Below are 72,089 nucleotides of genomic sequence, written 5' to 3' on the forward strand. Positions count from 1 at the left end.
ATAGGATAGCTTGATCAGCTGTCTCACCAGGGATCATCCAATACTTTTATATCTGAGTAAGTTTTATAGGTCCTGTGATGGGACAAGTTTTATAGGTCCTGTGATGGGACAAGTTTTATAGATCCTGTGATGGGATAAGTTGTATGGTTTCCATAACGGAACAAATGATTTTGGGTCCCCGTAATGGGACAAATGGTTTTATGGGTCCTGTGATGGGACAGAAGATTTGAAAATGAAAGAAGCATGCTAAAATTGAAATTGATATTTATGCACAGCACACAACTAATGATTTGGTTTTACAGAGCATGCTAGTTTTGATATCCAATTCACACATGTTTTACTTGTTTTCTAGCAGGTTATGATTTCTGAACCTATAATTGTTTATCATAAAACTGTTTTTGATTATTATTCATATAGTGGTACTGCTGAGCAATTTATTGCTCACCCTTGCAAAATGTTTTATATATGTATTGCCGATGTCTAGGGGATTCTCCCGTGATAGTCAGGGCAGAGTTCCAGTTCCTTCCGTGTCAGGCTCCTCTGAGGTAGTTGTGTTGGACCCAAGCGGGTCTGTTGAGTTGCTGAACAAGGATAGTATTGTTTGGATTGTCTTTAGTAAGTTGGTTTTGTGATGGTTGTAACCTAAGTCATACTTAAACCTGGAAAAGATCTTGAAAAAAGGGGTTGTGTTTATATAATAATGTTGAGTTGGATTATGTTAGGTTGTTTATATTGTTATTGATGACGTCAACTCCTGACCCCGGGGTTGAGGTCGTCACAGTGTGTCAGTATGTGTATAATATATTTATATGCGTGTTACTAATTTGTACTCGAATTACATGCTCGTGTTATTTATGTGTGTGCATATTTCGGTGAAATTAGCGTGTAATTACTTAATTTCGATACTTCAATTGTGCTTTTTGTTCATACAATTGTATCGATTTATTGATTAGGAGTTTCTTCTTTAGCAGCGGTCTTTAGCTTCTACAACAGCTCCGTAAAATTATTTAGATCATTATTTTTCAAAATTTTGGGTATTGATTGTGTTCCTGTCCAAAGTGAAACTATAACTTTTAGCTCATCTGTATTAGCTGATCTACAACTTTTTGTAAAATTACTGATCTCAACTCGAGTACTTGGACAATTGTATACTTGTATCCCAAAACCTATGTTCTTGTTAATATACATGCTCATGTGGTTTTACTCTTCTGTCTAACTATGTATGTAGCAATTCATCTCTTCCATTTTCTTGCTGAATTTATTTTATTTTTCACTTGTAATTTTAAGCAGCCAGCTAACAGTCCAACACTCTGTTGTTTGAAACTTGAGGCAAAATATCTCAATCGCAACCCCAGACTTTCGAGACTGAGTTGAGAGATTCGAATGATCCGAATAGTCAGGCAACCTCTGCAAAAAGGGAAAGAAAGCCCATGAAAGACAGGTCGATGGCGTGGGATCATTTTGACAAGTTTACGGATACGGATGGAATTAAAAAAGCAAGGTGCAAGTATTGTGGTAAGGAGTATTATTCTAATAGTACTTTAAATGGCACTTTATCACTTAATGCACACCTTAAAGTTTATAAAAACTTCCACTTAGTGGTGAATCGAAGCAAACACAACTATCTTTGCAACCGATAGGAGAAAACGAGAGCATTCTTAAGAAATGGTTTTTTGATCAAAAAGCTTCCAAGCATAAATTAGCTTTTATGATTATTATTGATGAGCTTCTGTTTAGATTTGTTGAGGGTGAGGGATTTATTGATTTTATGCGTACTACCCAACCACTTTTTAAGGTCCCGTCTCGTTTTATCGTCGCACGAGATTGTTATCAAATTTTTTTGGAAGAAAAGAAAAGATTGACCACATATTTTAAGATGTTGGGTCAAAGAGTAAATATCACCACAGACACTTGGACTTCAATACAAAAGATTAATTATATGTGCATCACGACTTATTACATTGATCAAAATTGGAAGTTGCACAAGAAGATAATTAACTTTTGTCCTATAGAGGGTCATAAGGGTGAGCTCTTAGCTAGGGATATTGATTTGTGTTTGAAAGAATGGGGAATTTCAAAAGTATTTGCGATAACGGTTGATAATGCAAGTTCAAACTATACCTGTATTCAATTTTTAAAAGAAAGATTCTCTTCTAGGGGATGTGATTTCTTGAAAGGAAAATATATGCACATGAGATGTATTGCACACATAGCTAATTTGATTGTGAATGATGGACTTCAAGAACAAGATTCATCGGTTGTGAGAGTGAGAAAGACAGTTAGGTTTGTGAGACAATCTCCGGCTAGAATAGCCAAATTTATGGAATGCATGACTTAACAAATATTGCTTGCAAATCTATGTTATACTTGGATGTGAAAACAAGATGGAACTCCACTTATTTAATGCTAAATTTTGCTTAAAAATTTCAAAATGCATTTGAATTTTTTGAAGGAATGGATCCATACTATGTTAAGGAACTAGATAAGGCCGATGGGGTGCCTACTTCTTGGAATTAGGGTAATGTTAAAAGGTTAAGGAACTAAATGAGGCCGATGGGGTGCCTACTTCTTGGTATATTTTAATAATTCTTATGTACATTTTTTAATAGAAGCTTTTTGGATCTCAGCTTAATATATGATTATTGATTTGAAACTCATTTTGAAGTTCAATCAACATAGAGCTCTTGGTATTTTTGTTACTGATGCATATATATAACAGTGAAATTTTACCTCTCTTATCTTGAAACTGGAATTCCATGTCCTATAGAGCTAGTAATTTATCTTCATATACTGCTGGTTCCTGCGTGTTTCACAGTTTGTACTAGGACTACAAACTTAACAATTGAAAATGTACGGTTGATGTAATAAAAATATATCTGATTTCAGAAGGTTATCTTCTACCATATGTTCCATTTCTTAAACACTTCTACAGATTATACTAAACTTCCATTTTCGAATTTCAGACATCGCATTATCATTTATGAACTAATCTATGTTACATTATGAAGTGTGAACTAATCTATGTAACTATTTTCTTTTATATTATTGAACCTATTAATTTTCTTCTTGCATTTTGATATTTCATGTTTTGATTTTTAGTAGAATCTTTATTTTTCTAATAATAATATTTTTTTAGAAACCAATTTGATTCTAAAAGGTTTTTATAAAATCTGGGGACTGTCACAAGAACAATGCATATAGTCATTTTACTTTTTAATCCATTTATGTTTACCAGGGCCAGGCAGGGGGCTGAGGCTGATTGCTGAATCTGATATTCTGATCACCAGCCAGGATAGCTGCAGCAACTGGACACTGGAGACCGGAGAGTAGAATGTGATGTAACTTATATTATGTTGGACTTGTATTTGTGTAGCCGAAGTGAACTAATGAAAATATATGGCTATAAGCCTGTAACTTTTATTTTGTAAACTGAAATTTGATGGTTGTGTTGCTGCTGTGATCAAAATTATTTTATGTTTCTTTTTTTATTCGGTCGTGTATATGGTCTCTAATAGTCTAATTTATCTTTTTTTAAAAAAATGTACAACCTCATTTATATTTTTGCAGAAACATAGTTTTTTTAAATATTCTGGTTAACCAAACCGAACCGAATAAACCGAAATATTTCGGTTCAGTTTTCGGTTCGGTTTTATACAGAATTTTAGTTCTGTTTGGTTATGAAAAAAACAACAATTCGGTTTTCGGTTAATTCGGTTCGGTTCGGTTTCTGACCAAACCGACCGAATGCTCAGCCCTAATCAAAGCTCAAGCACTGGCAGATTTTATGGTCGAATGCACATTCTTAGGACCGAAAGACCTCGCACCTGAGGAGCAATTCATTGGTATCTCGGAAAAATGGAAGCTTTTCGTGTATGGTTCGGTCATCGAAAAAAAGTGCAGGGTTGGGTTAATCTTGTCTAGCCCTGACGGGTTTGAAATATGCCAAACCATTTGGTTCAACTTCCCCCTAACCAATAATGAAGTAGAGTATGAAGCTCTTTTAGCTGTAATGGAGTTATCCCGAAGCCTTGAAGTGAAGCACTTATGGGCATTTAGTGACTCCATGATGGTAGTCAAGCACTTCTTAGGGGAATATCAACAAAGGGACCCCCATACGAAAGTCTATACTACAAAGGTAAAAGATTCTTCTCTTTTATTTGAAACTTTTGAACTAAATCAGATAGGCAGGGAGAATAATAGTCAGGCTAGTTCTATCTACCTCCCCGAAGCCATGACGCCTTCGATCGAAAGAAAAGACTGCCTCGACATACACCAAGGTCGACATACACCAAGGTGTTGATTGGATGACCCCAATTCGGAATTTCCTAGAAAAAGAAAATCTCCCCTAGACCGAAGGGAATCCCAAAAAGTAAAATATAAGGCATCAAGCTACAAAATTGTCGGCGGAAAGATGTATCGTCTCTCGGCTATCCAGCCTCTCTTAAGGTGCTTGAATCCTGAAGAGCCGCAAAAGGCCTTGGAGGCGGTGCATGAGGGAATTTGCGGAGAACATTTGGCCGGTCGGTCAATTACCTTTAAGATCCTTTGACAAGGATTGTTTTCGCCGACTTTGCGAGCCGATGCGAACGAATATGCAAAGAAGTGCAAACAGTGTCAATTGTTCGCCATAGTACCGAAGCAGCCTCCTAGGAAAATAGTCTCGGTAATGAGTCCCATACCCTTCGCCATGTGGGCCGTAGATATCAGCATTCTTCCCACCAACACAAGACAGGTGAAATACTGCATCATCGCCATCCACTACATAGTGAAACCACTATCCGCCATAATTGAAGAAGCAGCTAAGAAATTCTTCCTTGAGCAAATCATCCTAAGGTTCGGAATCCCGAAGGTATGTATCCTGGACAATGGAACTTAGTTCATCGAGAATAAATTCCGAAAATTCCTGTATCACTTCGGAGTTCAGCAGAAGTTCAGTTTAGTCGTACATCCACAAGGAAACAGGGCGATTGAAGCCGCCAACAAGATAATCTTTCAAAGGATTAAGAAGAGATTGAGAGAAGCCAAAGGAAGATGAATCGATGAGCTACCCTGAGTTTTATGGGCTTACTGAATGACTCCCAGATCATCCACCAGGAAAACTCCTTTAGGCTGGCATATGGAACAGATGCTCTAGTTCCGGTCGAAGTGGGATTAGAGTCTTATCGAATAGAATTCTAAAATATGGAAGTCAATAGCTTCGGACTAAGGGCGAACTCAGACTTGCTAGAAGAAGAAAGAGAAGTTGCACACCTGCTGAAAGCCGCTCAACATTATGATTCGAGAATGAAGAAAAGGTCATTCGGTGTTAGTGACTTAGTCTTGCAGGAATTAGAATGAAGAGAGGTCTTCGTCTTTACCGGAGGAGACCACCAAAAGCTCGGCATCGCTGGGACGACCGATGAGATCTTCAAGCGACTCATCTAGAAGCTGCTTATGGTCTCAGCCAGGTTCATACGCCTTCTTTATCACATGATCTACCCCAAACTGGAAGCATCTCTCCTCCCTGAGATCCAACATCTTCTACTTCTTCTGAAGCTCCCTCATCGCCCTCTTCAGCTGGGCGTTCCTTCCTTCTACCCGCCTATTTGCCCTCGCCAAGTCTCCCTCCATCCTTTGCTTGTAGCCGATCAACATCTTGGCCTGATTGTCCAGGATTTCGTTCTACAACTGCATCATCTGGGGTTCTTCCTCGGCAGATGTCTTCCTCCTATCCAGCTCCAAAACTCTCTCCATACGGCCCTGCATCTCTTGCACCTTGTCCTCCACTGGCGCAGCCCAAGGGGTGGCCTGAAAAACAAGAAAAAGATAAGGCAAAAGTAAAATCAAGCCGAAGGATAAAGAGATATAAAAATAAACTAGAACAGGGCGAATAAAATATATGAAAGTTAAACGCTTACCAGAGAGAAAAAGGCCAAAATCTCCGAACATGCCTCCACCGGGGTGGTTAGAGCATAAAGTGTCCGGTCAGCCGGAAGCTGAAGCACTCGACAGAGGTCCGAAACGACTTCCTTCATCTTCTCCATCATCGGGTAGACCGCGTGATCGCTTATCAGCACCCCCTAGTCGGGGACATACGTCTAAAGGATGCCATCACGGCCCCTCTTCCGCTTTAAGCTCTGCTCGGCTCCTTCTTGGCCGCCCTGGCCCTCCTCTTCCTCGACTTTGACCGTAGACGAAGGCTCCTGCCTACCCGCCTCCGACTCTTTCTCAATCTCCTTTTGGGAGGGCTCGCCTCTCTGTTACTTCGCCACCTCCTCAGTTGCCTTCTTGGTCACGGTCTTCATCCTCTTTTTCTCCAAAAGTGCCTCCATAGAAGACACTGAAAATAAAACAAGGAGAAGGATTAGACGAAGCAAATAAGGGAAGTAAAAGCAGTTTAAATGAAGATTATTTATCTAAGGAAAGTAAAAGAACAAATGATAGAGATTCGTTACCCGCGCCCCACAAACCGTAGATCAAGTCTTGCTCCGGTAATTGTCGGGAGTCAGCTTCGCCATGTTGGCATCAACCAAGTGGGTATATAGCTCCTTCTCATTGTCGCTCAAATTTGGAATGATGTGCTTCGTGGGGTTGACCTCCCGCCAATTCGAGAACTGGTTCGGCTTCGGCCCGACGATGTAACATCAGTGGGTGTGGGTCATCTTGTTGTTTGAGTTGGTCATTGTCCAGTCCGGACGAACAGCCCTACGGGCGATGGTGTAGAAACCCGGGCTCTTTGGGTTTCTCCGGAAGTCATAATGAAACCAAAAGAGCCTGGTTAACTGCTTCACCCCCTCCTGCAAGCACTGGTTCTGGAAGCAGTTTATATGGATGAACCCGTTCGGGTATGTAATATCTGGGATATATCGTGTAATTATTTTTTAAATAAATATTATGCATGTTCCGTATTTATTCTGTGAAGTATTTGTTAAGTGGTATATGTGTTTGGATGTTTAAAAATAATATAAATTGAGTATTTTAATTTTTTTATGTCCAAAATAAAATATAGATAATTGTCATATCTTCCTATTTATTTTTATGTTGATTTATGATTTTATAGGAAATTTATGGATTTTATAAATTCTTTTTCCGAGTAACTATAAACTATTTTATATAATCGGGAACCAGCCGACTTCACCCGTTTTTACGTTTTTATAACCCGAAACTCTTCCGAGAACTCCTTCCTAACCTAATTATAATATTCCGAGCATTTTCTATGTTTCTACTTTTTCGATCCGACGTACGGTTGTCCTGTGCGGGTCCCGGCGCAATATTTTCGATGCAAAATTCATTTCAGTAAATCAATAAAACTCGTATTTTCGATAAACGGGATCTTTTTATTAAACTATTATAATTATCACCTCGTAATACGTGTAACCAGGCGCTGAGACCAAGACCGCAGTACAAATTGTACTGATTTGATAATTATCCCAAAAACCGGTACCGTTTGGATCTGTTTTTATAAATAAACGTATTATTTTATATCCGTAATGATCCAACGGGATACTAATTTTCCGTAATTATAAATACCCTTTACCGTATTTTATTTCGTACCGAAAATCATTTGCAAACAGTAATTATAGAATTTTACAGAGAAAATTCTTATATTCATAAAATCTTCTGAAAATCAAACCAGCTTTTGAAGGTGTTATTGATCTTTGTTTGGAAATCTCGAGTAACCAAATAGAAGGGTTTGAGGAGTACTATCAGATTCCAGAACTCGTTTTACTGCAGAATCAAAGGTTCATTTTCTATATTTTTATTTATTTTCGATTTTGATTAAAAATATGAATTTTTATACGGATGATTGTTTGAATGATTTGATGCTTGCATGTTGTAGAGCTTGTTTTTCTGATGATTTTGATATGTTATATGACTGATTTGGAGTTCAATAACATGTTCAAAATTGAGTTTGATTTTCGAATTTAGAAATTAGGGTTTATAACCCGTATGAATGTTCTTATTTGAGATTTAGGGCTTTTTGTTCCAGGGGTTATTAGATGTTCTAGATGGGTGGGTTTTGTTCCTCTTGAAATTTGCAATCGATTGGTGTATAGCTCATTAACAGACGATCCCTGGTTTGAAGGGAGTTGTCTTTTGAAGTTTTGTCGAGTTCACCGGAAACCGGTGAACTTCCCGGCCATTTTCCGGCCAATTCAGGGATTATTAGAATAAATTGATGACATGGTTGTGTTCCTGGTATTGTGTAGATGTGATCTGGAGGTGGTGGTGGTCTGAGCATCCCTGGATCGTCTTCTCCGATGAGACAGGGGTGTTTTCCGGCGAACCCCTATAAAACTTGCAATTTAGTACCTGTAGTTTTGGAGAAGAAACAATTAGGTCCTTGAACTTTCCAGAATTGCAAAAATAGGATTCCTGTTTATAAATTATTTAAAAATCATATTTTCTATTTATTTTAATTATAAAAATTTGTTTTTAATTACTGAAAAATCTAAAAATTATTATTTTAATTCCAAAAATTATTTTAAATTCAAAAATAAATATGAATTAATTAGTTAATTAATTTTAGTTAATAATTAATTAGTTAATTGGTCAATTAATTCGAAAATTAATTTATTAATGGATTTAATTAATTATTAATTAATTATTTAATTAGATTTAATTATTTATTAATGATTTAAAAATTTCGAAAAATAGTTTCAAGTTTTAAAATATTATTTTAAATTGTTTTTAAGGCTCGATAATTATTAGAAAATTATTTTGAAGCCAGATGTGGCCAACCGAACCCTGTTTATTGCTTTAAAATCTACCCAACGACCTGTTTTGACTCCGAAAAATATTTTAAAAATCATATTAAATATCCGAAATACTGTTTATGACCCGAGACTTCCTTATAAATGAAATTTCATTGATTTTCTAATGTGCTATGTGCTATATGTGACTTGTTTGTTTGACTGTCGGTCTATATGTTCAGCGTTTACTTGTTTTTAGCATAACTTTCAATTCGTTAGTCGAATTTGGGTAAAACGAAGGGTAGATAGAAGTGTATACCAAATGGAATCGTTTGAGTTGAGTATTGATAGATACTTATGTTATGTGAGTAGAAGAGGCAAGGCGTAGGAAAGGGAAACAGATAGTCGAGGAGTTGGAGATTGTGATTGGAAATTGGTGAAGTATAGCAAGCTAGTACCAGGCAAGTGTTCTGAACTTTCTCGAGATATATTGTAGATTATTGATAGTCCTATATTGCAAGTGCTTTGAAGCACTGAACCCTAAACCTTGATTCCAGCTATTGATCTTTGAGCCGTAAACCTTATTCTTTCTGAACCATTGATTGTTAAATCCCCGAATACGAACCACAGATATACGATACTACTTCATAAATATATGCAAACTAAATACCAAGACACTGAATCAGATTGCTTACATATTCAAACCATTGTACCTTACGCTCTGAAAGACCAAATCCTTATAACCTTGAAACTTTGATTCTTTTGTTACCCATTTCTTTCACCATTTGATAGCCATATTTCATTTGTGAAAATTAGAACCATCTCATTATTGGACATCCAATGTTGCTTATGATTTTGTTTATTGCTTTACATTATTTATTCTGTTATTATGTTAGAATTGGATTGTTTTATAAAATTGTGGACCAGATTCGTGGTCAGGCCAGATTGGTGGTCAAGTTAGGCCAATGTGTGCCTTGGATCCAGTAATTAGAGCAGAGTTGTGTGCCTTGCTCGGGGTTAGTGCGTGACTGATCAACAGCCTAACCTTGGTTTTTAAAATAAAAATATAATATCCAATTCTAAATCATTATTCATTGTTCACTTGATACCATAACTTTTTTCACTTGATGATCATTATTCTCAGTCTTGTCAATGTGACTTGCTGAGCTAGTTAGCTCATTTGTGCGATGTTGTTTATGTTCTTTTTCAGTTAAGAAGGAACCTGTTGGTAGCGAGGATCCCCAACCCAGTGCGAGAGCTCGGGGTCCAGGTTGATCGAGTTAAGCTAGCTGACAGCTTTTGAAATAGTTTAAGTTTATGAAGTTTGTAATAATATTTAATATTCAGTTGTAAGTTGAATAGTTGGGATTTGGGCATTTGTAAAATAAGTGTGTATGTGTGGATTGTGTACATACTTTAACCTGTTGCGATCCGTGGTAGTTGGTAAGTAGGGTTTGCATATTATTATTATCTTTATTATTGTTATAAGCAAGTTATAATTAATGTGTGTGTGTGTGGACCCCAAACTTCTGACTCGGATTTGGAGGGCGTCACAGGGTACATCTGCCCAAGGGCAATCCCCATCTGAAAAAAACAGATGTCAAAGGATCTTCAGTAACGGGACTCGGAACCCACACTTGAAAGCCGCCTCAGAAATTCCGATCGCATGGTCATCGTAACCCCTCGGCACCCCCGGGGAATAATAGATCCTCTCGCCTTCGTCGGCGTTGTATAGCCAATAGGCCCTAAGAGGGACTTTTACTCATCGTACATGGCTTCCACCCTCGCCTTCGGCAACCCGGATCTGTTGTTTGCCGCAGGGAAAGAAGCGACGGAACTAAACAAATCTCGCCCTATCCGCTCAGGATGGGATGTAGAGGTTCCTGCCAAAATGTTCATTCGGTCCATGTCCCTGTATTCAAAAATAAGAAGACAAGTTAGTCCATGTACTCGGGAGAAGAAAACAAATAAAAGGTACAAAGAAAAGGACTGAGTACATGTCCAAAACCGAACGAACAAAACTTTAAAAAATGTCCAGGGTCGGCCCCCGTAGGATGTTCTAAGGCAAGATCTCCCCGAAGGAAGTTCTTGCCCCCAAACACCCTACATGCCATCTTTAAACCCACCAGATGAAGAATGAAAACACTTAGGGTCGTCTCCCGAAGGATAGTCTTCCGCAAGGATTCCCCGAAGGGATTTCTTGCCCAAAAACACCTTGCATGCCCTCTTTAAACCCAATTAGTGCCTCCAAAAAAGAAGAAAAAAAGAAAAAAGACAATCCAGAAATCGGGCACCAGAAAAACACAGAAAAATACCAAAAAAAGACCCAAAAGGAAGGACAAAAAGCTTTAAAACAAGACATGCAAAACTCGAAGAAGCAACATCTTACGCCAAAACACAACACTTACTGATATCAAGGTGTTGTTGGAGAGGTATGGGATGGTCTGAGAATGTTGAGTTTACGCTGCCCGTCTCGACGAAATTCTGCCTTGAAGAAATGTAACTTGAGAGTGTTTTTTAGATTGTTTCTACAACTTGGATGAAGAAATAAAAGAATGGAACTGATCAAGTATATACAGGCCCCCAAAAAAATGTTAGGGTGCCAAAAACTGTTGGGTACCAAAAAGTCGGGTATAAGAGATTTTTGAAAATCAAGGGCCACGATTAAAACGGTTGAAATTCAAAGGCCACGATGAAGCCGAATATCGATAATGTGACAGTTGTCCTCCCTAAATGGGACCAGTTCCCCACGATGTTGCCACGTGGACGGATAAACCAACAGAACGATAGAAGGAAAGCACCCTAGGGTTTTTCGCCCCAAAATGGGCCAAGATTGATGTCTCTCGACTAGGGGTGAGCAGAAAATCGCACAAACCGCAAAAACTGCCGTACCGCACAAATCCGCACCGCAAAACACGGTTTTTAATTTTTGTGGTGCGGTTGCGGTTTAAATTTTTAATAAACTGCGCGGTACGGTGCGGGTTGTGGTTTTAAATTTTTAAAATGCGGTTCAAACCGCACCACACCGCAATATTTAATATGTTATATATATAATATACTTATATTTCATGATTCCATTTATTTAGTCTGATTCCATTTAACATACTGGTAGTGCTTGCTTATACTCTGTTTGGGATTGCTGTTAAAAAATACTGTGATGTTAGAAAAAGTGTTGCCGAAAAAAGTGTTGTTGTAAAAAGCAGATGACTGTTTGGTAATTTTTTTGATAAGTATATGCTTTGATGCAAAAAATTTAAAAATAATAATGCTTTTGATAAGGTTTGATTGCGAAATCAGCATCTGCTTCCCGCAACATCTCAAAAACAACTTTTTCTAAAAGTATGGGGGAGCTTGCTTTCTTAAACAGCAGCTTTCAGGCCTAAAACACTTTTCCAAAAAGCAGCTTTTAAATTTTATCAAACAGTTTTTTAACTGTTTTTAGCAAAAAGTTGTTGTTGCTACCAAACACACCCTTAATAATCATCTTGTTTCTGCAAGATCAGTTGTTGCGTTGTGATCATCCTGTTTGTGTTTCTTCACAAACAATGAGAGATAGGGTATAAAGTTAACTATTTAATAGTGAACTCATTTAATTGCCGAGCCAATCTTCTATGTTAAATTTACAATGTGTAATTTCTAATTTGCATTATTTAAGAATATTGGCGACTTTGTTATATTATTCAGAAATTTAATTAAATTTAAGTTTTGTATTTATTTAAAATTTTCGAACTTGTAAAGTATAAACCGCAGTGAACCGCACCATACCACACTGCACCGCATTTTCGTGGTATGGTTTATGCGGTTTTGAGGGTACATGGTGCGGGTGTAGTTTGGAAATTTGATCAAACCGCATGTGCGATTTGGTTTGCGGTTTGAGGAAAAAACCGCACCGCCCGCACCGTACTCACCCTTACTGTCGACGGACCAATGGGCTAGACGAAAGACAGGGACATGTTAGGTATGGGCCCGATAAGGCCCAATGAACAAAGGTCCATTAAGCTTCTCAGTAGCTGGGCCGAAGACCCATCAAACTTCTTAGTCATTGGGTTGAAGGCCGAAGACCACTAACCTACCCTACCGTTGAAAATTAACGGATAATCAAAACGTCTCCCCCCTTCTCGCCTCAAAGGTCGTCCGCACTACAGGTATAATGGACGAATCATTCATTACGGTTTTGGGTATAAATACCCCATGAAAAGTAAGAAACATATAACTTTCACACACATATTCTCTCCGGTCTAATTACTTTCTTATATTTCCAGACCTACCTTACTTCCAGATTACCGATTCTCGTATTAGAGGTGAATCGGGGGACAATCCCTTACATTCTTTTCTTTTTTAGGTCATAACCGAATACTGTTTTTATTATACCAAAGGTTATTTTTTCTTATCAAAGGAATTTAGACGTAACAGGATGATATATGTAAACCCAGTCCACATTGTTTATGTACAATTTGGCAAATATGAATATGTTGCAGAAATAATTTTAGTATCTGTAAAAAGTCTTTCTTTGTCATCTTTGAAATTTTTTTATCGAATCAAGAGGTAAATCGGGGAGATCGATGCCATTTTTTCGAATTTTGCGCTTACTGAAAATTGAACTTCTATAATTTTTTTAGTATCTAACTTAATATTGAGCTCCAATATGAATGCAAAATTTACAATGCATCATATTCTTTAAATAAACCAATTTAAAAATTACAATATTTTTTGTTGCAGGTATACAAGGAAGTATTAAATTTTGGGCTTTTAAAAAATTTAGGGACCTTGGACCATACGCAGCAGAGGACAGCCTGAACACTCCAAATTTGTAAACTAAAATCCGTATCTCTTCTATATATAATAGGAGAGGGTTCACAAACACATCACCTTACCACTACGTTTTTATCATATATATAATATGTGAGTGTCGTAAATAACGATAATTTATTTAACTTTAAAAATGATTAGTAATATATTTGTAGATTTAGTTTTGAATAATTGAATTTTAGATATAAAGTTAAGTACAATATATAAACGGATCATTATCTTATTTATTAAATAATTTAGTTTGAAAAGTATGTTTCGTATATTTTTTAATAAAAAATAAATTATACATATAATTAATTTTTTTATATGTTAAAAATAGATACACTTATATAAATAATATATATATATGTACTATATATTTAGATAAGTTATAATTAGCGTATTTCGATTTATTTCGAATTCAAAATTAGAATTTGACCCATTTTTAAAAAAATACTCGAAATCTGACTGACTCGCCTACCTGTAAATACCATGTCACTACATAGGTTTAATTTGAAGTACGAGTTTGACGAGAAAATCTTACCAACAAAATTAATATCTTTGGGATCTTTATAAAATCAAGTCAATTGATTTATGTATCAAAATTAATAGCTTCAAAATCAGAATTTTACCCATTTTGAAAAATACTTGCAATTTGAATACATGACCCGACCGAAATCTAGATTTAATAAATTTAAATTACGAGCTCGACGAGAATATCTTACCAATGATGATAAATTTTATAATATCTTATATTAATAAAAATTAATATTTTTGAGCTATTTATACGATCAAGTCAATTGATATTATGTATCAAAATTACTATTTTTTATACAATTTATTTGCAGAACATATATGGACTCCCATACTAAACTAAAACTAAGGACTCTTATATATATATATATATATATATATATATATATATATAAGAAACTTGTAAAATTATATAATTCAATATTTTGAAAAATAAAAATTTAAATTAGCAATAATAAATTTACAAAAAAAATATTTAATGTTGGAAAATATTGTACAACTATTTTAAATTATTTGAAAAAAGGTTAAAACTATAATGTATTGTACTATTTGATTTAATCCATGGTATGTTATCTAAATAAAAATAATTAATATTAGTCGATAAAGGATTAACAAGTTCAACTAATATTTAAAAAAAATCATCAAATTGAAAATATTTAATTTTAGAAAAATAGTATACAATGTTATAAAGTTACTATAAAAAGAAATATTAGTATCATAAATGAAAGAAACTTTAAAATGATTTGAATGATGATATTAATACAAATTTATCTTCACATTCTTGAAAAAAATAACTTCTAAATATCAATGGTTAGTCTTGACGATATATGAATTATTTTTATGTCAGATCCATGACTCATGCTCTGTTGAGTAAAAACAGATATTGTTTGATTTTCAGTGATACCACGACTACGATATATAAATAATTATAATTTATTTATTAGATAATTATAAATTTGGAATAATCATAAATACATGTTATTTTAGTAATTTACTGAATAACAATTAGATATATACATGACCAAAATATCTAGAATATAAATAAACGAGACGAACATAATTTATTCAAAAATATAATAAATAATAATTTACATACATAAACACACATGTGACTTTATCTTAACCAATATTAAAAGATTCCATTTTGATGTTGTATTTCAGAGTTATTGATATATATACTATGAGAAAATAACAAAAGTCTTTTATGTTTTGAAAATAAGAATGATCAATTAAATTTAAGTTTTGTTCAATGTGTTAAAAACTAAATAGATTATGTCAATTTTAATTTATGAATTGACAATAATCTGACATCTTATAAAATTAACTTTGTATAATGGAGATGATTAAAAGCTAAATATATGGCCGAGATCAACTTTAGTTAATGAATTAATACATTAGCAATTAACAATGATATTAAATTAACATAAACGTTGAATTAAAGAGATAATATTTTTCTTAAAAAATAAACTTATATTAATTAAATTGTAAATTCTACTTTGTTGAATTTTAAGATTGCAGCTCCTGACCACTTTAATTATGCATTACTGATCCTTTTAAATTAAGCAAAATAATTGTAAATTAGTAATAACTTTAGTAATAAAATACCTCATTACTCCGGGTTTATTTGTCCAAAACTCAAAAAAATTATTCGACTCTATAATATACATATATGTTAATTTTTAGTTTCTTTTTATAAACATATTGACAATATTTGATGGATTAACTACAATTTTTTTTACACGTACAGTAAAGTGACTACCCTACTTGTATTTATTTAATAAATATAAATTACACGACACAAATAAGAAAATATGTATTATAGTTAATGAGATATATTTAAAAACGTTATGAACGTTATTAATGTTTTACATGAAATCATACACATTGATAGATACTTAACTTGTATTTGATATGTTTTAGACGTTATACAATATTTATCAATAACAAAATGATTAAAAATTTTACTAATATAATTATATAATGTACAAAAAATCTAGAAATCACACGGGTTATTATGCTAGTTAGATAAAAATAATTTTGTAATTTATAATAAAAAAACCTAGTAAAAAGTGTCTAGAATTAAGTAGAAAATAGTTATAAATTGAAATTTTGGTATGTGGATAAGGTTTAAAATCCAGTCCAGATTAAAAGATTCATCTCATTTTCCCGGTATTTACGTGTTTTTCGTTATTAACTCAGTGAAACATGTTCATGATTAGCATGAAAACATGTTCGAGAACAATTTTTTCCTTAATAAATACATGTACAAACAAAAAATTGATTAGATAAAATTATGAGTTTTGAGTTCAAATTCAATAACCAAATAAAATAGGAACAATCTAGACTTCAGCTTAATCGCCTCGGGTAGAGTCTAAGCCCCTGTTTGGTTGGAAAAAAATAGAGCAGAGGGGAGGGGAGGGTTCCTACAATAAAAAATATATTTGGTTCATATTTTTAGAGGGAAGGGGAGGGAAATGAAGGGCCTAAAATCCCTTATGGGTCTTATTTTATTTCCTCCCAATTTGGGATTTTTTGGAGGGGAAAAATTTATTGACAAAAATGACCTTACACCTTCTTAACACTTACATATCTCCTAAAGAATTTATATGTAATTTTAATTATAAACCCCTCCCTTCCCCTCCTGTACCAAACATAAAAATGAGTTAATTCCCCTCACCTCCTTCAACCAAATAAAATTAATATTATATCTTTTCCCTCCCCTCCCCTCCCCTCCCCTCCATTGAACCAAACACAGCGTAAGCTTACGCATTAAGAAATAAGCAGCCCACCATTAAACATGATTTTATTGTAACGAAAACATCAATTTCAAAGAGTAAAAAAAATGAAGAAGCCTGTTAGAGACCTTATTCTAAACTAGGTCAAAAGCCTTCTTCAAAGCCCAATAAATTATTCTATTGCCCAAATCCGAATGGTACATGTTTCCTTTGCCTTGCATGCTGGTTCCTAATTTACAAGTAAATTTTTGTTTTAAAGGGATCCGTAGGTCTTACTAGATCTTCCTTTGTGTCTAATGTGATGAAATAGAAGAACTAAAGAAAAATCGCGTAGAATACTATTTTCAATGACGACTGCGAGAGTAAGGATGTAAATGAGCCAAATTATTTGTGACCTACTCTAACTCGACTCATAAAAAGTTTTTCTGATCGGAAATAATGGAGCCGAGCTCGAACTCGAATTTTTCGAATTTGTAATCGAGTTGAGCTCGATCTTCAAATTACTAGGCTCGTAAAGTTCTCGAGTCTTATCGAGTCTCTATTATTTTTGATTTTTTTATTATAAATATTTTTTTATATAAATATTTAATATTTTTATATATTATATATTTTTTATCAAATCGAACTCGGGCCGAACTCGAGGCGAATCCATCATATTTTGAGTTTTTGTGAATATTTAGTGAAATTAATTCGAACTTTGGAGCCGAACTCGAGCCTACCAAATTTTTTACGAGCTGAATTTCGAACTTAAAATTAAAAGGTCGGTCGAACTCGAACTTGAATCCGAACTATTTTAATTAAGTTCGAGCAGAGACTGACAGTGTTTGTCTCGTCTCGGCTAGCGATCACGAAGACTACTTCTCAATTTAGGAATGCATGTACTCGGAGCTTTGTCAAAATGCGACTTCTCATGCTTTTTTGTTAACTAACTATACATCAAAAAGTCCTAAATGCATTAATTATAACTCCAGTTTTCTGATAGAGTTGTTCAAATCTTTTCGGTGGAAGAACTGTAGAATGTGCTAGGAAAGATGTCGACATTATCATTTGTCAACAAAGGTTCATCAAAGAAAATGTAAAGATAAGAAAGGTTCAATTCAACCTACACAATAGTCCATCTTCCCCGTATATATAAAGGAAAATATGTTCACCCGAAACACCAATAAACGAATTTTCAGTTTTGAACACTTGGTACAAAAGCGTTATATAGTCAATCAAGTTTCTAATTATTAATCGATAAATTAATATCCCAAATCTAAATAATTGATGAAGCCTGAATTAATAACAATCCTAAATCTAAATTTTTTTAATGGCTCAAAATTTCTTGCCCGTTTGGGGTCGAAATTAAAATGTTTTACTTTTGGACGAGAGATAACCGAAAAAAGAAATTCTTATACCGAATATAATTGATCGGAATACAGTTAAAAATAAAAAAATAATAAAAATAGGACAATAAAAGGAAAAGTGATGATATACAGTAATTTCCTAGAAATGTAGGGGAGTTTCTTTGAAATTTTGGAGGCATATAGGAAAGTGAGTTAGTTGAACCTTTCTCCTATTAACAAAGCATCCAAACCCCCCGAGTTGTTTCGTAGGAAGGCCTCTCTTTTCAGATTTTGTCATGTGATTCCATTTTACATTGTTGGCTAGTTGGGGATTTCTTTACGGTTTAGCTCACAAGTTAAGGGACATTCATTGTCTTTTTAATTATTTTCACAGACCAGATATAAAAAAGTCAGATATGAAAAACCTATTTTATGTAGAAAAATCTGGGTAAAATACCAATATTACCCCTACGCTGGTTTCTTCTGAGAAGGAGATGTGTAATTGCATTGTGCAGCAATTAATTCTGTATCTTGCCTGTACGTGGGTTGTCATTCATGTATGACCCTACCCTCCTTCCTCGAACTCATACCTTATTTTTGATCTTATTTATACCTTCATTATCCTATATTTCTCTTCATTCTCTTCTCTCTGTTCTATATTTGTATACATACTTTTTAATATTCAAGATAAAGATGGGTGGTGGTGTAACAGTTGGCGATGATTTTCAAGACATGTTGCCAACAATGGCTGATAAATTAGGAGGTGATGGTTTGATAAAAGAGCTTTGTAACGGATTCAGATTGTTAATGGACAAGGATAAACAAGTGATCACATTTGAGAGCTTGAAGAAAAACTCAGCATTGCTTGGGCTGCAAGATTTGAGAGATGATGAGTTGATGAGCATGTTGAGAGAAGGTGATGTGAATGGAGATGGAGTGCTTGATGAGATGGAGTTTTGCGTTTTGATGTTCAGATTAAGTCCGGAGTTGATGCAGGAATCTGAGGTTTGGCTTGAACAAGCTCTGCACCAAGAGCTTGGTTCTTCTTGTTTTGATAACACTAAAAATTAGTTGAATGTTTAGGAATAATATTGTTGATAAGGGTTTGCGATTTGAATCTACTGACTGCTAATAATATATCTAATGTTCTTTCTGTTTATTATGAATGCATATTATAGCATTGCTAATTTGCCTATTGTTCTGTTACGATGGTGAGATCATTTGGCTGTTGAAATCATAAACAAATAAAATTTTAATTGTCCGTAAATTGAGGCATAACATTTATTTCACAATATGAACGGAGGACTCGCTCTGATTTTCTCCCTCTATGTGTGGAGGCATGCTAACTAAATTAGATGTAAACCGGTAGAAATTCTTTAGCATACCGAAGTTCAGAGGAGACGAACTTCACTTTGTCGTCCAACTGTTATCATCCTTTTAGTTTAAGGGTTTATGGATCAAATGTTTACTCAATCGTAATATTTAAATAAGGGGAATAATGAAGAATATAAAATTCTATCCGGATCTTTCTTTAAAATCCTTAATTTTATCGTTCTCTTTATATTCTAACAAGTCTCTCTTTATTGTACCCGGCTCGTGGGTTTTTTCTACCAATATATTGGGTTTTATTCACTATTCTTGTGAGTGTTGATTTTTTTTTAGTATTATATTGTTTCATTGATTTGGATGGTATGGAGTCGCACTTATAGTCAATTCTTCGGATTTATAATGACAAATTAGCTATAAAAGAATTTCTTATAACTACGCAAGATTGTTAGATTGTCTCTTCATAAATGCTGAATATTTCAGTGATGTCAGGAAGGGTTATACTACTATTATAGATTTGTTCAACGATCATAGATTGGATGAGGAAATTACTTATTTTATTTTAAAACATTTTTGTTCAATTCAGATTTGTAGATGACGCGGTCTCTTATTAAATGAATAATTACCCTTAAAAATGATGATTAAATTGAAAGTATATTAAATAAACTTATAAGGGAAAGCAAGCGAGAAAAATACCCATATAATAGTGATATATTTAAGGAAATGTTATTTTCAGAATACTTTTTTAATTTTTAGAGTTATTTGTAGCATTATATAGAGAAAGATGCTAAAAAGTATGTATGCAGGGGTTAATGCAACATATGTTGCCCTAAATGTTAAAAAGTACTCTAAAAATAATATTTTCCTGTAACTATCAATAGCGAATATTGATCAGTTGTTATTCTAGGAGTTGCTAAACCCAGGGTGCTGAATATAGGACCTAAAGGCCTCAACATCTAGGTCTAACTATGTAAATATTTCACGAATAATCGAAATTAATATTTAGGTTTTATTTCTGCTTCATCGATATTCACGTTATGGAATAATGTGCTTGCGGAGATAGTGCAATTGTATGATGTTAAGAAAACCAAAGTTTTGCCCATGCTCTTTCTTCTCTCGCAAAACATGTTTTTTCTTCCTATTTAAGCATTCAAAGCTCTTTGGAATGAATCCAACTTTCAAGGACTCGCTTAGCCGGTTCCAACAATGTAAAAATATTTTTTACTTATTTCAATTTTTGAAAGTTAAAATATACCTCATATCTTATTTTTCTACCTCAGCGCCAGGTTAGTTATGGTGACAAGACAAAGTCGATGAGGAACAAGGACATATATTGAAGGGATGAAAAATGATGTCCTATAGTTTTAAGATCAAGACAAAGTCTATGAGAAAGGCATGAATGTCTTGGATATCAAAATGGATGTGTCAATCAATGAGATCAAGGTTAAACTCTCAACAATGAAGGCCAAATTCGTAATAGGGTCGTGGTGACTAGGGAGGCACCAAGGATTGAGATTCTGAAGCCCAATTCGTTCGAAAGAAAGAGGGATTCTAAGGAAGTAGAGAACTTTTTGTGGGATCTAGAACAATACTTCGAGGGAATGGAAGTCTCGGATGAGCAAATAAAGGTACGTAGGGCTACTCGTTATCTTACAGATATTGCTACTTTGTGGTGACGTAGGAAATGGGCCGACATAGAGAAAGGCTTGTGTTGTGCACCATTAACACGTTTGAGGAGTTCAATGTAATAACCCGAATTTTAGGACTCTATAAAACAATCGATGAATAGTAATCCTGAAGATCGGGTAAAACCTTTTAGCCCATACTATATTATGAATGGCTAATTAAGTTTCCGAGTCGATATTGTGATTATACGTATCAAATGAGTGTATATAAAAGTCAGTTTTCAAAGAAAACCAGTTTTATAAAATGACATTATCTTACGAACTATCGAGGAATACGAGAATTACATCATAATCAATGATTTGAAATCCTACGAATAAAACCCAAGTACAAGATTACAAAGTATAAAGGTTTATAAGAAAAGGATTGTTAGAAGAAATTGATGATATCAGTTTATAAACTATCAAAGTTTATATATCAGTATTTGATATCAGTATTTAGGAGAGGTGACTTTATCAGCAATTGTCATAAGCATTTGCTGATCAGTATTTAATATCAACATTTGGTCACTTCAGTTGAAAGTTGGAAGATATCGAAGAAGGAAAGGATTTGCAAAATACATGTCGGTGTAGGACTTTACTTCCTGTATCAATCAATGCATGGATATGTTTTAGGATTCCTTATTTAATTATATAGGATTCCTTATTGATTGTATAGTTGTGCAGTATATAAGCACATATTAGATTTACACTTTATATGTCATGGATTGATATATATTTTATGTAACCTAGCAGCTCTCAAGGATTATTGTTCATCCTTTGAGAGAGTAGTTTTATGAACAATTTTTATCAATTAATAACAAACTGTTTCATTTCGTTGAGTACTCAATTCGATGTGTCTACATAAACTGTATTCACCCCCCTCTACAGTTGTATTAAGGATCTAAAAATTGATATTAGAGCTTGTTGTTGACATACAAACAATTTAAGATCTAAGAATCAATTTATAATGGCAGAAAAATGACCTTAACAAAATCCTCCACCGCCACCACCAACCAATCAACCTATCAATCACAATTTGAGCAGATACGAGGCTATTAAGGTTCCAATTTCGAAGATTCATGAATATCCAATTTGGAAGGTAAAGATGGCTATGTGTCTGGAAGCAACATATCCTGAATATCTAAATAGGATTTATGATGGTACTTACAGGCCAATGAAACTAGCAGTTATTGTTGGTGGTAAGAAGAAAAAATAATTGATAAAGATAAGAAGGACTATGCCTCTGAGGATCTTTCATTGCTTATGAAAGATGCAAAAGTAAGACGTAGTTTGCATAACAGTCTTGACAGTGTCATGTCCAATATAGTTATTGGATGCAAAAGTGCCAATGAAATTTAGGACACTTTGGAGGTAAAGTGTCAATGCACTAATGCTATTAAGAAGAACCATACTTACTCAGGAGTACGAACACTTTGACTCAAAAGCTGATGAGTCCTTGACTGAAATCTATGATAGGTTTCAAAAGCTGATGAATGACTTGTCTTTGGTAGGCAAAGAATAAGATCTAGAAGATTCTAACTTGAAGTTTCTTCTTGCACTCCCTGAAAAGTGGAACTTGAATGTCACATCTATAAGGGACAACTATGATCTTGATGAAACATCTCTAGATGAGATCTATGGCATGTCGAAGACTCATGAATTGGAGATGCAGCAAAGAAGCAAGGAGAAATGACCAAAAACAATATAGGTTACCATGAAGGTTGAAGAGAAACCAAGGGAGAAAGCTATGAGGAAAAGTCACTCCAAAGGCAAAGTCATGATTGCAAAGTCTGATACTGAGTCATCAAACTCTGATAACGACTCAAACTCTGAAAGTGAATCAGACTTTGAGGATGATCATGATAAAAATGAAGATATTTAGCAAATGGCTGCTATTTTGGTTAAAAGCTTCAAGAAGATGGCCTATAAAAAGTTTTCCAGAAAAGGGTCCAGTTCCTCAAATTCTGATAGGAAGAACTACAGGTGTAATTCTGATGATAAGGAGTCAAAATATGGAAAATATGACAAATCAAAGGAAATGTGTTACAACTGTGATGGAGTAGGACACTTTGCAGCTGATTGCAGAAAGCCAAGGGCTGAGAAGAAACAAGCTTTAATCACCAAGAAGAAGAACTGGGATGATACATCAAAATCAGATGATGAAGTTAACTATGCTCTTATGGAAAATGCTGATATTGAGGCTGACACTGCTGAATTAAAGGTACCTCAAACCACACTTGTTTTTTATACTGATGATATTTGTGAACTAAGATTGTTTCTTAAATCTCTGCATGTTAGTTATAGGGATCAAACTCTTGAAAATACTAGGATTAAGAATGAAAACCTTGATCTTAATAAAAAGAATTATGACCTGGAATCTGAGTTGATTTTCATGCTAGAAACTAAAAAGGAAAAAGATAATGCTTTGTATGTTAAAGAAAACTGTGAGAAAAGCATGCTTATCTAGAAAATGAATTAGCTAAAGAAAGAGAAGTGATTAAACTTTGGACGAATTCAGGAAAAACAACTCGGAGTTTAATAGAAAATGTCTGTTTGGGATCAGGATTAGGATATTCTGATAAAAATAATAAAAAGGAAACAAAGAAAAATAAACCAATAAATACTGATGAAAAGGTAAAACTGATAAAGTCTCAGTTAAAGCCTATTAAGTTTAACTTAAGTGCTGATTATATCAACTCAAACTTGTACTTTTGATTGTGGAGTTTTCACTTGCCAACTATATATTTTAATTTTTAACTTAATATTAGCTGTAATTGTGAGACCTAAAAAATTCAAAACACTGTCTTAATTTGGTAAGTTAAAAACTGGATTATAAAAAAAACTTGGATATTTGTCAAATAAATAAAAGTAAATCAAAAAATTATTCAAATCGGTAAGAATACATTATTTTAAAATTTAAATTTTATTTATATTTTTTTTATAAAATTATAAATCAATTTTTCAATCCCAAAATTAAAACGTATTTTTAAGTTTGTTTTATTTGAATTATTATTGCAATTGCTACTACTTGGTTTTTTGATGGTTATTTCATGAAATTTAAGTTCTTAATTTTGTTATATATTTTTTTTTGCATAACACAGCTCAACATAAATTATGAAAAACACTTTATATGTGACGCCCTCAATCTCGAGGTTAGGAAATGAGGACTCACAACCTCAATAAACTATTATAATAACAGCAGAATAATAATAAACCTCGAAACTAACAGGATCTAAACAGGATAAAGTATGAGACAAGATTACAACTACCAACCAGAATATTATTATTACAACCAAATTATTCAATTCCGACTTGGAATCGACAAATAACCCAAAAGTATCTGATTTAGATAATACACTTCCCACCATCGCTTGCTCACACAGCATCTACCTGATCTGGCATATGAAATTCCACAACACGGTATGGACCGCCAGGAACGCTTTTACGAGCGGTGCACCTAAGTCTGACCATCATCTTGCTTAACTACCATGGTTAGATCAAAGCAATTAAATGAGCAAAAATGCTTAGCAAGTAACTATATAAGCAGTTCTAAATATCAACATAATCAACATTATTTGAGGCACTCTATCTCAGAATAAAACTAAGCTAGGTGGCAGTTGATATGGATAGAAAATACATCCCAAAGACACATTAAATGTCGCATTAATTACACTTGGGCTACTTGTCAGAAGTCCAGTACAAACCTATCTGGTCCGAGATCATAGCAGACTCAAGACGGTCTATGTAGGCAAGGCCCACCAATAGAGGTTGTCAAGGTCCCCGAACACAAGTTGTTCATTGGCTAGGTCCAATACGGCTGAAAGAGCAGAGACATGTATCCTAAACGAACTCAAAGTCCTACACAGAAGGTTCTGGAGTTCCTTCCCTTATAGGACTCCTAATCACCATCTAAGTTGGAGACTTGTCCACCAAGTCTCCCAACACAAGTCTAACCCTAGACTCACCTCTATAAAAAGGGCTCTACCCCTCAACCTAGAACTACGTTTTTGGCTTGATTCTCTACCACACAGAGATATGTAGACATCCTGCAAGGACCAATAGTCCCAAACGCAAGAGCAACCATTAAAGCTCGAAGCTCACAAACCCTAACATTAAATACTAACGTACTCCAGTTTTTATTCCATAACATCTGGCGCCGTCTGTGGGAAGACTACAACAACCATGGTGAACATGCGGAGCAGAAACAATACCGGGACAGACACTCATGTCCCATTGCGAACAATTGCATCGGTGGTGGAAGTACCACCGCACTCAACCTATGCATCCACCCAATGACGAACCCTAGTAAAGGAAACCGAGGCTCAGCCACAAGGGATGAATCCCCCGGCTCCTCAAGGGACAAATCCCCAATTTTAATAGTTACATGCACCTGTGAACTCTCAACCCGTTGGGTATGAGTATTCGATGATTGTGGCTACTAACCCCCCTTTCGGGATACCTCTATACCCCGAAGCTGGAGGAAGTGGACACTCTAATAGGAGTGAAGCACAAGGACAGACGCCCCAATACATACGTGGCTTGGCTCCTATTCCGGAGTATCAAGAATTCTCTGGACCATATATATATATAGAGACTCCGAGTCATCGGATGATAACATTGCTCCAAGAAAGAGGGGTGCTGGCAATGAGCCAATGACTAATACTGACCAGTGCCCTAGGGGCACTCAAGGGATGAATCCCCAAGTTGTTTAGGAGAGGATCAAGGCTTATGAAGCTGAGATCCAAAGGCTGAAGCGCAACCTGGAGATGCATTTAACTCCAAGACCCCCACTTGCTCCGAGGCGGAGGGATCCTCCTCCAATCATAGACCTGGATGATCCAATACCAAGAAGGGCTATTGACCCAAGGGCTGATCCAAGTGATCTTATGCCCCTAGGAGATCCTGATGATCCAAATCCACCATTCACTGATGAGATAATGAATGCCCTCATCTCAAGAAAGTTCAAGATGCCCATCATCAAAGCATACGATGGTACTAAAGACCATGCTAATCATGTCAGGACATTCTCTAACGCCCTGTTGCTACAACCCGTGAACGATGCTATTAAGTGTCGGACCTTTCCTCAAACCCTATCGGATATGACTCCAATGCGGGACAACCATCTGCCCCCAAACTCTATTGGATCCTTTAAGGACTTGAGCCAAGCTTTTATCAAGCAGTTCATAAGTGACAGAGTGCACGAGAAGAGTTCAGCCTTTCTCATGGGCATAGTCCAAGGAGCAAAGGAATCCCTGAGAGAGTATCTGAATCGATTTATGAAGGAGGCTTTGAAGGTCCCTAATCTTGATAATAAGGTAGCTATGATAGCCCTACAGCAAGGGACTAGAGACGAGTTCTTTAAGATGTCCCTGGCTAAGCGCCCTCCTGAAAGCATGCTGCGGCTCCAGGATAGAGCCGGAAAGTATATTAAGGTGAAGGAGATTATGAATAAGATGACTGTGAATAATGAACCTACTAGAAACAAGAATAGGAAGACGGATCAGTACGATGCCAAGGAAAAGTATCCACGGATTGGCAAAAGCTCTGACCCCCTCTTCAAAGAAGAATCAGCAACCAAGGTTCACTGGATATGCGAGGTTGAACGCTCCAAGGAGCCAAATCCTTATGGAAATTGAGAAGGACAGAGTTCAAATGGCCCTTTGTTGGCCAAACCAAGTCTGGAGGACACTCTTTATTTGTACCTCGCGGTATTCGAACAAGCATTGAGTGCAGTCCTCGTGAAGAACAGAAGCTCCAGAAGCCTGTGTACTATGTAAGAAGGGTGCTCCATGGAGCAGAGTTAAATTATTCCACCACATAGAAGTTTGCACTTGCTCTCATCACAACCTCGATAAAGTTGAGACCATACTTCCAGGCTCATAAGATCGAAGTCATAACAGACCAACCCTTGAGGAACATTCTTCATAGCCCGAATGCCTGTGGAAGGCTCATCAAATGGGAAATTGAGTTAGGAGAATTTGATATCAAGTACAATCCTCGAACGGCCATTAAGGCTCAGGCCTTAGCAGACTTCGTGGTCGAATGCACCATTAACGACCAAGAAGTCGGGGGGCAAGAGATAGTTATCCCAGAAGAAGGAGAGAAAGAGAAGGATAAAGGCACAACCCTGAAAGAGTATTGGATTCTCCATTTTGACGGAGCGTCCAAAACAAAATCTAGTGGAGCAGGCCTTGTCTTGCAAAGCCCTGATGGATTTATGATTGGGTATGCTTTGAAGTTGGATTTCCTAACTACGAATAATGAAGCAGAATATGAAGCATTGATAGCGGGCTTAGGCTTGGCTAGAGCCGTGAGGGCCAAAAACCTAAAGGTCTGCGGAGACTCAAGACTTGTAACTGCTCAAGTTAATGGAGAGTTTGAGCCTAAAGATGATACTATGGCCATGTACCTGAGAGTCGTAAAAGGAATATTGACTCAGTTTGATGAATGGTACGCAAAACATGTTCCAATTGAGGAGAACACTACAGCGGATGCCTTGTCTCAGTTCGCCTCGACTGAAATTGAGAACTATCCGAGAAGTATCTATTTCCAGGTCTTGAAGACCCCTACTATTCATGTCAAAAATATGATAGCACCGGTTGGTGTGACAAGCTGTTGGATAGACCCAATCAAGACCCACTTAGAGACTGGGTGGCTCACCGACGATGCCCAGAAGGAACGTAAGCTGTCGATTAGAGCATTGAGATACTCATTGATTGAAGGGTTTCTCTACAAAAGGTCCTTTGTTATTCCATACCTGAAGTACTTAAGACCTCTTGAAGCAGAGGAGGCACTAAAAGAAGCCCATGAAGGGATTTATGGACAACACTTGGGGGGCAGGGCCCTCGCTCACAAGATAACTCGGTTGGGATTTTACTAGCCAACTATGGTAGCCGATGCTAAGGCTGATGTGAAGATATATGTGTTAGTGTTTGTGCCTAGAGACAACACTGTGATGTTTTAGTTTAAGATATTTGGATTATTAATTTTTATGTTCTATCGATTATTCCCTTTATAATTTATTAATTCTTAATTTACTGTGATATAAATGTTAGATTAATAAATGTCCTTGGAATATGATATGCAATTCTATATCTGTATGTACGTGACTTAGAAATGAGATTATGAGAATAATATCAATATTCCTAAAGGTCCCTAGTCAAGTATTATTATTAAGGGACAATAATAATGCATTAAGACTGGTGTGTTTGTTGACTGATGATCACATCTCATTGATCATTGGTATAGTGATACTAAAGTAAAAAACACAGGAAGATGTAAATGTACATGGTGATGGACAGACCCGATGTGAGATTCTACATGTCTGTTGTATCATAAGTAATTCTCACAGTGATAATGATGTAATGATCTTTAGACCTGAAGTCATTATATTTCTATACGGGAATTAATATACATTGATTCCATTAAAAGTTATCCTTGACCGGGTAATGATAAAAGTGGACATTGGGTATATTATGAATCGTATGAGAAATATGAATGATCTAGATGGGATTTAACCCTCCTATTTTAGGAGTGATATTATTGGCCTCTTGTGCGAGCTAGACTATGAAATGCATGGCCACACTCAAATGTTGATTTGATATGATAGTCTACTCATTGATAAAAAAAACTTGGATTATACTATGATGAGGATGACACATAACATGCCTCCAGTTTAATCTATAATATTTGGTTAAAGGGATTATATTACATTGTACATTATTCACGAAAGGTTAAATCGATCACCGATTCAATTATTATTACTTGGGTAGCAATGATGTATTACTAGATGCCGCTCATTGTTTACGATTTTAAATTAGATTTAAAATTCGTTGCCAACGTAATAATAACCTATAGGGTCATACAAAAAAAAATGCTTGAAGGATTATTTAATTTAAACTGGATTTAAATTATATTAAAATAATTTGAATTATTTATAATATTAATTAAGTATGACTTAATTAATTAGATAAATATTGATATTCTAATTTACTAATATTAATTATGAAATTCTGTTGTTAAATAATTAAGTGTGACTTAATTATTATACAAATAGAAATTTCGAATTAATAATAACTCCTAATTAGTTAAGAGTTATAATTATTTTTCCACTCTCTATATAATATCTCTTGTGTGGATGATTTTGTATGCAAGACTTTTAATAAAACCCTAGCCACCAAGAGAGAAGATGGAGAGATCAAGAAGTAACGAGTTTGTGATAGTACACATCCAATCCTTGAGTTCAAGCATTCGTGTGGATACCGATAGAGCGTAGATCGCGAGAGCGGGATGCACGGTGATTGAACAAGCTTCGGATCTCCATTAGTCAACCAATTTGTAAAGCTTCTTAAGGTAAACAATCTGATTTATGAATTAAATATCTATTTTTCACATGGATTCTGCTGTGGGTTTCAAAAATTCTGTGTTTTCAGGTTTTTAATTATTGTTTCCGTTGCGTTTATGTGCTCGAAACCCTTCAATGGCATCAGAGCTACTTGCGAAAAGTGTTTAATTCGTTTATGTGTTTACTGATTTTATGATAATAACATGTATACAATATTCCATGAATGTTATGTATGCGATTGTGTATATTTTACATGTTGTTATGTTTATATATGCGTATGTATGTATATGTTTTGAATATATGATATTCATGAGAGTTGTATAATCATATGATGATTATATAATCTGTATATATATTTTATGTTTATTCTTATTATAAGAATCGTATTTGATACGATTCTGAATCAGATGCAGCGGATTTGCTAAAATCAGTGTCTGGTGCCTGATTTTGGCAAACGAATACGCTATTTCATATTGGAATCGAGCGTCTGAACGAAACTGATAGTTGAATCTATCATCGACTGATCTATAAGGCGTTTGACGTCGTTTAGGCCCTGTAATCTGCGATTTAATGTTATCAGATTTAATTTCGAATTTTCTGATTTTTTCAATATTTGTTTTTTATGATTAGATCTTGATGGGTATGATATGTTAAGATCATATTATGTGTTTTAACATGTTCTTATGTATTAAGATCATATTGAGCACAGTTGTAAGTCATATGTCATAGACCTATTTGTATATTCGAGGATTCAACTCAACTCAAATAAGAATGTAATAAGTAAATAGTGGATCGACCGTCAGAGAGATCTCGCAAAGTAATATCTGTCAAAGGATTCAGAAACAAGGTTCATCTACAGACTTGAGGAGTTAATTCACTGGAAGAAGTTCAAGAAGTTGATCATGCCTCAGTGATATAAATCAAGATCGTGGATTTAATCAAGTGACAGAGATCTCGTCAGAGTATCAATTAATTACAAGGATTTAATCTAAAGAAAATCAAAGTGTCAAAGTCAAGACATGAAGAAACGTCACGGAAGTTAGTCACTCATGAACCAGACAGTACATCGAGTGTCAACGTTGAAGTGATGTAATTGATTCATAATTTTCAGTGATTTTCAGAAGATTTGCAGAAGAATGGTTGCTGCTCAAGACTAGAATTAATTCTCTATTAATTAATTAAGTCATCTAATTTAATTAAGAAAATAAATTATATCTGCGAAGAATAATTTATTTATTAATTGAATTAATTGATTAATTAATTCTGAATTAATTCTAGGAATTTTAGGAATTTTCAGAAGCTTAATTGGATTAAATTCAAGCATTAAATCAGCAAGACAATTGAAAATGAACTAGCATGACAATCAGGATTGTCATACCGATTGTCATGCTAGGCCATTTTCCATTGTCATACCGAAAGTTACTCTAGGAGGATAATTGTCTTGCTAGTTCATTCTGATTGTCATGCTAGTTCATTCAGATTGTCTTGCTAGTTCATTCAATTGTCTCACCGAAAGTCTTGCCAGCTATAGGATTGTCATGCCAAGTCAATTCTATTCGTTTGTTGATTTAAAAAGAAGCAGAGAAGCAGCAACTTATAATCTATCATTCAAACAGAAGAACAAAGAACAAGAAAAGCAGCCGCCTTGAAATATTACATTTTTCATCTGTTTAATCCAAGATTAAATTTCTAGATTGTAAAGTTAAATCCAATCAACTAGAAATCTTTATCTTGTTCTTGTGTAACAATCTAGCGGATCAAAATCCCTAGAACTTAATCTCAAATCGCGTTTAGCATTTGATTCTAATTATTGCAAAAATAGAAAAAGTTCATGTCGAATTTATTCTAGATTTGTGATAATTGATTTGAGATTAATACCTTGTAATCGATACAGTTGTTGTAACACCTTTCAAGTTTAATAATATTTTTATTTAACTTGAATTTTGTTTCACATTTTTTATTCCGCATTTTATTCGATTATTTGGTAACGTTTGTATTCAACCCCCCCTTCTACAAACACATTGGGACCTAACAATTGGTATCAGAGCCTTCTGATTAACGAACAAATCAAGATCCTAGACTTTTGTGATTTTTCAACTCCTTGAATTTTTATTTATTCAAAAATTCATAATGACTTCACATAAAGTTGGAACCGTTAAAATTCCACAATTTGATAAAGAGAATTATATCATGTGGAAGAAGAAGATGCTATTATTTTTACAAGTTGCAAATCCCAAATATTCAAACTTGTTAAAGAAGGGTATAAAAACTCCGATGGTTATTGAACCGGAGGTAATAATAGATGGTGTGGTGACTACTGAAGCTAGAAACTATCCAAAAGAGCCTGAAGATTTTACTCCTGCTGAGAAGGAAGAAGCCTCCTTGGATGCCAGCCTTCAATTAATATTAATTGATTCCCTTGATCCCTTGATGAACAGACATGTGATGAACTGTAAAAATTCCAAACACATGTGGGAAACTATTGTGGTGATTAATGAAGGCACAGAGGAAGTTAGGGAGAACAAGTTGGAAATCCTAACCTCTGAATATGAACATTTCAAATCAAATCCAGGAGAAGGAATTACTGAAGTGTTTGAGAGGTACAATGCGTTGATCAACAACCTGAACATCAATGGAAAGTATTATTCAATCAGGGAGGTCAACAAAAAGTTCCTTTTAACACTGCCAGCTCATCTTGAACATAGAATCACTGCCATTAGAGAAGCTAGAGATCTGAGTGAGATTTCTTTGGACAGGCTCTATGGAGTGTTAAAAACTTATGAGTTGGAGCACATTCAACAGAAGGAAGTCTACGGGAAGGATAGAATGGTCAGCACATCTAATGCACTTGTAGCTGAAGGTCAACAACAACAACAATCTCAACAGTTAGAAAGAATGGTACAGTTTTCCAAGGGTGAGGAAAATGAGTTAGTAGCAGAATATGATCCTCCTACTACAAATCAATCAAGTGATGATTTTTATTCCTTGGAAGAGCTGGAGCAATTGGAAGATGAATCAATGGCCCAAATTGTCAAGAGATTCTCCCATGTCAGATTCAGGAGGAATCCCAAGCTTAAGTACAAGTCCAACTACAACAAATTCCAGAAAGGTGGATCTTCATCCTCTAACACCAGCAGTGGTGGGTACAAAACAGGGATGGTTGATCGAAGCACCATTAGATGCTATAACTGCAATGAGTTGGGACACTTTGCCACATAATGTAGGAAGCCAAAGCAAGTAAGAAAGAACTCTGAAAGGGCTTATCTGGCAAAGGGAAGAAGCTGGGATGATACTGACAGTGAAGATGAAGATGAAGGAAATCTTGCTCTTATGGCTATTGATGGAAAAGCTTCATCGTCAAGAATAGAGGTAAAACTTTCTGATGCTGAAATGGTTTATCATCTAAGAGGTAACTTAGATTGTGCACGTCGTGATAATGAACTGTTAAGTTTAAAGATCACAGACCTTGAGAAAGAGGTCAATGAATTAAGACTTGTGCATATTAATCAAGACAAATTAAAAGAACAGGTATCTTTTCTAGAGAATAGAGTTGACTGTTATAGAAAACTCGAAACTATTCTCAAAGACAAGATCACCGGTCTTGAGACTAAGGTTAGAGCCTACTTCAATTCTTGTTCGAAGGCTAAAGAGTTCTACAGTAAGCAAGCTGTTAATCAAACATCTGGAATAGGATATGATTACAATGCTGCTATTGGAGAATTAGGCATAAACTCCCCTCCTCATGTCTGTGCTAAAGGGAGGGAAGTACCACATGTGCTTAAGGGTGTTGATGAACCCCTCTATAAAGCATCAATTGCTGAACCATTTGATGCGACCTCTTCTGTTATTCAAGAGGAAATACGTGCTGAGGATCATGCTAATGAGAAGATTGTTTCCAAGTCAAGTGAGTCGAAAGTTCCAGTCAAAGTTGTGAAAGCAACTGAGACTAACTCAGACACACATGAGTTGGATAACAATAATGCCATGTCTACCATGCATAAATTGCCTGCTATTAATCACTCTCATAAAGCATGTGGTGTTGCTAATTGTATGTCTTGTGCTTTTAATATGATGTATGCTTATTTTAATGGTAAGCATGTGTCTAATGATGAGACTACTCCTCGTCAGCATGTGAATAACAAGAAGCATGATAGGTCTAAGACTGCTAGTCCTTCTAAGGCTAGAAAGGAGACATTTGTGCCTAAGCTTAAACAGAAATTTGTTAAGGCTATTTACAAGGTCAAATGTTCAGTCATTGAGGATGTTGAGATCGTTAAAATTAAAAATGTTGTTTTGCCTGACAAAGGACAGTTCTACAAGTATGCCGGGCCCAACCAAGTTTGGGTTCCGAAGAAGGTCTAATCCATTTGTAGTGCAGGGCATTAAACAAGTATAACCGGTAGTGTGGATTCTTGACAGTGGATCATCAAGACATATGACCGGAGATAGAACCCTGCTATCAAATGTGGTTGAGAAAGCTGGCCCCCTGGTTACCTTTGGAGATAACAGCAAAGGTTTATCTGAGGGATATGGCTGTTTGCAAGCTGGGAATGTTATCATTGTAATTTTGTATATTGTGCTAGGTTATTATCAGGAAGCAGTATCTAACATATAGCACCAGTGACGAGACTTGAGAATATTACGACATATCAGACACCTGCTGCACATTACACTTGGAATTGTACTCTAGTAAGATGTGTACAAGTGTACTCCTAGTTGGTGAGTCAAAAGAGGAAGTCAATGCACCACAGTTCATGGACTTTGCAGCTGCAGATCTATTGAACTATGCAATTTCTTCTTCACAATCTCACTTCAGGTTGGTATGAACTAGTATACTGCTCAAGCAATCGTCAAGAACATGGTATGGCACTCTAACAGAAGTTATAATTTTATATGAATAAGTAGAGTCGTCATATTAATAACTATCTTATCACTAAGCACAATCATATTGTTTTATATGTGCAGTGGTATATTGATTATGCAACATAACAATTAGTATCTAAAGTACTTGACAAGTATCGGTCAATGATATCTTGTTAACATTATGTTGCAGATATTTGTAAGCTTTTGACATGAATGAGAATTACTTAGACTTTACCCTAAGTGATCAATGTTTTATCAAAAACTCATTCATATTGAAAAACAAAATCAAACTTCTTTCTACATTAGTGATTTCTTATTTCGTGTAAAATCTTTTGAAATCACTATTGTAAATCATTTTCTCTCTATCACCATATGTTCTGTGTTACAGGTTCAGTCTCCAATGACTTTCTTTCATTGACAGTCATGAGGTTGAAAACCCACAACATCTATCCCAGACTGTAAAGACAAGCACAGAAACAGAACCAACCAACACTCTCTTACCACTAAATATAGTATGAATGAGCGTGAGGGAGATAGTGCCTTAGTGCACCACATAAGGAAGGTTCTGTAGTCAACACAGTAGCTCTGTCTCCTACATAGATGAGTAGTATTTAAACCGAGACAACTGCTAGCCCCCATACATCTTCTCAAAAAGATGTAATGGCTGAAAAGGCACAAAAACAGTTACTAGATTCATTCTCTCAACAGGGTGCGTCTATTGAAATTTGCCTGTCGGCCAAGGTATCCGATGTAGTGTCACCATTTCAAACATAAACAATTCTTGATGCACAAGGAAATGTTACACACACAAAGGATGAGTTGACGGAAACAAGAGTTTCGACCATTTTAAGGTCAGATTCGATTGTTTAAGGTTCGTTAGTGGACCAATTGCCTTTACAGGTGTTAGGAGAGGATACTGATCCAAAAGCCATATGTCAGTGGTCAGTATCTACCTCCCCAGGCTTAAATCCCCTGGATGCATCTGCGGATAGTGGATCTGACATAGGTGCAGATCGGCAACTTGTTGACAATGATTCAGATATTACCTGATGAGTCACAAGGAAGTGTCTTCACAGACATTAGAAGGGAACCTTGATCTTTATGCTAAAATATTTGGATCATTGTTTACCTTCCCAGAATTCAAATCTGGAACCCTAAAAGGGAAACTAGCAACTTGTAGATTATGACTCAGATTTATCTGACGAGTTTAACAAGGATGGGGATTTGTGAACTCCCATTGCACCACCTGTGACCTCCTTTAAGGATGGCTAAGGTGATTTTCCTTGCAGGTACAGCTGGATTATGGAGCTATGAGAGAAGAGTGATACACTTGTGAGAAAGAGTGTAAACACGAGTGGAGAGAAGAGTGAAACACATGTGAGGTACACTAAACAGAATCACACACTCACAGTGAGGAAGAAAGAGAAACTACTTGTTATTTCTTTTCCAACCAAGTGAAATATGAGAACTCCTTCAGACGATGGCATACATTCCTTCTTTAAGAGGGAGATAAAAGCTTAAGTAATAGTTTGGAGGATTCCTCAACTAAGGGGGAGAAATAGCAGGGAGGAAGAAAAAGATCATATGTACACTACACCACACCATTGTTGTTTGTAACTACGGATCCTATTGTACGGGAGAGGTGGTAAACACAAGGTGATTTCCTAGTATGGGAAGAAGCTGTTAGGGGAGTACCATTGGTTTTTATCTGCGGATCCTATTGTACGGGAGATGTGGTAAAACGAAGGTGATCTTCTTTAATTAGTTGATTCTCATAGGGGGAGAAGCAAGAGATATGGGCTTCTCAACAGGAAATGTGGTTGTACAAATGAAGATGGAACTACTTGAAGATATGTTCAGTCTAGAGGAACATCTACTTGGAATATGGCTCATCCAGAACTTTTCTACTATTTACTTTGCATGTATATTTATATCTTTTTCTTATTTGTTAGTTGAGTTATCCTCTAGGTATTTGTGTGTTATTGTCTAACAAACAAATAGGGGGAGATTGTAAGTCATATGTCATAGACCTATTTGTATATTCGAGGATTCAACTCAACTCAAATAAGAATGTAATAAGTAAATAGTGGATCGACCGTCAGAGAGATCTCGCAAAGTAATATCTGTCAAAGGATTCAGAAACAAGGTTCATCTACAGACTTGAGGAGTTAATTCACTGGAAGAAGTTCAAGAATTTGATCATGCCTCAGTGATATAAATCAAGATCGTGGATTTAATCAAGTGACAGAGATCTCGTCAGAGTATCAATTAATTACAAGGATTTAATCTAAAGAAAATCAAAGTGTCAAAGTCAAGACATGAAGAAACGTCACGGAAGTTAGTCACTCATGAACCAGACAGTACATCGAGTGTCAACGTTGAAGTGATGGAATTGATTCATAATTTTCAGTGATTTTCAGAAGATTTGCAGAAGAATGGTTGCTGCTCAAGACTAGAATTAATTCTCTATTAATTAATTAAGTCATCTAATTTAATTAAGAAAATAAATTATATCTGCGAAGAATAATTTATTTATTAATTGAATTAATTGATTAATTAATTCTGAATTAATTCTAGGAATTTTAGGAATTTTCAGAAGCTTAATTGGATTAAATTCAAGCATTAAATCAGCAAGACAATTGAAAATGAACTAGCATGACAATCAGGATTGTCATACCGATTGTCATGCTAGGCCATTTTCCATTGTCATACCGAAAGTTACTCTAGGAGGATAATTGTCTTGCTAGTTCATTCTGATTGTCATGCTAGTTCATTCAGATTGTCTTGCTAGTTCATTCAATTGTCTCACCGAAAGTCTTGCCAACTATAGGATTGTCATGCCAAGTCAATTCTATTCGTTTGTTGATTTAAAAAGAAGCAGAGAAGCAGCAACTTATAATCTATCATTCAAACAGAAGAACAAAGAACAAGAAAAGCAGCCGCCTTGAAATATTACATTTTTCATCTGTTTAATCCAAGATTAAATTTCTAGATTGTAAAGTTAAATCCAATCAACTAGAAATCTTTATCTTGTTCTTGTGTAACAATCTAGCGGATCAAAATCCCTAGAACTTAATCTCAAATCGCGTTTAGCATTTGATTCTAATTATTGCAAAAATAGAAAAAGTTCATGTCGAATTTATTCTAGATTTGTGATAATTGATTTGAGATTAATACCTTGTAATCGATACAGTTGTTGTAACACCTTTCAAGTTTAATAATATTTTTATTTAACTTGAATTTTGTTTCACATTTTTTATTCCGCATTTTATTCGATTATTTGGTAACGTTTGTATTCAACCCCCCCTTCTACAAACACATTGGGACCTAACAACAGTGGATGGTTATGGCTACTGACCTTAGGTTAATGGTTTTGTTTTTTTAAATATGGCTTGCATGTCGTTTGATCATGTAATTATTAATTCTCGAATGTAACTCGAGTTCTTATTGTAAGTACATTATATTAGTTTTTATATTTCATTCTCGTCATGTACACGAAGACATGAAGATTCAAAGATCAATGAAGAGTAATCCCACATGGAGGCCATCCAATGAAGCAAAATAAGAAAGAAGACATGTAATAGTTAGCCTGTATTTATTTTCCACCTTAGATTGACCTAGATCATTGTCATTAGCTTGATGAAGATCACATAGGATAAAGCCATAACCAACCACGTTTATTTATTGCACTTTACATATATATGCGCATATGATGAATGTATGTGTAGAGTAGTTTATAAAGATACATGCTTAATTAGATTAAGGATGTATGATTTAGATACGACACCCGTGCCATGCTTGCTAAACAAGATAAAATCTGTAACGACTAAAGATTTTAAAATGCAAAAATGTTTATGAGATTCTCATATTTATGAAATACAGAATAAAATACAAATTTTCTTTATTTCTGACATGGGGTGATTTTGTCAAAAGAGAGTTCATTAAACTTGTAAGGTTGTGGGTTTTAAGCGAGACCGTTGTGACTCCCTCACTACCTGGAAATCAAACCATTGACAAATATTGACTTGAAGTATTTTATTCAAGGAGAATTGAGAATCTCTTTATAATGGGATCATGATCATTTTAAAATTAACAAAACCCTAAAGTTAATATTAAGTTGATCAGATGCATTCCAATAAGTCCAATGCGTTAACCCCTAGATCGACAAGGAGTGTGTTCACCAAAGAGAAGTACTCCTATCTATCGTGGGAGATGTATTGAAGTATATTGATACTTTTTGACTATTGGGTTTGACTTAACTAAGTTACCACAATAGGATTGTGAACTTAGAGGCATAGAGTTTGACGAGATTTATTAGATAAATATGAACAAATGTTGTTCCACCAAGCTATCCAAGAGTTATATTGTTGATATAATTGACAAATGTTGTCTACCTAAATAATCATATTTTAGGAGAAAAGCTAAAGCTAACCTAATGCATGGTGAAATATGGATCTTGGCTCACTAGAAAGGATATAGAAGATATTCTTTCCGAATTAATAGTTAGGGCTATTGATTTGATAAAAATAGTGGGAGATATATATTATGAATATATATATATATATATTAATAATCACTTGAACATAATTTAATGATCATCTGTAGACTAAGTCATTTTATGTATTTTAATATTGTAGATATCAAATGACAAATAACACAAATAACTTCTCTATGTAATAGTCCTTGAGAAGGACAAGTTGACATGAAATAATTTCCTCGATTAATATGGGTACTTGAGGATTGTCCTTAGGTTCAAGGATGTCACTCAATCCCCTCCCTTATTTCTTCTAGCTGAGAATGAAACATGTGCTGAACAAAATACTTACCAGAAGCAAATCGATTATGCAACTGATGTTTCATGTGTCCTGCTTGTAATTATGAGTGCTGAGCTTTAGAAGCAATAAGAGCATAATAATGGTTATGATATGATTGAGCACCTTCAAAGGATGTTTGAAGGATAGGCTCATCAGAAAGATTTGACAATAATAAGGCACCATACTTTTCTATTAATGGGAGAATGATATCTGGTTGGACCACATGTTCTAAAGATGATAGGTATATGTACCTTGATATTTAGGGTTTCAAGAATAGTCTAGAGACTCAGCTTGATTTGATCAAACAATCTTTGAACAATTTTTATTCTTAGTTTGTTAAGAACAAAAGGAATGAGATAGACAGAACACTTACTGAGTTGTTAGGCATGTTTAGAACTGCTGAAAATAACACGGTAAAGGCATGAATTACGTCCATATTGATGGTGTACACATGGAATGCAAATGGGAAGAGAAAGTGGACAGGCAAGGTGAAGATTTGATCTTATTTGGTGTCAAACCAAATTCCAATCCCAAAGGGGTTTTTAAGCCTGATAGTGGTGTTGCTAAAGGATATGATTGCCATTTCAATAGAAATAACTGGATGATTGGAAGTTAAATTATCGAGCTTGCTTGGAAGATCTAAAGAAGAAGACCGGCAATGGTCAAGTTTCAGGTATCAGGTTAGAATTGGAGCAATAGTTGCTCTAGTTAAAGGAACTCGATACCTAATTTTGCCCATAAGGCGAGATTGAGAACTTGATAAATTGTTATTACTTGCCTTTTTTAGCGGATATACTAAATCAATTTCTTGTCAGGACAAGAAAGGTTTTTTTTTAATTAAATAAATAGTAGTTGTTCATTCTATTTTAATGATAAGGCTTATAATGTTGCACAATTTGTTAAAAATTTATATGTTCTAAGATGACTCAAATCAAACATTACCTCTAGCATTGTCGTAAGGCCATATCAATGAGAAATACATTTTTGAGTTACATATGGATGGATACTTGGATAAGTTTGATTTGAATCATATGGAAGATGCGAACTTTGTCTCATTGGAAAAATGACTAAAGCTTCTTTTACTTGATCAGGTGAAAGGGCCACCGAACGATTAAGACGTATACATAATGATGTATGTGGTCAAATGCGTATGATGGCAAAGGGTGGCTTATACTTCTTCATAACATTTACTGATAATTTCAGTAGATATGGATATGTGGTTCTTATGATGAACAAATCCGATTCTTTTGAAATGTTCAAAAAATATAAGGCCGAAGTAGAAAAGCAAACAAGGGAAAAGTATAAAAGTTTTACGATCAGATGGTGGAGGAGAATACTTAAACCTCAATTTCAAGAGTTTCTTGAAGGAGTGTGATAGTGTATCATAACTTACTCTTTCTGAAAAACCTCAATGGAGTAGATATTCTGAGAGGAGAAATCGTACCTTGTTGGACATAGTGCGATCGATGATGACTCAAGCGGATCTTCCATTCAGTTTCCAGGGTTATGCTCTAGAAACGACTGCATATACACTTAACCAAGTTCCGACTAAAGTGATTCAAAATACTCCGTATGAGATATAGAGTGATAAATGTCAAAGCATGTCATTTATGAAAATTTGGGGACGTGAAGCGTTTGTAAAATGTTTAGCCTCTGACAAGCTTGGACCAAAATTAGATAGATGCTATTTTGTGGGATACCCAAGTGAGATTAGGGTATAGTTTTTATAATCCTTCCGGTAACAAAGTGTTTGTTACTCGGGCCGCTGTATTTCTTAGGGGAGAACTACTTTCTAAGAAAATCAGTGGGGCGATAATACATCTCGATGAAGATCGAGAACCATATGATAATATTGAACCATAGTTGGAATAAGATCAGGATGTACATCAAAATGTTGAAAGTAATCCTATCCAAGAAACACATGTTATTCGTAGATCTAGTAGGATTCACCATGAGCCCGGTAGAAATTATGAATTTCTTTTGACTCAAGATGGTGATATGATGCTTACGGATAATGATAAGCCTCTCACCTACCAAGATGCTATGAACAGTTCAGACTCCGAGAGATGGCAGAGGCCATGAAATCCGAGATGGAATCCATGTATCAAAATAAAGTATTGACTTTAGTTGATCCACTTAAAGGGGAAAACCTATAGGGTGTAAGTGGGTTTTCAAGAAAAAACTGACATGGATGGTAAAGTACAGACCTATAAGACGCGACTAGTGGCAAAAAAAAGTTTCAAACAAATTCATGGTATAGACTATGATGAGACTTTTTTACCGGTTACTATGGTTAAGTCCATCAGGATTTTGTTAGCAATAGTTGCTTACTTTGACTATTAGATTTGGCAAATGGATGTCAAAACTGCTTTCTTATATGGGAGCCTTGAAGAGGATGTATATATGATACAACCTGAAGGTTTTGTCGATCCAAAGTTTACTAAGATTGTTTGTAAGTTGCTTCTAACTATTTATAGATTGAAGCAAGCCTCAAGGAGAATGAATATTCATTTTGATGAAACAGTCAAAAAGTTTGGCTTTATTCAAAATGGAGATGAACCATGTGTTTACAAAAAGGTTAGTGGGAGCCATGTGACATTCCTAGTATTGTATGTAGATGATATATAACAGATATGGAACCTTCTCTACAGGCTGTTAAGACTTGGTTGAGAAATAGTTTATCAATGAAAGACTTAGGCGATACTACCTATATATTTAGGATCAATATCTATTGAGATAGATTGAAGAGATTAATCGACCTAGTCAGAGTATATATATTAATAAAATATTGCATCATTTTAGGATACAAGAGACAAATAAAGGATATATTTCGATGTCTCATGGGGTAGTGATCTCAAAAGATAATTGCCCCCAAGATAATTAGATGATAAGTGTCGTTTGAGAAAGTTCCATATATTTTAGCAATTGGATCTATAATGTGTACAATGTTATGCATTTATCCTGATATTTCGTATGCTTTGAGAATGACGAGCAGATACCAGTCTAATCTAGGTAGGTGTCACTGGATAGTTTTCAAGAATATTCTTAAGTACTAAAAGAGGATTAAAATTTATTTTTGGTGTATGGAGAAGATAGGGAGCTGGTAATAAAGGGTTACACTGATACTAGTTTCTGAACTTAATTTCTGGATAGACAAGGATGATTATGTGTCTATGTCTGGTTTGTGTTTTATCTAAATATAATTGATGTTAGCTTGAATAGTTCACAGCAAGAACATTGATGATTCTACGGAAGCCGAATATATTAATGCTTTCGAAACAGCCAAGGAGACTATTTAGGTATGTCCATAAGCGATATCACCTTATTAATGATATTAATGATCAAGGAGATATAAATATAAAGTACATAGTAATGATAGTGTTGCAGACCCACTGACTAAGGCTTTGTCGCAGCAGAAGCACGGTGGTCATACTAGTTCCATGAGTATTAATATATATGGGTGATTGGCTCTAGTGTAAGTGGGAGATTGTTAGTGTTTATGCCCTAGATACAACACTGTGATGTTTTAGTTTAAGACATTTAGATTATTAATGTTTATGTTCTATCGATTATTCCCTTTATAATTTATTAATTCTTAATTTACTGCGATATACATGTTAGATTAATAAATGTCCTTGGAATATGATATGCAATTCTATATCTCTAAGTACATGACTTAAAAATGAGATTATGAGAATAGTATCAATATTCCTAAAGGTCCCTGGTCAAGTATTATTATTAAGGGACAATAATAATGCATTGAGACTGGTGTGTTTGTTGACTGATGATCACAGCTCATTGATCATTGGTATAGTGATACTAAAGTAAAAAGCACAGGCATATGTAAATGTACATGATGCTGGACAGACCCGATGTGAGATTATATATGTCTGTTGTGTTATAAGTAATTCTTACAGTGATAAGGATTTAATGGTCCTTAGACCTGAAGTCATTATATTTCTATACGAGAATTCATATACATTGATTCCATTAAAAGTTATCCTTGATCGGGTAATGATAAAAGTGGACATTGGATATATTATGAATCATATGAGAAATATGAATGATCTAGATGGGATTTAACCCTCCTATTTTAGGAGTGATATTATTGGCCCCTTGTGTGAGCTAGACTATGAAATGCGTGGCCACACTCAAATGTTGATTTGATATGATAGTCTACTCATTGATCAAGGAAACTTGGATTAAACTATGATGAGGATGACACATAACATGCCTCCAGTTTAATCTATAATATTTGGTTAAAGGGATTATATTACATTGTACATTATTCACGAAAGGTTAAATCGATCATCGATTCAATTATTATTACTTGGGTAGCAATGATGTACTACTAGATGCCGCTCATTGTTCACGATTTTAAATTAGATTTAAAATTCGTTGGCAACGTAATAATAACATATAGGGCCACACACAAAAAATGCTTGAAGGATTATTTGATTTAAATTGGATTTAAATTATATTAAAGTAATTCAAATTATTTATAATATTAATTAAGTATGACTTAATTAATTAGATAAATATTGATATTCTAATTTACTAATATTAATTATAAAATTCATTTGTTAAATAATCAAATGTGACTTAATTATTATACAAATAGAAATTTCAAATTAATAATAACTCCTAATTAGTTAAGAGTTATAATTCTTTTTCTACTCTCTATATAATATCTCTTGTGTGGCTGATTTTGTATGCAAGACTTTTACTAAAACCCTAGCCACCAAGAGAGAAGATGGAGAGATCAAGAAGTAACGAGTTTGTTCTAGTACACATCCAATCCTTGAGTTCAAGCATTCGTGTGGATACCGATAGAGCATAGATCGCGAGAGCGGGATGCGCGGTGATTGAAAAAGCATTGGATCTCCTTTAGTCAACCAATTTGGAAAGCTTCTTAAGGTAAACAATCTGATTTACGAATTAAATATCTATTTTTCGCATGGATCCTGCTGTGGGATTCAAAAATTCTGGTTTTTCAGGTTTTTAATTACTATTTCCGTTACGTTTATGTGCTTGAAACCCTTCAATATAACAGGTGCCAGAGGCACGCTCCAATAGTATGACAGCCCCCAGAGAGGATTACATCTATCAGCACACCCATCCCTTTTGTAATGTGGGGAATGGACATACTTGGACCATTTCCTGTAGCGTCAGGACAGAGGAAGTTCATTGTGGTATCTATAGACTACTTTACAAAGTGGATTGAGGCTAAAGCACTAGCCAAGATAACCACTAAGAAAATTGTACAATTTTTCTGGGAGAATGTGATATGCCGATTCGGAATCCCACGCATCCTTGTCATGGATAATGGGAAACAATTCGATAATGCAGAGTTTAGAGAGTACTGCGATGACAACAGCATAGAGCTTCGCTTCACCTCAGTTTCTCACCCACAAGCGAACGAGCAGGAGGAAGTTGCCAAAAGAATCATCCTTGATGGACTTAAGAAAAGGGTCGAACGCTCAAGAAACACTTGGGTGGATGAGTTGTTACCTATACTATGGGCATATCGTACCACCTGCAAAGTGACAACTAAAGCTACCCCATTCATGCTGGCTTATGGAGCACAGGCTGTGGTGCCCCTTGAGATCATGCATGGGTCTCCTAGGATCGAAGCTTATGAACCAGAAACCAATGAAGAAGGCATAAGGCTCGCTCTTGATCTTATGGATGAGGTCAGAGATGAGGCTAATTCCCGTAATGCAGAGCATCAGTGAAGAGCCTCCCTCTATTACAATAGAAGGGTTAAAGAAAGGTTCTTTTATCAAGGAGACTTGGTTCTGAGGAAGATTGAGGTATCATGAGTTGGAGAGAGAGGAAAGCTAGCCCTTAACTGGGAAGGACCTTATAAGGTCAGAAAGACATTGGGATGAGGATATTATAATTTGGAAACCCTGAATGGTGATGAAGTGCCTCGCACTTGACATGCTTCTAACATGAAGGTTTATAATGTTTAGGAAATTTGAGATATGTTCCTAGTACTTAGTATTGAGCTTATAAATAAGGTCGAAGAAACCATCTTATGTAAGGGTTGAACCCATTTCTTAAAGATATTATCTATTTATGCAAGTTTATTTTTATCATCTTGTCTACTAATTTATTTAAGTACGAGCATCTTAAGAATGCAAGTCCTGAAGGACCAAATTCCGAAAATAAAAGAAAAGTATGAAATGAAACTAAACGAATTGCATAGATAGATACCGAAGGATCATAAGTTGAAGTACCGAAGGACCAATAGTTTATAATCAATAAAGTCTGAATAAATAAGTTCTAAAAATATGGCCACAAGAGGCAACTAAAGACATGAAAGGCCACACAAATCACTCGTAAGAAGAATCCTCCCTTTCACCATCCGAGCCCTCCTCAGAAGAAGAACAACTACTCCCTGGAATAGGCTCCCTGATTTTCTCACGAAGGGTTGCTCTGGAGGTAGGGCTACCCGAGGGGCCTTACCCTTGGAACCGAAACCACTGTGGCTAGAGCGTGATTGAGACCTTATGCAAGGAGTCTCGGGCATAGATCCGGAAGCTTGCTCGGATGGGTCCATGACTAGTAGCTGCCAAGGGAAAGATTGAAGACTCGGGTCGACCACGTCTGGCCATACGCCTTGAGCATCTTTGATTCCCCTCTTCCAACTTATGGCCAGATTAACAGGGTACATCTCATCATCATGCTTTTCCATCATTTTGGTGTACATCGAGGATTTGTGGTATGCTCCCATGAGGTCTTTCCATTCCCTCTTCCTCTTCTCCTCCGAACTGCCATATTTCCTCTCCATGACAGCAAGCTTACCCTCTGCTTCATGAGCTTTGGACTCCCACTCCCCCAAGAAGATAGTCATTTTATTTATGGAAATCTGCAGTACAGCATAGCCGCCTCTCATCTTGACAGTCTGGTTGGCAGGGATCTTAGGAACATTGTTGGCCTTCTTAGCTATATCTCTGACTATCCTACCTGTAACAACATCGCTCATGTTGGAATTGGCATCGAGAGCCTCATTAGATGAAACAAGAAGAAAATAAAGCATATATAAGAATAAACTTGCACAAAGTTAAGGAGAAATGAAAATAAATACCCTATTTAGAGAGGCTACTAAGTCCAGCTTCGACGAGCTTGGTTTCTGTTACGAACTCCCAATAGGGGTTCTCCCTTCATCGTCAATGAGGAGATCTCGGGCTAGAAGCTCAGCATCCGAAAGATTAAGAATGGAATGAGAACTATCAACTGGGCTGCTAAAGTCACGTCTGAAGTACGTCCCCCAGTCTCCACCCTTCCATTCAACAACCACAAATTTCTTGTGATTTGAGTCATGGAGAGAGCTGATGTTCACCATATGAGGAACATGAGCTCTGTGTTGTATCACGACCCAACCAGGTCGACTCAAAGGAGAAGCCTTCATCATGAAAATGCTACGAAACATCGTCACACTCAAGGGGATGCCCAAGTCATGACACCTCACTATGAAAGAATAATGAAAGACCAACCGTTGGGGTAAAGCTGGCATGGATGAATCTTGAGCTCAGCTAGAAGCCTCGGAATGAAAGGGTGCAAGGGAAACCATAGCCCGAACTTAAGGGCCGCTTTATACAAGAATAGCCTTTGGTGGCAGAGGTTGCAAGCCCTCTCACTAGGCTTAGATTTACGAATCTTAAAGTAGTCGGTCCAGGAGTAAGTCGAATGAATCTCTTCAACATTCTTCTCACGGAGCATACTTCTGTGATGAAACACATCGAAATGGACGGTACTTGGGTACTCGTCCGCCCTCTCGTCAGACATACTCTTTAGGATGGTGGGACAATGGTTAATAGAGAAGGGAGAGACAAGAGCTATACCTTGAAGGGAGTGAAGAGCGGCCCTCTTGTGCAGAGCTTCCTTCTGGGAGAAAGAGGACTTGCTAGGACCTTGTCCGCTAGACATTCTTGAAGAGCTTGCAGAAATATAAAAGTTTGAAAGAGTTTGAGAAACTTAGAAGTTAAGAAATGAAAGTGTGAATAAAAATGAGCACTTCCCATATTCTTTTATAGGAAAAGGGTCAACTACTACAACAGGTCGTAAGTCTGCCTGGTTCGCGCTAGAAGGCGCCTCTCTAAAAGAACACCGAAAATGGTGGAGAAGAATGATAAAAAATAAGGAAGGACGACATAATAAACAAAAAAATGGTGCAAGACATCGCTTATCGTATCAATCCTCCGAGAAAAGCCTGACTGGGACTAAATACAAGTCATTAGCCTTAACTAAGGGACGATTACGTTAATCACCATAATTAGCAAAATTTGTAAAGATTAAGACAAGATTAGATTTTTATCTGAACTCAAGAGTATGAGAACATAACGTTCTCCTCCTAACAGATCAGACTACCCCATAGGAGGCTCTCAAGGTCCATCCGAAGTAGCCCAGGCCGACCAACCAACAATTGGAGGGCATATGGCCGACCAAGAACCTCCATAGCAGAGCCAAGACAGACACAACTTGCCTTCGTAGTGATCCCGACCGACCAGCCCATAAATTGGGACCTTTTGGCCAATCAGGAGCCTCCGTAGAGCCAAGACGGCCACAACTTGCTTCCATAGTGCTCCCGGATGAGAACCCCACAAATTGAGGCCTTTTGGCCAACCAGGAGCCTCCGTAGCAGAGCCAAGATGGCCACAATTTGCTTTCGTAGTACTCCTGGCTGACCAGACCATAAATTGAGGCCTTTTGGCCTACCAGGAGCTCCGTAGCAGAGCCAAGACGGCCACAATTTGCTTCTGTAGTGCTCCCGGCCGACCAACCCACAAATTGAGGCCTTTTGGCCAACCAGGAGCCTCCGTAGCAGAGCCAAGATGACCACAACTTTCCTCCGTAGTGGCCCTAGCCGACCAGCCAACAAATAGAGGCCTTTTGGCCGATCAGAGGATCCTGTAGGAGAGCCCTAAGGCCTTCAAAAGTTGCTCCAGAGGCCCTCTTGAGAGGTCCTGTGGAAATTTCTCGGAAAGGATAACTCTCAGCAGAACCAAGTTTCGTGAAGACTAGAATGTCCACGACAAAGAAGTTCGTTGGAGTACTGAACATCCTACAAAGGATATTCGGACAAGTTCAATGAAGCATAAGACTTCCTATAAGAACAAGTTCAATAGAATAGAGAACATTTAGCAAGAATGAGCACAGAACATCGCTAGGATGAGTACAGAACGTTCACTGAAACAGCCGTAGCAAAGCCATGAGGAACTCAAAGGCAACCACAAAATTAATTCCTTGGACTACCAAGAGCACGAAGGGAATGGAAAGGTAGTAGAAGACTTTAATCTGAGTAAGAGGTTCAAAAAAAATGGGAGCAAATAAAAAAAATACTTGGATATTTGTCAAATAAATAAAAGTGAATCAAAAAAATTCAAATCGGTAAGAATAAATTATTTTAAAAATTTAAATTTATTTATATTTTTTATAAAATTATAAATCAATTTTTCATTTCCAAAATTAAGACGTATTATTAAGTTTGTTTCATTTGAATTATTATCGCAATTGCTACTACTTGGTTTTTTTATGGTTATTTCATAAAATTTAAGTTCTTAATTTTGTTATATATTTTTTTTGCATAACACAGCTCAACATAAATTCTAAAAAACACTTTATATATGTGACGCCCTCAATCTCGGGGTTAGGAAATGAGGACTCGCAACCTCAATAAACTATTATAATAACAGCAGAATAATAATAAACCCCGAAACTAACAGGATCTAAATATAATAAAGTATGAGACAAGATTACAACTACCAACCAAAATATTCTTATTACAACCCAAAATATAATTATAACCAAATTATTCAATTCTGACTTGGAATCGACAGATAACCAAAAAGTATCTGATTCAGCTAATACACTTCCCACCATCGCTTGCTCACACAGTATCTACATGATCTGGCATCTGAAATTCCACAACACAGTATGGACCTCCAGGAACGCTCTTGCGAGAGGTGCACCTAAGTATGGCCATCTTCTTGCTTAACTGCCATGGTTAGATCAAAGCAATTCAATGAGCAAAAACACTCAACAAGTAACTATATAAGCAGTTCTAATTATCAACATAATCAACATTATTTGAGGCATTCTATCTCAGAATAAAACTAAGCTAGGTGGCAGTTGATATGGATAAGAAATACATCCTAAAGAAATATTAAATGTCGCATTAATTACACTTGGGCTTCTTGTCAGAAGTCCAGTACAGACCTGTCTGATCCGAGCTCATAGCAGACTCAAGACGGTCTATGTAGGAAAGGCCCACCAGTAGAGGTCGTCAAGGTCCACGAACATAAGCTGTTCTTTGGCTAGGCCTAATACGGCTGGAAGATCAGAAACATGTGTCCTAAACGGACTCAAAGTCCTAAACAGAATGTTCTAGAGTTCCTTCCCTTATAGGATTCCTAATCACCATCCAAGTTGGAGACTTGTCCACCAAGTCTCCCAACACAAGTCTAACCCTAGACTCACCTCTATATAAAGGGCTCTACCCCTCAACCTAGAACTACGTTTTTGGCTTGATTCTCTACCACACAGAGATATGTAGGCATCTTGCAAGGACCGATAGTACTGAATGCAAGAGCAACTATTAAAGCTCGAAACTCACAAACCCTAGCAGTAAATACTAACATACTCCAGTTTTCATTCCACAACAGCAGTATTATATTAATGGCTAGGTAAAGGCATTGAAAAAGGGTCCAGGATTCCAAGATTCAAAGTTGAGAGAAAGCCGACATTTATCACAATTAATTAGGGTTCTCAGGGAGTTTCTCATTTTAAAGGAAGCGATCATTCAAGCTTTGAGAATTAATAACAAGGTAAAGTGACAGGGTTCTTGATCACATTCCGTAACGGTAAAGAAAATACAGTTAAATCTGTTTTATTTTAAGTAAAAGAAGCAATTGCTTTAACAAACATATTCATTTCCTTTTTCATAAAATATTAAAGAACCCTCGATTGGAATTTCCATCTTTTAAATGTAATATGGGTGATTAGCCTGTACTGACCTTCATTCGATTATTAAGGTACCTATGGCATTATTTCAGCCTTATATTAGACTAGCCCCGCTAGCCTCTTATATGACTGGACTAATTCCACTAGCCTCTTATGTCTCTATCCAATCTTCAAGGAATTTATTGAAAAACCTTTGTGTTGGATTACAAGAAAGTCTAACTAAATTCAGTTTTAACATTATTGTTAGGTAATGAATTACACACAGAGGGGGGGGGGGGTGAGAATGTGTTTTAGTGTTTTTATGCTTTTCTTGAACTATTTTGGTTTTGAGCAAAGTAAATCATATCTTGTAGTAAGATATGTTATAACAGAAATTAAATATGCAGCTATTAATAACGCAGATCTTTCAAAACTCACTTAATTTTATATTAAAATTAAGAATTTTTACTACAAAATTTCTAGGCTCTTTGTTGATAAAGAGCTTAGCTTCTACTTGAGAGAAATACAAGAATTCCTGATCTAATTGTTGCTTCTAACAAAGGACCAGTGTTAACTTTATATTTTAGTTAACTACTGGTTTATACAGTGTACAATAAGAGATGTTATTCACTTTACTAAACTGTCACTAATCATTTCCATTTTAGGAAAAGTATATGTTCCATTTCTGGCTTAGGATATCTTTACATACGGTGTTAACTTTGATCTTCCTTTGTCAGTTAATCTTCACCCTTGATCTTGCACACTCTTCAAGCTACTTTTTGTAGACTTGTCAATCCAACTGGTTGGATTATTTGTTGATTTTTAATCTTGGATATTGAACTGGTCTGCAAATTGTACTTTGAGACTTTACCTCGAGATCTCCAGTTAGGAATATAGAGGTTTTAACATTCGATAAGTATAATGACTTATCTAGATCTCTAATACTCCATAGATGATTTGATTTGTAGAGGTCTCTAAGTTCTCTATAAGAGAATTTGGCCTATCGAGATCTCTAATCTTCATATCTTCACTTTGACTTATCGACATGTCTGAGTTCTCTAGTGACTTATTGACTTGTGGATAACTCAGAGTTCTCTAGTCAAATTTGACTTGTCGATAACTCAGAGTTCTCTATTGAATTTTGGCTTGTCGATATCTCTGAGTTCTCTAGTAAAATTTGACTTATCGATAACTCAGAGTTCCCTAATAAATTTTGACTTGTCAATCACTCTGAGCTTTCTAGTGAAGAAATGACTTGTCGATATCTCCAATCTTCATGTCTTCAATTTGGCTTGTCGATATCTCTGAGTTCTCTAGTAGCTTTCCTGAGTTCTCTATAAGTCATTCTGGAGTTCTCGAATGACTTCTCTATAACACTAAATCTGTGACTTGTAGAGATCTTGACTTAGAACATTTTTCCAAAAACAGATTTATTCAACTCCAAGTTTTTTCATAATTATTCTGAGGCATGATCTTCTTGATCTTCTTCCAGATAGAATTCTTAGGCTTGATACTGTTTAAAGAAAAAGACTCCAGTCTACTCCTTTGACATTTTTACAGACTTTAAATGTTACAAGTACAAAATGCAAACTAAGATTACAATACAACTTACTTAGGGGTGGTCAATTTGACTTAGTCTTGTTAAAGAACATGCATGTCTTGCACAACAATCTCCCCCAGTTTATGAGAAGATTGCTTAACATAAATTCATTCTTGTTAACAAGACTAACCCCAAGTTAAAATGAAAAATAAGACTAATATAAAAATTGACACACAAATACAACAATGTACATTAGATGATTTTGAGTTAAGTAACTACAAGCATTAGACAAAGACTGGAACTTTTGATTCTTCTCTAATGAGGTCCTTTAGGTATATAAGAATTTCAAGTTCCTCTATAATTGGAGTCCCTGTTAGAGCTTCTATTAGTTTGATTCTTTCTTGCTCAGGATAACCATCTAATATTTCAATTCTGAATTTTGAAAATGAGCCAGCCTTTACATTTAGAAATCTTCCATCTTTAGAAATTCTGCTCATCCCTTTAGCTTTAAGTTCTTCTGATCTTTTGATGTACATTTCAATCTCTTCATCATACTTTCTCCTTTTCTCCTCATACTCTGCTATACCCCTTGCTCTTCTTTCCTTTCTTGTAATCAACCATTTAGCTAGAACTGATCTTCATGCTCTTGTAGCAGTATCCTTATCCTTCAACAAACTTATCACTCTCTTGATTTCTGTTGGAGAGAGAGTATCCATCAAATTGCTTCCCAGAAAAGTGAAGAACCCATCTTGAAAGTAGATTCTTACTTCCTTTAGAGTAACAACCCATACTTTAACTATTTGCTCAGCCAGTTGTTGAAAATAGTCTTCACCTGAACTGCACCAGTTTAAGGGTAGAAAATCATTCTGCTTGAAACAATTTCAAATGACCTTTTCAGTAACTTCAACTTTTTCAGTAGGCTTGGCTTTTTTAGGTTTTCTCCCAACAGACTTGAAATGAGTTTTGTGTGATGGTTTGACAGAAGGTAAGGTTGAGATTTTCTTAAGAGATGTTTGGCTTGCGGTGATTGGAATTTTTAGATAAGAGTTAGCAGTTTGCTTGTATAGGAATTTAGTCTTAAAGGTTTGAGGTGGTTTGATGTTTGAGATTGTTGACTTTGAAGGTTGATCTAGTTGTGTTTGGATTTTTAGGGTTCGTTGTGGTTCCGAACCATCATGATTTTTCTTGCTTCTCCTCTCACTTCTTCTCTTCTTCTCATCATCCTTCTTTTCATCTTCCTTCTTCTCTCCTTGACTCTTGTCTTTGCTACCAGCTGCTTTAGAGGCTTGACTTGGATTTGAGCCAGAAGGCTTTTGTTTTTCATCCTTCTGCTCATCATCATCCTCATCTTTCCTTAAATTGTATTGAGTATTTGGCAGTATGGTGTCAGCATTGACAAGGTATTTATCCAAGATTCTTATCATCTCCACATCCTCTTACTTCTTGTACTTTAGATCAGACTGCAATGTCATGATTAGCCCCATGTTTGATCTAACACAATGTTTAGGAACAATTAGATGTCTTGCTTGATTGGTTGTTGGACATACATAAACTACTCCTCTGTGTGGATATAGACAGGCTTCTGGAAAAGCTGCTATCTGTGCCTTTTTGAGTTCTTGGAGAAGTTGAGTGTCTTTTTGAATAATTGGATTTACTTTGTCAATCATTACATCCAGTTCATATGCTCTTAAAGTTTGAAGATATGGAAGAGTCGCCTAGAGACACCTGTCCACAGCACCATCATTGATGTTCATGACAATCCTTTTCTCTAGAAAATTATCAACTTTCACCACCACTGATCTTAAAAAATTGATGTTCTTGCCCAAAGCTTTCTTGGAAGCCATATAGTTGTGTTGTAAAGATACCCTTAGTACTGCAAGAAGGTCATTGAATTCATGATCTTGATTGGGTCCTTCTGTAGCCCTTAGTAGTCTTTCTTTCCCAACATCAACTTGAGCACTTGAGCTTTGTCCCACCTGAACAGACTCTTTGGATTTTGATTTTGCATCCCTGGACTGTTGAATTCTAGCCTCAATCTCCCCCTTAGTCTTGGTGACAAGGAATGAGGAGGGGAGTTGGTAACTCTGGCCTTATTTTTTCAGGTAAAGCAGACAGTGAAATGTTGAGCTTTCCCATGATGGCCCCCAAAGTAACATAATTCTGCATTTGAAGGTGCTTATGAGAGTCCACCAGGGTCTGGATGTCTATTTGTTGACTCTTGACTAGAGAAGTCAAGACTTGGACCTGTGCATTGGGAGTAGCATTAGAAGTCTGCAATTCTGAGACTTGGTTTTGGAGAGACTGGATTTGCAGATTTATATAAGTGGAGCCAGGCTGATAAGAGCTAGTAGATATTGAGAAGCCAAAAGTTGCTTCCACAGCCTGTTTGATGCCATCCATGAGCAAAGCTGAAGGCTCATATCTGCTTTGATGAAGATGCTCCAACTTGATTTTTGTGTCATTTGAATGAGTGATTTGCTGTTGAAGCACTGTATGAAGAGATATGAAGGATTGTTTGAGATTTTTGACTTCCTTTTTAATGGTAGCAAGATCCATCCTTGATATTTGATTAGCAAAATGCTTGAACTTGGAAGTGATCTGTACTTGAGATGGGATGATCTCATCCATTTTGTCCTTCACTAACTTCCTTATTTTGTCCTCATGACCAATCAACTTGAGTTCTAGGGCTTTACCAAACAGGTGAAAAGCCTTGAGTTGAGCTTTGTAGACCTCAGTGACTGCATCATAGACATCCTATGGAGTCAAGGCCTTGGCATTGCTCCCAAAAATTGTAACATACTCATCCCTGAATCTAGACAAGACTTGATCAATCTCCAACACAAAATCCTGAGATATCCAGGCATCTACATTCTCATCCTGTTATGCATCATCCATAATCTTCTCCTTCTGTTTTTCAACATCTTCATTCTATGTGAGCATGATGGTTTGATAGACTTGATTGCTCATATCAGAAGTGAGTAAATGCTGTGAGATATTTCTCAGTCCAGAAATCTGTTCAACTAGAAGATCATCTATAGATGCAGGTTGAGAACCAGATTCTTGGAGCCATTGAGATAGAATGCGTGGTTGTTGAGGTTTTGAAGTTGAGGGTTGAGTTGTTGAGGGATCAGAACCATCTGTGACTGAAGTCACAGTTTTGCTCACAGATTGCTCTGTGTTTATGACAGTGTGTTGTCCTCCACTTGTAGTGGGAACCTCTAATTGAATTGGAGGGGATTTAACTGGGTTACTATCATGTGCTCCAGTCTCAAACCCTTGTGCTTCTTGCAAATCACTGTCACTTGAATGTGATAAACTTGCCTCCCCCATAGCAGGATCATTGGCAATTGTACTCCTAGCATCAACTGCTAATGCAATTTCTATTAGGGTTTTGAGGGAAGTTTTCCCTACACGAGGAACCTCCAATTGAATTGGAGAGGATATAGATATCTCCCCCTCAGGAGTACTACCCTCAAACCTTATAGTCTGTGAAGACTGATTTGCATATGAAGGTGCATTTAGTATCTCCATGGGGTCTTCAGTAAAAACTGATGAATCCCCCAAGTTTTTGATGGTGTCATCAAGGTCTACCCCAGCTAGTAGCTTCTCACCATCTGATTGTAGTGTCTGGATGGTGAGCAAGGTTTTTTAAACCAAGTCACTTGATTTAGCTTGCACTTGAGAAATGGATTCAAGTGCTGTAGGTAAAGAAGAAATTTTTGAGATTTGAAATTATTGCTCAGAGGAGAGTGTTGGCAGCTTCCCCTGAATGGATGAGGGAGCTTCAAAAGATGTGCCTTCACTGTGTGTTCCATCCTCATTTCTCATACCATACACTTGAATTGCTTCAGGTGCAGGCTGTGCAGACTCTGTACAAGGTGCATTGGGGTGAATGCTCTTTTTAATAGACACACCTTGTTGAGAGGATGTATCTAAAGTCTGTTTACTCCCCATTTTTATAATTGCATCCTGTTGGGAGGATACAGAGGTGGCTTGAAAGGTTAGCTTAGATTTCTTACTCTTCTTTGATCTTTTGACCAATGGTGACTCGGGTTCTGTTTGGTCCTCACCACTTTCAATCAAAACAGTTAAGATTACCTCATTTCTCTTCCTTTTACTCACATCATCCTTTTGAGAAGATGAGGTGGTTGGTTTCCTAGCTACTAATGGTTTTGAAAGAACAGCTTAACATGGGTAGATTCATGTGGGTGTGCCTATGTTTATGCTTCCACAGGCTAAGGAACCATTGTTGCACTAAGTTGACTTGCACTAGTTCTCATGTTTAGTATAGAATAAGGGTAAGTCCTAAATCTTTCAATCATGAAAGGTGTTAACTTAAGACTTACTGGAACCTTATTCTTAGTAAGAAGTGATCCAAACAGAATTTTAGATACTTGCTTACAGTTGCCAATTAATGACCCATTTACTCCTTCTAGCATATATACGTCATTAACTTTATAGTTTAAAGCTGAAATAATAAATCTAGGTAGAAAAATTTCCTTAACCCTTGATTCCAATGGCATTGTTATCCTGGCGCTCAAATCCTCCAGTATTTAGTGTCCTACATTAATCTGTTTGTTGGTGGCCATTGAGTAAACCAGCTTCTGGACAACACTAGATATGTTGTCAAACCCTGACTTACTGCAGGTGAATGCCCTTATGACTGAGTCAAAAAGAAAGGACCATTCCCTCCTTAGATGCTTCTTGTTCATGGTGGCCAGGTTGATCTTCTCAGAATAATTGATGAAGTCCATGAATTTATACAGCTCATCCTGAGTTGGAGCCTCCATCAGCTTATCACGATTGTTGCAGTTTATCATAATTTTTGCAGCTTGATTCTCATGCATAATTGTCCTTGTTGTGGTTGTGTTCCAAAAATCCCCTAACACATCCAAATACAACACATGATTAGCAGTAAGAGCACCTACAAAGTAGGTCTTAGAAAGGAACTTAACAAAGCATTGGAAAATCTCAGGTGCTTGGTTTGCATCCAGAAACGCAAGGAAGTTAGTCTCCTTGGGGATGAAGGGTACAATATTGTTGGTTGCCATTGATATGAGTATGAAGTTTAGTGGATAAAAGAAATTAGTGAGAAATGAGTGAAAACGAGAGAGAAATCAGTTTTGGATTGAAAAGCTAGGTGACTTGAGATCTCGAAAGTTGTAAGTATGTATATGTATCGAGATGTCTGGGTATTTATAGTAAAAGCAAATGACTTATCGAGAAGTCAGAAATAAATGTTTGGAGTATACTTATCGAGAAGTCAGTTTGAGAAGTGAAAAACATATCGAGAAGTCATTTTAAATTACTCTTATAGAGAAATAAAAATATACTTATCAAGATGTTAATTAGATACCCAGTTTGTCCAGAAATGGACTGAATTAATTACAACTTTTATTTGAATAAATCAAAATAAAATCAGAATAAATTTGCCAAAAGTATTTTACCAAAATAATTTATTAAATTAAATTATTTCAGTTCTGAGTTATTGAGAAGTCTAAAAATTATACTTGTAGAGAACTCTGTGAATTAACACTACTAGAGAACTCTTGTTGAGTGGCATTTATGACACTTTATTACGCTCCGTAAAGCTTTGAATTGGTGTAAATGTACTCAAGTTGTTGGTGTTTTAATGTATTTTCTAGTGTTTTTGTATTTTCAGGCATTATCAAGGTAATCAGAAGAATTAGCATTATTTCAGTGCTAATTTGGTGTTAAGGTGGTGTTGGAATAAAAGCTCTTGAGAAGCCGGCTCAAATCAGCAAGAAAATGAAGAAATCAAAAGTTGATCCAGGGAGTCAGCGCCCGCGCTATGATAGCGCGCGGCCGCGCCCGAAGTCCAGAAACTCAGCGCGCCCGCGCTGGTTAAGCGCGCAACCGCACCAGGTCGAATTTAAAGAATCCTGTTTCTACTCTGATTTTGATCCAGAAGACTTCTACTCTGCATGGGGCTGCTATATATACATAATTAAGCTCATTTTTCAGAAGAGACACATCAGAGCACAAGGAGAAGGAGTAAAGAAGACCGTTTAAGCACATTTTAACGAAGGCGAAGAAGACATAATTTTAACTTGTGATTCTTTGTTTAAGTTGTAACGATTGGATGCTAGTTTTCTTATTCTTGAACCTATAATCTTGTGTTATACTTTGTTTATTAATCGTTTATAGAGACTACATTTATTATACCATGCTTTCATCGGAACCCACTTTGATGATGAGTCCGATTATGGGCTAATCGTTATCGTGGGGTTCCAACGGATTTATTTATGGATTTATTTAGTTAATTTGTTTCGATGCCTTAGTGTGTGGTGATTATATGATAACCTAGTATTGGTTATGCGTATTCGTCTTATGAGCATCGCGAACTTATAAGATAGTGTGTAAATTTTTAATGAAGCGAAAGTGAATTTAAGGATTTAGAACTTGCCATGCTAGCCTAGATTCATGTATTTGTTATGCATGATTCATAGGTAATTTTAACCATCTTACTTACCCTATGTAATCATGATAGATAACTTGTGCATTAAACCGTTATGTTGTCAAATTCTATAGACATATAGGGTCTCAATATAATTGGTATCTATTCAGCTTCTATCTCTTTTATGGATGTGTGGTAGTATGGTATTCGTGCAACGAAAGTTGGTGTTTATCAGTTTCGTGTTATCTGATTAGTTTCATCACCATTACATGCTAAGGTTAAGAACAAAAAGACTATTGAATGAAGTATTTAATGAAGTTAAAATCCCATGTTGTCATATATATTCATTCAACCATTCTTATTCTCTTAGTTATAATTGTTAGTTTAATTCTTAGTTATAAATCAATCTCAATTTGTTAATCATCTTAGCATTGAATAATAGCCATATTATTGTTGCATAAGTGCATAAATTACAAAGATAACCTAAACCAGTCTCTATGGGAACGAATCTGATCTATATCTTATACTACTTGCGAACGCGTATACTTGCGTGTATTTTAGCGCGTGTTTAGCGACTAACAAGTTTTTGGCGCCGCTGCTGGGGACTCGGTGTTAATTTTTAGTTTATGTGTTTGTCATCAGTGGTCGTTAAAGTTCATTGACTCGGACATTGTTACTTATCTGTTTCCTTATCTTATTTCAGGTACTCTAGCGAGCGTGTATGCATACGCATTCGCGATCTCGTAAGAGAACTCTGGATAAAGCCGAGGAAGAAGTTGTAATGGTTCGAAGGGAGGTTTTTGAGGACGAAGAGAAGGTAGAAGAAGAGAAAGTTGAGGAACCAGTTTTAGTAGAGATGAGGGATCAAGCAGAAATTCCTAAGGCTTTGATGGACTATTCTCAGCCTAAGATCAATGATATTCAGTCAAGCATCGTCAGGCCTGCCATCTCGGCTAACACTTTTGAGATCAAGTCAAGCATGATTCAGATGATGCATAATTCAGTTCTGTTTGGGGGTTCTCCTACTGAAGACCCCAACATGCACATCAAGGATTTCATTAAGATCTGCGACACTTTCAAGTTCAATGGTGTGACTGAAGATGCTATCAAGCTGCGACTCTTCCCATTCTCTCTGAGGGATAAAGCAAAGTGCTGGTTACATTCTCTACCATAAGGGTCGATTACCACATGGGAGGATCTTGCTCAAAAGTTTCTCACTAAATTCTTCCATATGGCGAAGACTGCTGCAATCAGGAATGCTCTTACTCAGCTTGCTCAGCAAACTGAAGAATCTCTATGTGAGGCTTGGGATTGATATAAGGAGATGATAAGGAAGTGCCCACACCATGGCATGCCTGATTGGATGATTATAAATTGTTTCTACAATAGACCGGGTGCTACTTCTAGACCCATGCTCGATGCAGCATCAGGAGGAGCCTTGTGGGATAAGAGCTACAATGAAGCTTATGAATTGATTGACCTGATGGCTGCTAATGAATACCAGAATCCTTCCCAAAGACTGACTCAAGGAAATTTAGCAGGGATTCTGGAGTTGGATGCAACAACTGCTATAGCTGCCCAACTTAAGGCCTTGACGATGAAGGTGGACATTTTAGCTAATTATGGGGTTAATTAAATCACTAGTATCTGTGAGCTTTGTGATTGTGCCCATGAGACTGATCAATGTGCTATATCTAGTGAATCAGCTCAGTTCGTGAGCAACTTTCAGCAATCGCAGCAATCTGTGCCAGCCACTTATCATCCCAACAACTGCAATCATCCTAATTTCAGCTGGAGCAATGCTCAGCATACGGTTCAACAGCCTTATCAGCAGTACCCAGCTAAGCAGTACAACCCTCCTGATTTTCAGTAACCGTAATATGCACCAATGCAGCAACTTCAGCTGCAACAAACTGATGAAAAATCTGAATTAGAGGAGTTGAAGCTTATGTGTAAGAGTCAAGCTGTTCTATTAAGACCTTGGAAAATCAAATTGGACAAATTTCCAATGCCTTTCCGTCAATGTGGTACATTACCTAGTGACATTGAAGTGCCAGGTTAGAGGGAAGCTAATGAGCAGGTGTAGGAAATCACTTTGAGGTTTGGAAAGTTTGCGAATCCCGAACAAACTCAAGTTTCGACTGAAGAAGCCGGGGCTGAACAAGAACTAGAGCAGCAGGAAGTAGAAATGGAACCAATGAAGACTACTGTTGAGCATACTCCTCCTGAGGGTAATACAGGGGAGAAACAGATCTATCCTCCACCGCCTTTTCCTAAGCGCCTGTAGAAGAAAAAGCTGGATAAGCAATTTGAGAAGTTTCTGGAGGTGTTCAACAAACTTCATATCAACATACCTTTCGCTGAGGCTCTTGAGCAGATGCCTAGTTATGCAAAGTTTATGAAAGGTTTTCTCTCTCGGAAGTGAAGCTAGATGATTTAGAGATTGTCGCTCTCACGGAGGAATGCAGTGCTGTGTTGCAACAGAAGTTGCCTCTAAAGCTTAAAGATCCTGGAAGCTTAACTATTCAATGCACTATTGGAAAATTGTCTTTTGACAGATGCTTATGTTACTTGGGAGCTAGCATCAATCTGATGCCTTTGTCAATCTTCAAGAAGTTGAACTTGCCTGATCCAAAACCGACTTATATGACTTTGCAGTTGGCCGACCATTCCATTACATATCCGCGAGGTATTATGGAGGATGTCTTGGTCAAGGTTGATAAACTCATCTTCTCTGCTGATTTCATAATTCTTAATTTTGAGGAGGATAAGAAGATTCCCACAATTTTGGGTAGACCTTTCTTGGCGACTGGCCGAACCTTGATAGATATGTGGAAGGGAGAGCTTACAATGCGAGTGTTGGATCAGGATATAACTTTTAATGTGTTCAATGCTATGAAATTTTCTATGGGAAATGAGGAGTGCTTAAAGGTAGAATTGGTCGATTCTGCGGTGACTTCGGAACTTGATCAATTGCTAAGGTCTGATGCCTTAGAGAAGGCCTTATTGGGGAATTCAGATAGTGAGTATGACGAAGGTGAAAAGAAATTACTATATCTGAATGCTTCTCCCTGGAAGAGGAAGATTGATATGCCTTTTGAATCTCTTGGAATGGAGAAATTAAACAAAGCTCCTAAACGCCTCAAGTCATATATTGAGGAAGCTCCCACTCTTGAGCTTAAGCCTTTACCTGAACATTTGAGGTATGTATTTTTAGGTGATGCATCTACTCTTCCTGTTATTATTGCATCTGACCTTTCAGGTAGTGCCGAGGAGAAGCTTTTGAGGATTCTAAGATAGTTCAAATCAGAAATTGGATGGACCATAGCAGATATTACGGGAATCAGCCCTTCTTATTATATGTATAAAATTCTGCTAGAAGAAGGTAGCAAGCCGACGATTGAGCAGCAAAGTATACTTAATTTGATCATGAAGGAAGTAGTGAAGAAGGAAATTCTTAAGTGGCTGGATGCAGGGATTATTTATCCCATTTCTGACAGTACTTGTGTGAGTTCAGTTCAGTGTGTACCAAAGAAGGAAGGTATCACAGTTGTTGCTAATGAGTAGAATGAGCTCATTTCGACTCAAACAATCACGGATGGAGAATTTGTATAGACTATAGAAAGCTGAATAAGGCCACGAGGAAGGATCACTTCCCTCTGCCTTTCATTGACCAGATTCTTGACCGATTGGCTGGTCACGAGTACTGTCTTCTAGATGGCTATTTGGGTTATAATCAGTTTTGTATCGCTCCATAAGATCAGGAGAAAACTACCTTCACTTGTCCATTTGGTACTTTCACCTTCAGACGAGTTTCTTTTGGTCTGTGTGGTGCACCAGCCACATTTCAGAGATGTATGATGGCCATCTTTTCTGATATGATTGGCCATAACGTGGAGGTGTTCATGGACGACTTCTATGTATTTGGCGATTCTTTTGATAAATGCTTGCAGAATCTTGTAAATGTTCTCAAGAGGTGTGTTGAGACCAACTCGGTTCTTAATTGGGAGAAATGTCATTTTATGGTGTGACATAGCATTATTCTTGGGACAAGGTTTCTAGTAAGGGTCTTGAGGTGGACAAAACCAAGGTGGAGGTCACTGAAAATCTTCCTCCACCTATTTCTGTTAAGGGAATTCACAGTTTCTTGGTCGTGCGGGTTTTTATAGGCGTTTCATCAAGGACTTCTCTAAGATTTCGAAGCCATTGTGCAGTTTTCTAGAAAAAGATGTCCCTTTCAAGTTTGATGACGAGTGCCTTGCAGCTTTTGAGACACTGAAGAAGAGTTTAATCACGACACCTATCATAACTGCACCTGACTGGAATGAACCTTTTGAGATGATGTCCGATGCAAGTGACTATCCAGTTGGAGCAGTTCTTGGGCAGAGAAAGAACAACATATTTCATGTGGTTTACTATGCTATTAAGACCTTGAATGGTGCTTAACTGAATTATATTACTATGGAGAAAGAACTCTTGGCTATTATCTATAGTTTTGAGAAATTTCGATCTTATCTACTTGGGACTAAAGTGACAGTTTTCACTGATCACACTGCAATTCGTTATCCCATCTCGAAGAAGGATTCGAAGCCTAGATTGATCATATGGGTTCTTTTGCTTCAAGAATTTGAATTAGAGATCAAGGACAGAAAGGGGACTGAAAATCAAGTCGCTGATCATCTCTCGTGTTTAGAGAACCCTAATGCTACTTCACTGGACAAGACATTGATAAATGAGTCTTTTCCCGATGAGCATTTGTTTGGAGTGCAAGAAGAAGAACCATGGTTTGCAGATATTGTGAACTACCTTGTGAGTAATATCATGCCTCCCGACTTATCATATGCTCAAAGGAAGAAGTTTCTACATAAAGTGAAGTGGTATATGTGGGATGAGCCGTTTCTTTTTCGTCAAGGAGCTGACCAAATCATCAGGAGATGTGTTCCTTACAGCGAAATGCGGGGGGATCTTGTGAGATTGCCACTCAACGGCTTATGGAGGACACTATGGTGGGGAAAAGATAGCAGCTCATATTCTTCAAGCAGGTTTCTTTTGGCTAACCTTGTTTAAAGATGCTCATCAGTTCGTTTTGAAATGTGATCGATGTCAACATGTGGGTAATATGTCTAAGAGGGATGAGATGCCCCTTAATGTGCTTCTCAAGGTTGAAGTCTTCGATGTTTGGGGAATTGACTTAAAGGGCCATTTGTCTCATCTTGTAATAATCAGTATATCTTGTTGGCGGTTGATTATGTGTTGAAATGGGTTGAAGTTAAGGCGTTGCCAACAAACGATGTGAAGGTGGTGCTTAATTTTCTTCACAAGCAGATATTCACAAGGTTTGGAACTCCAAGAGTCATAATCAGTGATGAGGGGTCGCATTTTTGCAATCGCAAGTTTACTGCTATGATGCAAAGGTATAATATGAATCATCGCATTGCTACGGCTTATCATCCTCAGACAAATGGTCAAGATGAGGTATCTAACAGAGAGATCAAGCGTATTTTGGAGAAAGTTGTGTGTCCATTGAGGAAAGATTGGTCTTTGAAGCTTGATGAAGCTGTTTGGGCATATAGAACAGCATACAAGACTCCATCGAGAATGTCGTCGTTTCAGTTAGTTCATGAAAAGGGGTGTCATTTGTCGGTGGAGCATGAGCATAAGGCGTATTGGGCTTTGAAGAAATTGAATCTTGACTTGGATGCAGCTAGAAAGAAAAGGATGATTCAATTGAATAAACTCGACGAGTTTCAACTTCAAGCTTATGAGAATAACAAAATGTATAAGGAGAAAGTCAAGAGGTGGCACGATAGGGGTCTAGTGCTCAAATCATTTGTGCCAGGACAAAAAGTTCTTTGGTTTAACTCCCGTCTCCATCTTTTTCCTGGAAAGTTGAAGTCAAGGTGGACAGGGCCCTTCATAATCAAAACTGTGTTTCCACATGGAGCGGTGGAAATTTTTGAGAATGATCCGGGCCAAACATTCAAGGTAAATGGTCAGAGGTTGAAGCATTACTATGGTGACACGACAAACCGTGAGGTGGTTAGTTCTGTTTTATTGTCCGTTTGATCTAAAGTTTCTACGTCGAGCTAATGACGTAAAACAAGCGCTTCTTGGGAGACAACCCAAGTTTGTTGTATATTAGTAGGTAGAGCAATCAAGAAGAAAGAGAAAAACACAAAAAAATCAGAAAAAGAAAAAAATTCAGGGCCAACTTCAGTAGCCAAGCGCGCCCTCGCTGATCTAGCGCGCGGCCGCGCTGTTTTTCCAGAAGGTAAGCGCGCCCGCGCTGATCTAGCGTACGGCCGCACCGATTTGGCAGAAGGTGAGCGCGCACGCGCTGATCTAGCAGGCGGCCGCACCGGGGTCCCGACTCAAAAAAATAAAAATAACAGTTTTGAAGAAGAAAATGGGATTTTTGCTATAAAATCAATTTCTACCCAAATTTTACTCTTCCATATCCCAAATTTCCCTCTCCCAATCAAACCCATTATTCCCACGATTCCCATAATCAATTCCCACTTTTATTCCGTATCTAATTCTCTTCTCACCACCTATATATACACATACTTATACACAAACTTCTCCACCACATCATAAATTCTCAAACACAAAAATCTCTCAAACACTTAGCTTTTATTCTCTCTTATTCAATCCCAATGGCACCTAAGACACAGGGAACTCAAGTAAATAATAGCACCATCGATTCTTCATCTGCGGGAGGTGCGAGGCCAAGGTTTTCTACTCCTGGGGGTGAAGAGGAGTACATGAGGTTTCTTCTGAAAGCCTATAGCAAAGGAACGAGGTTTTCTGCCATCGGGGAAGGATGGTAAGTTGTTGGAGATGATTCTAGAGATGGGCTGGGTTCCTTTTTGCGAGGCTCCCGCTGCTGTGCCCATGAGTATTGTGCGAGAGTTTTATGCTAATGCGAAGGCGGAGAATATTGGCTTCACGGTGGTTAGGGGGATGACTGTGGAGTATAGTGCAGATGCGATAAGGAGGGTGATTGAGCAGCCCGCGAGGAAGCCCCATCAGGACACTTGGAATGATAAGACTTCGGAGGACTTTAATCTGGATCCAATCGTTGCTACTCTTTGTGTGCCTGAGACTCACTGAAAGTTCAAGAGGGGCACAACTGATTACTCCACGTTCCCTGCGTCGTGCATAAACAGGTTTTCACGGGCTTGGAATTCATTTATTTGTGCTAACATCGTGCCATCATCACATGTGCATGAGATTACTGTGGAGCGTGCTCGTCTATTTTGGGGTATTCTTCAGGGTGATTATATTGATTTGGGGATGGTTATATATTAGGGGATTTTGAGATTCTTGAAAGGAGGTACTACGGGTTCTATACCCTATGCGTCCGTTGCGACAAAGCTGTGTGTGGCAGTTGGTGTTTATTGGCCCGCACATGAGCAACTTCAGCTTCCCAGTGCTCCTATCGACAGTTCTACGCTGTTGAACATGACTGAGTGGTATGGTGGCAAGCCAAATCCTAAGGGGCTTAGTTATTCATATGATCATCTGCCAGGTGGTAGACCAGCGGATCAGAATTTTACTGGTGGGACGCAGTAGGAAATGAAGGCAGCATGGAGAGTTCAGTTGGGAGAAGAGGCTGGTCCATCGTAACAGCAGCAGGAGGAGGCATGAGCTGAGGTTGCAGCTGGTTTGAGTTGGACGCAGTATAGGCATCTAGCGAGGATGATGGATGTGATGTATGACATCCATAACAGGTTTGCACGTGATCTCACCCAGGCACTTGAGACTGTATTCAGAGCCACCGGTGTTGACATCCAGTGGCCAGTATTTGGTGAGGACTCCATGTATCCGTCTCCAGACACGCCTGGAACTCCACCCATGATCCTGATTCAGAGTAGGTATTCCCGATTCCTTACTATTACCTTCACTGAGGACAGTGAATATTTTAAGTTTGGGGGTAGTAGTTGAAGGAATATGTTTTGTGTGAGTCTCATATAGTTTGCATATTCATGATAGTTTAATGCATATAGTTGTATTTTTGCAATGTAGTAGTTTTTTTGGTAGTTTTTATGTTGGATTATTCATATAGTTCATGCATTTGTATTATAACATGATCCCGTAGATGATTTTTCCAATTAACTTGTGATATTAATGCTAGTGTAATGAAGTCCTATTTAGTGATGTTAAGTCTTATTAAATTGATTTGCATGCTAGACATAATTATATTTCACTAAGTCTTATAGGTTTCTAAAGTTCTAGATCATGGTCATGGTTTGTTTGTTTGTCGAGGTTTAATCGCTTGTTTATATTTAGAATTTAAGATATTCTCTTAATAATAAATTAGCATGGATATTTAAAATTAGAGAAAATTGGATTTTATTGCTAGTTGTTATGGCTAGGTGTCAAATGGCTAGTAGCCGGGTCATATTTATATGAGTAGTCTAGGGTTGAATGAGATAGAGCGAAACACACTCATTCAGAAATTATTGAAAAAAGAGAAAAAGAGAAAAAAAGAAGTGTTATGTATAATTGATCATGAGTGGGCTCTTTAGTACTCGAGTTATTAAGCTCTTATAAGACATTGTGCCTAGTGACCTAAGGCTTTTATAGTCTAAGATCCTCTAACCTAACCCTCGCTACATGGGTACTATTGTATAAGTCTTTTGAGGACCTCACTCATTTCACGGTCAAATAAACATAATTTTGTTGTTTTGTTGAGAATAAAAGCGTGAATCCATGTAAAACTCTGATATAAGAATTGAAGTGTTAAAAGTTATTTTGAGTCTAACTTTTATTCTATTTATAACTTTACGATTGCCTTGATGGATAACGAGTCATGATTATTGATCTAGTTGCAATAGTATGTCTGTAAGCAGTTGCACACATGCACGTCTCTGGTTTATAGATTGATTTGTGAGGTTTGATTGATCTTTATGTGAGTAACTGCATTTATTGAAATGTTTCTTGTTGATTGGTTTAGTTATTCTATGGGGATCGTTGCATTCATTTAGTTGCATTCATGCATTTTTATTTCTTGTACTTTGAGCTGTTTATGCTTGAGGACAAGCATCGATTCAAGTTTGGGGGTATGTTGAGTGGCATTTATGACACTTTATTACGCTCCATAAAGCTTTGAATTGGTGTAAATGTACTCAAGTTATTGGTGTTTTAATGTGTTTTCTAGTGTTTATGCATTTTCAGACATTATCTAGGTAATCAGGAGAATTAGCATTATTTTGGTGCTAATTTGGTGTTAAGGTGGTGTTGGAATAAAAGCTCTTGGGAAGCCGGCTCAAATCAGCAAGAAAATGAAGAAATCAGAAGTTGATCCAGGGAGTCAGCGCGCCCGCGCTATAATAGCGCGCGCCCGCGCCCGAAGTCCGGAAACTCAGTGCGCCCGCGCTGGTCAAGCGCGCAGCCGCGCCAGGTCGAATTTAAAGAATCCTGTTTCTACTCTGATTTTGATCCAGAAGACTTCTACTCTGCATGGGCTGCTATATATACATAATTAAGCTCGTTTTTCAGAAGAGAGACATCATAACACAAGGAGAAGGAGTAAAGAAGACCATTTTAGCATAATTCAATCAAAGCGAAGAAGACCTAGTTTTAACTTATGATTCTTTGTTTAAGTTGTAACGATTGATGCTAGTTTTCTTATTCTTGAACCTATACTCTTGTGTTATACTTTGTTTATTATTCGTTTAAAGACTATATTTATTATACCATGCTTTCATCGGAACCCATGTTGATGATGAGTCCGATTATGGGCTAATCGTTATCGTGGGGTTCTGGCGGATTTATTTATGGATTTCTTTAGTTAATTTGTTTCGATACCTTAGTGTGTGGTGATTGTATGATAACCTAGTATTGGTTGTGCATATTCGTCTTATGAGCGTCGTGAATATATAAGATAATGTGTTAATTCTTAATGAAGTGAAAGTGAATTTAAGGATTTAGAACTTGCCATGCTAGCATAGGTTCATGTATTTGTTATGCATGATTCGTAGGTAATTTTAACCATCTTACTTGCCCTATGTAATCATGATAGATAACTTGTGCATTAAACCGTTATGTTGTAAAACTCTATAGACATATAGGGTCTCAATATAATTGGTGTCTATTCAGCTTCTATCTCTTTTGTGGATGTCTGGTAGTATGGTATTCGTGCAACAAAAGTTGGTGTTTATCAGTTTCGTGTAATCTGATTAGTGTCATCACCATTACATGCTAAGGTTAAGAATAAAAAGACTATTGAATGGAGTATTTAATGAAGTTAGAATCCCATGTTATCATATATATTCATTCAACCATTCTTATTCTCTTAGTTATAATTGTTAGTTTAATTCTTAGTTATAAAACAATCTCAATTTGTTAATCATCTTAGCATTGAATAATAGCCATATTATTAATGCATAAGTGCATAAATTACAAAGTTAACCTAAACCAGTCTCTGTGGGAATGAATCTGATCTATATCTTATACTAGTTGCAAATGCGTATACTTGAGTGTATTTTAGCACTTGTTTAGCGACTAACAACTCTACAAGGACTTATCGATAAGTCATAATATAGCTTATCGTGGAGTCACTCGAGAAGTCAGTAAATTGACTTATCGAGAACTCACTCGAGAAGTCTTAAAATGACATGTCGATAAGTCAGGTAGACTTATCGAGAACTCAGTTCTCTATATACTTTTATACATTTTTTAGTCTGCCTTGTGTTAATTTTACATATTAATGATGTAAATTAACAATTAAGCAGTTTACTTAGAATTTGAAAATTTTCAAGTTAAAATTTTTATTTTGAAAAATAAATATGCAGAGATTTCTGAAATATTTATAATTCATATTTCAGTTAATTTCCAATTAAATCAAATTAATTTTGATTTACTAGAAATTAATCTGCTGTAACACATTAGCTGAGTTCTTGCCTTAGGATGAAGAATTAAGCATTCCAATTTCACCTACAAGTCTATTGAAAGTTGCTTCATCCAAAGGTTTAGTAAAAATGCCAGCTAATTGTTTTTCTGTTGAAACAAAAATGAGCTCAATGGTACCATTTGCAATATGTTCTCTAATGAAATGGTACTTTACATCAATGTGATTTATTCTAGAATGATTAACTGGAATAGCTATTATAGATATAGCACTATTATTTTCACACATGATAAGAATTTTGTGTAACACTAGGCCATAATCCATTAGTTGATTTCTAATCCAAAGCACTTAAGCACAACAACTTCCTGCAGCTATGTATTCGGCCTCTGCTGTAGAAGTTGATACAAATTATTATTTCTTGCTATACGAGGATACAAGTCTTTATCCAAGAAATTGACAGCTTCCACTAGTACTCTTTCTGTCAACCCTGCATCCAGCAAAATCTGCATCTGTGTAGCCAACAGCTTCATAACCAGTTCCCTTAGGATACCACAATCCCAAGTTTGGAGTCCCCTTCAAGTATCTGAAAATCCTCTTTACAGCCATCAAATGTGATTCTTTTGGATTGGCTTGAAATCTTGCACATAGACATGTTGCAGATATGATGTCTGGTCTACTTGCAGTTAAGTAAACCAATGATCCAATTATCTCTCTATAGCTTGAAATATCTACACTTTTGCCCTTTCTATCTTTATCCAACTTTGTTGTAGTAGACATAGGTGTAGATGCAGGTGAACAATCAACCATGCCAAACTTTTTCAAAAAATCTTTGACATACTTAGTTTGGTTGATGAAGATCCTATCACTTCTTTGAATAACTTGAAATCCAAGAAAGTAACTTAATTCCCCATCATACTTATTTCATATTCACTTTGCATAAGCTTAAAAAATCTTTGGCAAAGCTTTTCATTTGTAGAACCAAAGATGATATCATCCACATAGATATGAACTGGGATCATATTTTCACTATATTTCTTGTAGAAGAGAGTCTTGTCTATAGTACCTCTAGTAAAACCATGTTTCAGCATGAATTCTGATAATGTATAATACCAAGCTCTAGATGCCTGCTTTAGTCCATATAGAGCCTTGAGTAACTTGTATACGAAATTTGGAAATTCTGAATCTTCAAAGCCAGGTGGTTGTTGCACATAAACCTCTTTTTCTAACTCACCATTTTGGAAGGCACTCTTGACATCCATTTGATACACTTTAAAATTTGAATGTTCAGCAAATGCTAGAAAAATCCTTATTGCTACAAGTCTTGCAACTGGTGCAAAAGTTTCATCATAATCAATTCCTTCTTCTTGTGAGCAGCTTTTGCAACCAGCCTTGCCTTATTTCTGGTAACTATACAATTTTCATCCATCTTATTCCTGAACACCCATTTTGTTCCAATAATGCTTCTATTTTTTGGTGCAGGAACTAACACCCAAACTTTGTTTCTTTCAAACTGATTAAGCTCCTCTTGTATTGCAGATATCCAATCAGGATTCATTAGAGCTTCTTTAGTTTTCTTGGGCTCTATTTGAGGGAGAAAGCATGCATGTAGGCACTCATTGGCAGTTGCACTCCTAGTCCTCACACCAGTAGTAGGATCACCAATAATTGCTTCTCTAGTGTGACATCTATCCCACTTCCTTGTATGAGTTTGTTGACTTATGCCTTCAACATTTTCTTCATTATTGGTATGACTGCTAGATCCCTCTTCTCTTTCTCCCCCTGAGTTTGTGCTATCAAATTCAGGTGTTTGAGATGAGCTTCCATTCCCATGATTTTCGTGTTCAGTAGACTCTTCATTCAACATCTGTTGTGCATTGACTTCATCTTCACCATCATAATCACTATCAATATTGAGGTTTTCAAATACAAGGGCTTCAGCTTCATTTTCATCAAGACATTCCAAGCTTGGACACTTGTCATCATCAAAAGTCACATTTATGCTTTCCATAATCATCTTTTGATCAATCACATAGACCTTGTAGGCAGTTCTCTCCAATGAATATCCCAGAAAAATTGCTTCAAAAACTTTTGAGTCAAATTTTCCCACATATTCAGAGTTGTCTTTCAAAATGTAATACTTGCTTCCAAACACATAAATATGCTTTACAGTAGGATTTTTCTTAGACATTAGTGAGTATGGTGATTTGCCATGTGCCTTGTTAATGAGATATCTGTTCTGAGTATAACATGCAGTGTTAACAGCCTCTTCCCGGAAACTTGTTAGAAATTTGGCATCTTGCAGCATTTTTCTAGCAGATTCAACTAATGTTCTATTCTTCCTTTCAACTACTCTATTTTGTTGAGGTGTTCTAGCAACTGAGATTCTTGAACAATGCCTTTATTTTTGCAGAATTCACTTAATGTTGCATTCCTGAATTCTATTCCATTATCACTTCTCAGTCTTTTTACACAATTATGATCTCCAGTCTGTTTTTCTATTTTCTTGATGTTCTCAATTATGATGTGTGGAGTTTCATCTTTAGAGTGCATGAACTCTATCCAAGTGTATTTTGAGAAATCATCCACCATCACAAGTGCTTTGTTCCTTGAAATAGATAAGACATTTACTGGTCCAAACAAGTCCAAGTGAATAAGTTGCAATGGTGCACTTATAGAATTTACAGTTTTTGACTTGTGACTTGATCTCTTAATTTTTCCTTTCTGACAAGCTTCACAAACTTCAACTTAAACAAACTCCAGGTTAGGCATGTCTCTTACTAATTCCTTTTTGACCAAGGTGTTAATTGCCTTAAAATTCAAGTGAGATAATTTTGTATGCCATAGCTTGGTTTGTTCTTCTAATGCCTTGGTGTAGAAGCAACAAATACCATCCTTATTGAGTCCAAGTCTGCAACAAATAAGCTTCCTTTTCTTGCTCCGTTCAGTGCAGCTTCACCAGTTTTCTTACTGATAAAAGTGCATTCTTCTTTGTTGAATAAAATTTCAAAGCCTTTGTCTACAAATTGGCTAACACTAAGAAGATTCACCTACCAGTGCTACATCATCAATGATAATATTTCCAAAAACAATCTTGCCATACACCATTGGGAATCCTTTGCTGTTGTCTCCAAAGGTCACCAAAGGGCCAACATTCTCCTCAAACTGTGATAGAAGGGCCTTATCACCTGTCATATATCTGGAACACCCACTGTCTGTGATCCATATGACCTTCTTCTTTTTTCCCTGCACACAATGAGTATTAAG

General features: G+C 36.4%; 3 protein-coding genes and 1 non-coding gene across 4 annotated transcripts; 3 read left to right on the top strand and 1 right to left on the bottom strand.

Moving 5' to 3' along the window:
* The first annotated feature begins 18,684 nt into the window (after positions 1-18,684).
* Positions 18,685-19,213, top strand: LOC141699883 (calcium-binding protein PBP1-like). Its single transcript, XM_074503687.1, has one exon. It carries the CDS (start codon positions 18,748-18,750, stop codon positions 19,123-19,125), a length of 378 nt encoding a protein of 125 aa, XP_074359788.1. The 5' UTR covers positions 18,685-18,747; the 3' UTR covers positions 19,126-19,213.
* A 7,194-nt stretch (positions 19,214-26,407) lies between these two features.
* On the top strand, positions 26,408-27,924 carry LOC141699884 (uncharacterized). Its single transcript, XM_074503688.1, has 3 exons — positions 26,408-26,623; positions 26,920-27,269; positions 27,351-27,924. The coding sequence occupies exons 1-3, from the start codon at positions 26,408-26,410 to the stop codon at positions 27,922-27,924; spliced, it is 1,140 nt and encodes a 379-aa protein (XP_074359789.1).
* Positions 27,925-44,194: 16,270 nt separating this feature from the next.
* LOC141699885 (uncharacterized) lies at positions 44,195-44,800 on the top strand. Its single transcript, XM_074503689.1, has one exon. The coding sequence runs from the start codon at positions 44,195-44,197 to the stop codon at positions 44,798-44,800; it is 606 nt and encodes a 201-aa protein (XP_074359790.1).
* Positions 44,801-59,216: 14,416 nt separating this feature from the next.
* LOC141699888 (small nucleolar RNA R71) lies at positions 59,217-59,323 on the bottom strand. Its single transcript, XR_012566141.1, has one exon. It is a non-coding gene; the product is annotated as a small nucleolar RNA R71 (small nucleolar RNA).
* Positions 59,324-72,089: the final 12,766 nt, after the last annotated feature.

The sequence above is a fragment of the Apium graveolens genome, unplaced genomic scaffold (genome assembly GCF_009905375.1).
Source record: "Apium graveolens cultivar Ventura unplaced genomic scaffold, ASM990537v1 ctg1456, whole genome shotgun sequence".
NCBI classification, from domain to species: domain Eukaryota; kingdom Viridiplantae; phylum Streptophyta; class Magnoliopsida; order Apiales; family Apiaceae; genus Apium; species Apium graveolens.

Excerpts from the sequence above, each read along its gene's own strand:
- LOC141699883 (XM_074503687.1), top strand. The coding sequence starts at position 18,748 with ATGGGTGGTGGTGTAACAGTTGGCGATGATTTTCAAGACATGTTGCCA.
- LOC141699884 (XM_074503688.1), top strand. The coding sequence starts at position 26,408 with ATGTCCCTGGCTAAGCGCCCTCCTGAAAGCATGCTGCGGCTCCAGGAT. Across the intron at positions 26,624-26,919 it reads AAGAAGAATCAGCAACCAAG|GCTCATAAGATCGAAGTCAT; the intron begins GTTCACTGGATA and ends CCATACTTCCAG. Across the intron at positions 27,270-27,350 it reads CCTGATGGATTTATGATTGG|AGCCGTGAGGGCCAAAAACC; the intron begins GTATGCTTTGAA and ends AGGCTTGGCTAG.
- LOC141699885 (XM_074503689.1), top strand. The coding sequence starts at position 44,195 with ATGTGGGGAATGGACATACTTGGACCATTTCCTGTAGCGTCAGGACAG.